Genomic DNA, 72,089 nt, shown 5'->3' on the forward strand with positions numbered 1-72,089 from the left:
CCGAATAACTAACTACACCTTTTATGGTGTAGTTATTTGGCGCGACGCCGGCAGCGATCGCACCATGGAGGTGCGATCGCTGCCAGCGATCGCAGGACCGCCCCCCCCCCACCCGTTTTGCCGCCCCCCGTTACCGCGGGATTCACTATGCCTTGCGGTATTAGTAAATCCAGCCCTTAGCCAGCTAAATTTTCCCTGAATAGGTAAGGGGCATTTTGGGGGTCATTCTGAGGTGAGGCTGAGTTAGCCAAATAGCTTACCTGGCTAACTCAAGAATTTGGAACTAACTTAGGATCCAATTTACTAAGGTTTTTCTCTTATTCTGTGTCTATGGAAAAAAAATCTAAGTAAATGAGGCCCTTAGTTGGCTTTCTAAAGACTTGGTTGAGAGTAGGTCTAAAGTTATCTATCTGGCCTCATATGAGCAATTAAATTTAAACTTAATGACTATATTCAAAGAATATAACTGATTAAGTGGAAAAGAGCTGTAAAATGAAAGGGCAGAATGAACTTGGAGGCTGTATTCCCATTCTCTTTCTCTCAAAGGAATAAATATGTCACCCTACCAGGCCAAGGGCACCCACCCACCTGTTGAAGCCATTTTTCGTTACTTTGGCTGAGGATGTGTGTGGAGGTGGGGCTGGGTGGATTCAGAGTTTTCACCCAGACACAGACTAGTTTGAAGGCCACAGACCAACCTCTGAGTGAACTCATATTTAGTGCATTGCACTGTGAAATGTTTATGAACAGGCAAGAGTCTATTTATTTTAGTTATTCCAGTAGGTCTATGATGAGAAAGCAAGCAATTAACTTATACTAAAGCCTGAGAGAGAGTGAAAGTCACACAGCTACACCTGAAATTGATAAGAACTCGGAGTGAACGTCGCTGCTTTTCCCAAGCATTTAGGGGTAGATTTTCAAACCACGTGAATTGGCGTACTATTGCTGGCGCATCAGGCGCAAGCAAAAGTACGCGGGATTTTAGTAGATACGCGCGTAGCCGCGCGTATCCGCTAAAATCCTGGATCGGCGCGCGCAAGGCTATCGATTCTGTATAGCCGGCGCGCGCCGAGCCGCACAGCCTACCCCCGTTCCCTCCGAGGCCGCTTCGAAATCGGAGCGGCCTCGGAGGGAACTTTCTTTTGCCCTCCCCTCACCTTCCCCTCCCTTCCCCTACCTAACCCACCCGCCCGGCCCTGTCTAAACCCCCCCCTTACCTTTGTCGGGGGATTTACGCCTCCCGGAGGGAGACGTAAATCCCCGCGTGCCAGCGGACCGCTAGCGTGCCGGGACGCGACCTGGGGGCGGGTACGGAGGGCGCGGCCACGCCCCTGGACCGCCCCGGGCCGTAACCACGCCCCCGGGCCCGCCCCCAAAACGCTGCCGACACGCCCCCAAAATGCCGCGCCGACCGGGCCCGCCCCCGACACGCCCCCCTCACCAAACCCCGGGACTTACGCGAGTCCCGGGGTCTGCGCGCGCCAGTAGGCCTATTGAACATAGGCGCACCGGCGCGCAGGGCCCTGCTCGCCTAAATCTGCCCGGATTTAGGCGGATTTAGGCGAGCAGGGCTCTGAAAATCCGCCCCTTAGTGAATAAGTAGAGGGAGAACGCGCTTCTGGATGTGATAGCGCTGGCTGACTCTTTGGAAATATGTAAGCTTTTTATATATATGTAGCATTTGTTATTATCTACCATTACTTCTGTGTGATCTGATTGTATTTGTTTTATCCTCCTATCGCTCAAATAAACTCACTTTCCTAAGTATCTGGAACCATGATGCACTGAATCAAAGTTTGTGTATGGTTAACTGTCTATTTATATATTTATTTATTTATTTATTTGTTTTATTTTTTATTTTTTAACTCTTTTCTATACCAACATTCATGATACAAATCATATCATATTGGTTCACAAAGAACATGGGGGTTGTAACAATAATATTGAAGAGGAAGAAAAGTTACAATAAAACAAGGTTATATGAACTTGGAAACAGAAATGTGCCGGAGACATAGGAATAACATTGTAAACTTAACAAGGCTATACTGGAAGTGCATTGGGTCGGAAATAAGGCACTCTAAATATATATATAGAACTTATATACAATCATGAAACTGGTTAACAATGCGGGGCTGTGACAGTACTGGGGGGAGGAATAGCAGGGGGTGAGGGGGGACTTTCTAGGATCAAGGAGTTAGGAGGGGGAAGGGGGGGAAGTGGAAGGGGTAGGGAGAGGAGGGGAAAGGGCTATGGGAAGGCTTGTTGGAACAGCCAGGTCTTGAGGCACCAGGCAGGGCTCCTGTCTGAGGTCTAGAGGCATGGTATTCCAGATGGCTGGCTCCGGTGTTGAGAAAGCTCATTCTCTGGTAGATGTACGAGTGGTCTTGTAGAAGAGTGCAGTCTTAGCGGGATATGAAGGTCGAGTGTGTGCTGATTGTGTATGGTCTTGTGAATAATGGTGAGGGACATATCCTACATATGTCACCCTGGTAGGGTGACATATGTAGGATTCTGAAGCTTATGGGGAGCCAGTGTAGATTCCTGAGGATGGGTGTGATGTGATCTCCTCGATTGGTGTTTGTCAGAATTCTGGCAGCAACATTCTGGAGCATCTGAAGGGGTTTGGTGGTAGAGGCGGGGAGACCCAATAGGAGGGTGTTGCAGTAGTCTATCTTGGAAAATAGAGTGGCCTGGAGGACCGTCCTGAAGTCATGGAAATGGAGGAGTGGTTTAAGTCTTTTTAGAATTTGTAATTTTTAGAAACAGTCCTTGGTTGTATTGTTGATGAATTTCTTTAAGTTCAGACAGTTATCTAGTATCACTCCGAGGTCTCTTACTTGGGTGACCATGGTGGTGGAAGGGGTTGGAAGTGAAAATTCAATGTGATCAGGAGAGATGAGGAGTTTGGTCTTGGCTGAATTGAGGACTAGATTTAGGCTGGTGAGGAGGAGGTTAATAAAGTGGAAGCAGCTTTCCCAGAACTTGAGTGTTTTGGGTAGGGATTCTGTTATAGGGATCAGAATCTGCACGTCATTGGCGTATAGGAAATGCTTTAGTTTTGGGTTAAATAGCAGCTGGCAGAGAGGCAGCAGGTAGATATTAAAGGGAGTGGGAGAAAGTGAAGAGCCTTGAAGTACTCCTTGGGATGATTAGATGCTGGAGGATTCTTTGTCGTTTATTTTGACTTTATAGTGTCTATTGCTGAGGATTGACTCAAACCATCTGAGGACAGTTCCAGAAATACCAATGTCTGATAGACGATTTAGTAGGATAGAGTGATTCACTCTATTGAACATGGCAGAGATATCAAGAAGTATTAGTAGGAAGGAGTGTCCTTTGTCTAGGCCCATAATAAGGTAATCTGTGAGTGAGATAAGGAGGGATTCGGTATTTAGAGATTTGCGGAAACCGTATAGAGTTGGATAGAGAATTGTATGATTGTCTAGGTAGTCAGAGAGTTGGGTATTGACCAGTCTCTCCATGAGTTTGGCAATAAAAGGCAGATTGGAGATTGGACGGAAGTTGGTAGGATCTCTGGGGTCTAGGTTCCGTTTCTTCAGTAGAGGTTTCAGGGTAGCGAGTTTTAGTGCATCTGGGATGATTCCTTGTGATAAGGAACAGTTTATAATATCCGCCAAAGGCTTGGAGATAGTGTCCAGAATAGATATAAGTAGTTTTGTAGGTATGTGGTTGGAAGGGTGAGTGGAGGGTTTTAATTTCTTTAGGATGGACTCGATCTCCAGGGATGACGTAAGTTCGAAGGAGTCGAGGTTGACTCCAGTGTAAGATGAGGTGGTAAATGGAAGGGGAGATAACGTGGTGTTGGGAGAGAGAAGTGTTAAGAGGTTGGAGATTTTTTTCTGAAAGAAGGATGGGAGTTCATTCAACTGGGTAAGGAATAAGCTCCTGGGTTCAAGTCCCCAGGTAGAATCCCAATAATTGTGTTTACATTGGATAAACCCCCGAAATAGTTCTGTGTGGACGCAGGTGATAAGCCCCTCAGGTAGCCTCCAGTGTAGACCTCAGTGAGATTAGCCCCCCAGTTCAAGCCCCCAGGTATAATCCCAGTAATTGTTTGTGTTTATATTGGATAAACCCTCGAAGTAGTCCTGTGTGCACGCAGGCGATAAGCCCCTCAGGTAGCCTCCAGTGTAGACCTCAGTGAGATTAGCCCCCAGTTCAGAGCCCCTGGGCAGAATGCCATTGTTCACCACCTGAACTGAAAACCCCACCCAACCCCTCAAAGTCATCTTATTATGCAAAGTTTAAAGGGCAGGTTCTGGCTTTTCCCCAATTCCCATCCACTCCCTAGTCCTGCAAAGATTTATCCAGGACACGTGCCAATGCCTTTCATCAGCAGGGGTCATGGTAGGCTGCTACTGTGAGTCCAGCCAGCATTTTCATTGTTGCTATTCCTTCAGCTGCAATTTAACTGGTCCCTCACAACTCTAAAAAAGGTGTAATTAGTTGTGAGGGACTTATGGTTTTCTCAGTAGTGAAAGTTGGAGGCATTAGACATGGTGCCTCTAGTTGAGGAGAACGCCTCCAGCATTGTGACTGGTACTCCCTCTAGTAGCTCGAGAAATTATGGTCATTGTCACTGAAACCTCAGGAATTTTACTATCAAGGCAAGGAGCAACATCCAAAGAGGCTTCAGGTATTACTTCCTCTTCTTCCAATGCCCCAGCAGTGGATGCTTTTATAGATTTAGATTCCATGGCCAAGTCAAGGGTCTCTGATATTCTAGAGATCCCCTTCTCCTCAGTCATTTTCACTGGCTTCACTCCTCCTTTCAATCTTTCCTTCCCCATTTCATTTTACCCTCTTTATAATTCTTACTTTTTTTTTCTCACAGTGTGCTTCCTTCTCTTTTCTCCTACTATATTCTTTCTCTCACAACCTGTCTTTACCTTCCAAAGTTACCTATTCTCTCACTAGTCACCACAACTCTACTGTCCTCTTTTCTCCCTTGGTCCCTGTTTTTTTCTTTCCTTCCTTAACTCCTGATAACTTCTGCAGTCTTCTCTTCTCTATTCTCACTGCTTCCCTTTTTCCCAGCACTGCAGGATTTTCTCCCCAGTCCACAACTTTACTGCTCTAGATCCTCTTGCCAGCCATCCTTATTTATGTATTTATCCTATTCGTTACCGCCCCTCCAAAAAAGTCCCTCTTCCCAGCTTCACCATTCCAACATCTGTTCCTTCTATTTCCTCACCCATTACCCTCCAATCTCTCAGAATTCTTTAACTCCTTCAATTATTCCCCCTACCACCCTTCCTCCTACTGTCATCACTGCCCCTTCCCCAGCCAGGTTTACTGGCTGACCCAGTAAAGGAAGAGTAGCAGCTGCTCTTCCTTGGAGATGGCCAACAAGCTTGCCCAGTGGAGGAAAATAATCCAGTACTGGTTTAGCAATGAAAAGGATGCCTTAGCAGCCAGCAAAAAAAGGAAAAGGCACAGCAGCCATGCCAGCATGGCAAGGGAAGAGAAGTGCTCAGTGCCCAGTGACATTCAGGGCAAACATGAGAAGCAGATAGAGAGAAACAAGGGAAAGGGGAGGGAGAGGGAGATGGAGAAGAGTTACTCAAGGAAAACGTGGTCAAGGAGGTGGAAGTGCAGGCCTGTTGCTGGATTGGAAGGTCACTGAAAGTTTGCCAGCAGTGGCTTAAAGGTCCTTTCCCTTAAGAAAATGAAGCCAGGTTGGATAACTTCTGACCAACTGTATAAGACAGGGACAGCAAAGGTGAAGCTACTTTAATGTCACAATTTGAGGGTCAATTAGACTCCAGGAAAAATGAAGCACTGAGTTAACTGTAAAAATTGTGAACATATATTCAGGGCCTGTTATACTCTCTGGCTTTTCTGGAAAACTACACCACTAAAGTGTGAGGCCCTCAGAAAGCCTGCATTGAGTTACCGATAGATCAAATTCTGCTGACATTTTAGACCCTATTAATTGATGAACTGTGAATATGATGTACTTAACAATATCTTAACATGAAAAATCACCATATATGTAAATATAAATTGTAATATTGTGCATGGAGACCTCAACATATTACAATATATGTTTCCATATATGGTGTTTTTTTGTGTTAAGACATTTTAGATCCAGCATCACGCAAAGGCCTTTCCATTCTAGGATTGGAAAGCATGGGAAGGAAAATGGCTGGGTAACGCCAGGAAAATGCAGACAAAGAAAAAGACATCATAAGTTACTCTGCAAGACCGACACCTCAGTATGGGCGATAGTGAGTTGCTCAATGTATGCCCTGCCTCGGCGCTGTGTCCCATGGATAACATGAATATAAAATGACTGGGATTGAAGAGCACACCACAGGGAAGTGAACAGATATCAGGATTGAACTATGAATATATAAATATTTATTGATCTTTGATTTAGCTCCTATCTATGCACATAATTTCTTGTAATCTTCTATTGTATTTGCTTTCTTTCCTTATTATTTTTATTGGCATTATACCTTGTTCTTACTTTTTAAGCCCTTCTCCATCACAATTATATCTTTTTTTTATACGGTGACCAGAATTGTACGCAGTATTCAAGGTGTGGTCTCCCCATGGAGCGATACAGAGACATTATGACATTTTCTGTTTTATTCACCATTCCCTTCCTAATAATACCCAACATTCTGTTTGCTTTTTTGACTGCCGCAGCACACTGAACCGACGATTTCAATGTGTTATCCACGATGACACCTAGATCTCTTTCCTGGTTGATAGCTCCTAATATGGAACCTAACATTGTGTAACTACAGCAAGGGTTATTTTTCCCTATACGCATCACCTTGCACTTATCCACATTAAATGTCATCTGCCATTTGGATGTCCAATTTTTCAGTCTCACAAGGTCCTCCTGCAATTTATCACAATCTGCCTGTGATTCAAGCAAAAAGTGGGGCCAACCTTTCTCTCTCTCCACTTCCCCCCCTGCAATAATCCTTGAAAAGCCAGTTCAGTTAACCATTTTCAAATATTTTTTCAGGAAGTTAAGAATTCTCCATGAAAATTCAGAAGGGAAAAACAATTTCCACACAAAGAATTTTCAGGAACGTAAAGACATGCAGTCCTAACACCTGAAGCAGACTGGAGAACAAGCCTTGGGAGGTATTGGTGCACATAGGGGCAGATTTTAAAAGATTTATGTACGCAGGGAGGTTACGCGCGCCGGGCCTATTTTCAAAAGACCTGGTGGCGCGTATAAAGCCCCGGGATGCGCATATGTCCCGGGGCTTGAAAAAGGGATGGGGCGTGGGTGGGGTGTCCAGGGGCAGGGCATGGCCAGAGGCCTCCTTATGGCCACTCGGCAGGTGCGCGCAAGTTATGCCTGCCTCTGGCAGATGTAATTTCCACAATAAAGGTAAGGGGGGGGGGGGGTTCGGGCTGGGGGGTGGGACAGGTAGGGGAAGGGAGGGGAAGGAAAGTTCCCTCCGAGGCACTCTGATTTCGGAGCGGCCTTGGAGGGAATAAGGAAAGCCAGCTGGTCTCCCCGAGGGCTCGGCATGTGCAAGTTGCCCTTGTGTGCACCCCCTTGCTCTCACCGACCCCTGATTTTATAAGATGCGCGTGGTGAATGAAGATGCACCTGAGGGTACAGTTTTAATTAAGTCCTGGCTCCAGAAAACGGAATTCATGCCGAGCTTCCTATTCAGGCCATAGACTTGCTATCTGTTTACACAACAAAGAATATCAAGAGAAGAACAGAAGAACAAAGGCCATCAAAGCCATGTTGATAAGGGAACTTTTTATGGTGGGAGGGTGTGTCAGGGAAGACAGGTGGAGAGTATGATTTTATCTGCCCCATATTTTATTGGGTGGGGGCAGAACCCTGCACCCTTGAGCCAAAAGAGATTGAACAAAATATTCATTTCCTAAACATACATTTCCTATCCTGACTTCTTACCATGCGCCTTTCCAATTCAATCTCTCGCAAAGTTAGTCTTTCATTGCAGCACTCCCTAAATCACTTTAGAGTCACCTGTACTGCTGGACACATACATGGCACATGATAGCCTATAACTTGGTTGAGATCCTGCTTAGTTGGGATGTGTTAATTACATTTTGTATTAATATAATAAAAACCGGTGTTATTGATATCTCCTCTATCTCTTTAATATTTCTGAACACGTTCTGCAGACCCAAATCCCATGCCAGCCTGGTGTTAACCCAAGCTAATTATTTATCTTCTACCAGTGGATTCCGTGGTGTCAAAAACATCTTTAATAGAAAGATCCCAAACATTAATTATGTGAGTAATTATAGAATAATTATATCCACCAGACACAGAACTTCCTCCAAACTTTTAAGATTCTCCAATGATTAAAACCTTGTTGTTTGGTCATTCTGGGATTGCCAGCGTGTTAGAAATAAAAACCTTAATGGAATGAGAATGAGGGACTCTCATCATTTGAGCTCCCCTTAAAAGGAGAGAGATTCTCTGCCTGTGGCTGAAACCATGAACTGAATGAGAAAAGGCTGTTTCATTCCATGCAAGCTGCCCTCCCACACGTTCCAGTTTTGCACAGCAAATCATTTACCTTCCCGGTTTATGAAGGCAAAGTGCGAGCAATCAAATTCTTCATTCTTCAGTGATCACAGCTCCTTGGAGATTTCAAGAGCTCATTCACAGCAAGTAGCACAGTGACTCCTTCACTATTCTTTGTTCCCTCATAAATTACCAAGGTAAGGAGCAATTTAATGGCACAAAAAAAAAAAACATAGGAAGTAATACTGCCAAATATTCAACCTTAAAGTCCACAAATTGGTGGGAGCATCAAATTAAGTCACATAACGAAGGTATTGTGCAATTATTATCTCAGAGACCCTCTTAGACCCCCTTATACTAAAACCTCTGGAGTCGATAATCAGTGACCAAACCATAATCTTTACCCTCTCTTTTCCCTAAAAGACTTGCTTTCCTTTACAGTTTTCAGATGCAGAGATCAGCATTCCCCTGACTGTGAAGAGGGAAAGTGTAGATCAGAGCGTCTTAAAAAAAAAAACAAAATCCATAAAATCAGATGTAAAACATGTTGTAAACCTACTGGTCCAGCATCTTTAGATGATTCATTTGGTCATTAAAAAGAATGGGATATGATTATTGTCATGTCCTGATTTTCACTGTATTCTTTATAACATGTTTACAATTTACTGAAATAAGTCTCCGCATCACTGATCTGCTGCTTCCACCATTATGAATCTAAGGGAACCTGGGGTGCTGCCGCCGCACTGTTCAGAACCCCAAGATGGGCATCAGCTGGCAAGAGAATCGATACAGCATGGACAGCACGCACAGAGGGGTCAGGCTTTACTTTTGAAATGCTACGCAAAAAATGTTTCCCCTCATTTATTTTTTAACTACTGTAACTTTTATTTCATGCTCGAATCTGTTTGCATGAGCTTCTGATGAAGAAACATTCTCCAGATACGAATGCTATAATTTCTACTTTATGTATATCATGGGGACAACTGCATGGGTCTTCTGACAAAGAGCTGTTCTACAGCTGCCCATGCATAACAGACACAGCCAGAACTTCACTCCACCTTCTTTCACCGCCCTTTCACAACATATTCCATAAGGGCACAACACCCTGGGTATGGGAAACATCAGGCCGCAGCTTTATTAGTAACATAACTAGCCCGAGCCCTTATAATAACAGAAAACTCCAATTATCCACCATCAGCCAGCAAGATAACCAAACACAGGCCACCCGGCCTGGTCCTAGTTAGGCAGCACCCGCCACCTAAACTCCAGCCCCTGCCACCTGCCAGCAAGGAGTCAAGCCCAGATTATCCAGTTGCCCGACGGGTATCGCTCCAGCCAGTATATGCCCAAAACTGGCTACTCATCGAGCCACCACCTGGCACTAAAGAGGCTTGGGCAAACTGCCAGCCAAAGCTGTGACGGCAACCAAACCCAACTAGCTACAAAGATGTTCACAAATCAAGGGAGGGAGGGAGGGTCGCTGCTCAGCCTAAAAACCTGGGGAGAAGAGGAGTGCCGCCGGGAACCCTGCTCCTTAAATAGGGCTTTCAAGGGTAATTTTCATGGAATATGAATGGCTAGCTGGAGAATCAGATGCCATATCACAAGTTTCATCAAAATCCATATCCCCAGTGTTAATTGTATCGGTGGTTAAAACTTCTTGATAAAAAAAAAAAAAATGGACTGGAAAATGCTTTTTCTAAATCTCTGTTTTTGTCTGTAAGCACAGCTCTTTCAGGGATAGTTCTGTTATGATGATAATAATAATCCACAAATTGTTGTACAGGGAGAAGCCTTGTTCATTAAGAGAAACAAAAAAATTACATAATTATATCCCTGGTAGAGCATTGTGCGCCCAAGAAACAAATTGGTTTCCACATTAAAGAAATACAGACTTACTATAGTACTCAACCCAGGCTCTTTATCTGTGCAGGACCTGAAATAGTTTGCCAGTAGAAATGTGTGAGGAAAGAGATATTAATGGTTTTAGGAAAAAAACTGGACGCAATCAGATTTGGAGATGCTTTTTGCTGATGCATTGAGAAGCAATGATTTTATGGTTTTTGTTTCGTCTGTTTATATTTACGAATGCTAACCTTGTAATCTGCCCTGCAGGTAGGGTATAAGTAGCAGAATGTAAATGTGAATAAATAAATGAATAAATACATATTTTCCCTTGGAAATTCAAGTATTTTTTTAATGGATCCCTCCTATACTTTTTCTGGTAAAGAGGATGGAAGTTACAGAAGCTCAGCAGAATGAAAAAGAATAGGTAGATTTGCATGTGTCTTCAGTTGCAGCACAGCCATAAACAATTGTCTATAATTACTTAGGGTTAAAACTGTGAAAGAGACAGTAGAAGAAATGTTTTTATGGATCTAGAGTGATTTTTTTTTTTTTAAATTAAATGTTAATATAGGAGAAATGTATTACTTCAAAATTAATTTTGTCAAAGAGACGCTGTCCTACACATAGGTTGTGGGGTGTACAAATGATACAGGGCAGCTCTGCATGACCTTGCAGGCAATTTTTCAAAATCATTTTATGCAAGTAAAACAGGCATTTACCCACTTAGAAAGTATGTTCGATAATTTCCTACTTTTTTTCTGTGGGTAAATATATGTTTGCTTGAAAAGTGTCAGGTTCAGGGGAGAGATAGTAGCAGGGATTTCATTTGGAAATCTCCGAGCCTACTTTGTTCCATGTGCTTTGCTGACACAGTAGCAAATAACCCATGTCCCCCCCAAATTTTCACAGGGGAAACTGGAGGTATTTTCCCTTTGAAAATTCACCCGTTTATTTATTTTAAAACATTTATATACTGCAACAATTCAATGTTTTTGGCAGTTTATAGGTAAAAAAAAAAAATATATATATATATATATATATATAAAATTACAATGAAAACAATGCTGAGATGAACTGCGAACAGTGAAGTAACATAATAACGGGTAAATTTTAAAAGGAACACGCGTGCGGCCATGAATGTGGGTAGTGCAGTGTGAACAAAAATACTCGTTTTATTAAGTATGTGCATAGCATTTAAAATACTGTTGCCACATGCACTTCTGCAACCTTTAAAAATATAATTTGAGAGAGAAAGAGAGAGAGAGTCTGTATAGGGTAATTCTGATACTCTATTTATAGGTATCACTGTAGAGGGGTATTTTATTTCGGGGTGGGTTTTCACATTCAGAGGTATTCATAGTAAAATTGACATGAGTAAAGAATCATAACTCTTATAAGTGATGAAAAGTCTAACAAGAAGAGATGATTTTTCACTGCTGTACTAGCTTCATTGTACAAATCCACTCTTTTTCATCACTTATAATTCTTTACTCATGTCAATTTTACTATGAATACCTCTGAGTCAGTCTGTAAAAACACCCCCCCTAACCCCAACCCTCTTCCTGAAAACCCACCCCGATTCAAAGTGCCCCTCTAGAGTGGTACCTATATATAGAGTGGCAGTCTGACCCTAAACAGAATCTCTCTCTCTCTCCCTCTCTCTCTCTCTCTCTCTCTCTCTCTTTCTCTCTCTCTCTCAATTTTCCCTGTCCTTCTGCACCTCAATTGGAGCAGTAGCAAAGTTACACAGGCAACATATATACATGTGCTGCCTGTGTAAAATGCATGGCAGTCTTGGATCTGCTCCTTATTCTGGGTGTGGGTGCTTCTCAGCTTCTTAAAATACATGTGACTGACTGCTTTTGTATGAGCAATGCTTTTAAAATCTACCTCTAAATTACTACATTGAATTGGTTTGATAGCTAGGTCCCAAGTTCTTCCCTGACAAATAAAGTAATTGCTTTTTGAAAGATGATTAACACTATTCTTATCTTTAAGTCCTCACACAAAGTATTCCAATGAATGGGTCCAGCTACTACATAAATTGCAAGATACAAACTACTTCTTGTCTGTAAACTCTCAGGCACATGCGAATGCACTGAGGCATATCATCGCTTAGGTCCTTGTAAAGCATCATCACATGCAGGCCCTTAGGGACAAAGATCCAGCAAGGACTACAGTTAAAATTTATTCCCCTTTACATCATTTCTAATCCTGTTTCCTCTACTCTGTGTTTCCACTACTCTGTGTTACCCTTTTTCCATGCTATAATTTCTTATCAATAAGTATTTCTTCTTTCCAGAAAATGATTAAAAATGGAGTATCAAGGAAAAGTCTTTGGAATAAATTATGATCAGTTATGAATAAGCACCCTTTAGGAAAAGTGAACAAACTTCCCTTTCTAATAATTTAGCTATTCTTTCTCCTTTCAGGTTAAATATTGGACGGATGTGGGAAGGAAACCAGACAAAAGTGAAAGAATTTATTCTCCATACACTCTCCATCAATGGGGGTGCACATGCTGGTCTATTTACGCTGTTCTTACTGAGCTACACTCTTACTTTGTTGGGGAATATAACGATCATCATGTTGGTGTGGTCTAGTACGTCCCTTCACAAGCCCATGTACATCTTCCTGGGCAACTTGTCTTTTGTTGAAATCGGTTACACAACTACCACTGTGCCAAAAATACTGTCTGGCTTTCTGTCTCAAAAGAACTATATTTCTTTTACTGACTGCTTCCTGCAGTACTATTTCTTCTTCTCCTTTGGTTCAGTTGAGTGTTTCCTTCTTACTGTCATGGGTTATGATCGATATCTGGCCATTTGCCATCCCCTCCGCTACAACGAGTTAATGAGCAGCAGAAAATGCTTCTGCCTTGCTGCAGTCTCCTGGGCCATTGGTTTCCTTTGGACTTTTGTGCCTATAATTTTAATATCACACCTTCCCTTCTGCGGAAATAAGATTGATCATATCCTATGTGATACGGGGCCACTACTGGAACTTGCTTGCATAAAGAATTTTGTCACGGAATTGACCAGTTCTATAACTACTTCAGTAGTGCTTCTCATTACCTTCTGCTTCACTTGTATCTCTTATGTGTTCATTATACAAACTACAGTAAGAATCCCTTCCTCATCTGGGCGTCGTAAAGCCTTTTCCACCTGTGCCTCCCATCTCACAGTAGTGATCATGTTCTTTGGATGTGCAATGTTCTTATACGTCAGGCCATCAGGGAAGCACCCATCATTGTATATGAATGAAATGGGGGGTATTGTCTTATCTACTGTGACTCCTTTCCTGAATCCTATAATCTACAGCCTACGGAATAAGGAGTTCATAAAGGCAGTGAAAAGAGTTATAAGACATTTATTATAGAGAATACAAGAGATTTCTGTTCACTATCTGCACCATATATGTGTCTATACAGGTCCAATGTTTTTTATTTATGCCCCCTCTTTTATACTTAACCTTTGGCATCTACCTAGTCAAGAATTATAGGGGTGGCAAATTCTGGTCCTCAAGAGCCATAAACTGACCTATTTACATATAATAGAGGGCATACATGCAAATATAGCTTTCATGCATATTAATTGTTAATATCATGAAACCAGGCCAGCTTGCGACTTTTGTGGACTGGAGTTGACCACTCCTGAGCTATAGTTTAGGAATGTGCAGTCAATATTTTTATGTTCGGTTCATTTATTTGTTTTTCATATTATGTTTTCAAGAGTTTTCTGTTATTTAATGTTAATTTATTTTTAGCAAATATGGAGTAATTTTCAAAAGGATTTACACTCAAATCTGTGTTTTACATGTGAAAATGCACTTTACCATTATGTGGGCTTTTGAAAATTGCTGCAATAAGTGCTATTGAATTGTCAATAGGTTTTACACACAGAAGTACACTTTAAACACATAAAAGGGCTTTTGAACATTGCTACAAGAGCAAGATACATTTACACATGTGAATCCTTTGAAAATTACCTACAATATTCACTATTTGCAAAACAGGGCACTCTTAGCTTAAAAGAAATTCATATTAAATGTTTGGATTTTCTTTCTCAATTTTGGTTTGTTTGAAGCAAACCAGTTGTACAGCACACCTTCATTACAAACAAACACACATCCCCACTATAGTTTCATCTTTCCATCTGTCTATTCATTTATCTATCTGCCTATCTAATTAGCTCTTAAATGTTATGAAGACATTCAGTAACCTGCTTAAAACTCTCCTTTCTAGACAGGACTATTATTAATGTCTTTTAAAATCCATTAATGCTTGATAGAGCAAGATCTCTGTGTTATGTTACATGTTTTGAAGTTTTGTGGTAATATCTGTGCTTTTGTGATTGTTTTACCTGTACATCACTTAGTGCTTATGTGTGATTCATAAATTTTTAATAAAGATAGTTAAAAATAAATTCCAACCTTTGTAACTATCTTTTTTTTTCACCTTTCCATGTTCATACATTTCATTTTGTATGATTAGTAACTAATGTTGTTGCTGCTGTTTTTGTAAAGAATTTAGCGTACTGTCTAGACAGCTGCGACTATAAAACAGTTTCTAGAATGTTATTCCTGTAATCTCTTCTTCTATATGAGGGTAACTGTAACTCCCTGCATAGCAGTACATTGTATAAATTCACTTTGAAAATTCTTCATTAATTGATTTTTGTATGTGTGAAACAATCCACACACAACATTACACCACATAAAAATATGAGATATAAATCCAAATCCTTACCGCTGGAATACCTAATCCCAATTCACTGAAACGTTTCAATATATTTATTTGTATTCCATCCTTATAAGTAGCTCAGATCAGTGAGAAAAATATTATGGATATGCATTCATTTCAAACAAATTTTAAAAAACGTGACAAATAAGGGCAATTCAATTCATTAGAGGGCACCCCAAATGAAAAACCGTATACACTGCATTAATTTGAAAAGAATATGTTGAGCCTAAGCCTAGGATGGAAGGTGGGGCCTCACCTATGGCATAGGCTGATGCCCAAAGAAGAAGCCATGGCCTATGCCCTAGCGTGATACTGGTGCCTCAGCCTAAGCCTAGGCCCGAAGCCGGAACCTCGCCTAGGGCATAGACTGAGGCCCGAGCATGATGCTGGGGTCTTATCCTACGCCCAGCACGATGCTGAGGCCAAGACCCAAAAAAGGTCTTACCTGATTCCTTGGGTATCTGATGGCAAAGCCAAGCCTGGGACGCTGCAACCCGACCAGAAGGCCGGGTCCTGATGTCTGGGCATCAGACTAGGCTGGAGCCCGGAGCCATCCCCAGCACTGCAACCTGCCCAGACCAAGGCCCCAGCATTGCGGCCTGACCCCCCCAGCTGAGTTGTGGTGTCAGGCCTGGCAGGGCTCCAACCTAGGCTGAGGCCCTGGCATCAAGACCCAGGCTGTGAGCTAAATCACAGCATTGGGCCTGGGTCTGGGGTCCGACCTAGGCTGAGGCTCAGGCATCGGGACCCAGTCTCTGGCCCAAGGCCCCAGCATCGAGTCCCAGCCTCTGGGCTGGGTGCCAAGGCCCAGGCATCAGGACCAGTCTCCGGGCCAAGGCCCCAGCATCAAGACACAGCCTTTGGGCCAGGTCACAGCACTGGGCCTGGGCAGGTTGCAGTTTTGGGGATGGTTCCTGTTAATTATAAGACTAAATTTTACACCCAAATATGTAAGGAGCATTTTGAAGTCTTTCAGGGTGAAGTTGAATAACTTACCTGGCTATCTCTGATATATGGAACTAGCCTAATAACTTATTTGGCTATACAAAGTTGATGCTAAGAGCAAGTATAAAGTTATCCAGCCTCATGTGACTTTAGATTTAATTGGCTATATTCAAAGAATAAGTTGAAAGGAGCTTTGAAAAAAAAAAGAGTAGCATGAACCGTTGCAGCTCTATCTCCTTCCTCCTCAATCACATACACACACTCAAAGGAAAACAAATTTCCCTGCTGGGCCGAGCACCTACTCAACCAAACACCTCAAAGTCATCGCTATAGTGCAACGTTTAAAGAGTAGATGCCATCCTATCTCCTCCCCCCTTTTGTCTCCTAGTCCTCAAAATGACCTCCTGGGAGACTAACCACCCACTCCATCTCTCAATCCAACCCTAACCCTCTTACCCTCCACTACCTATACCAATGCCTATCTTCAACAGGGCTCCCAGAAGGTTACTACTAGGAGTCCAGCAGGCACTTTCAGTGTTGCTATGTCATGAACCTAATTTTAAGTGGTCTTCACTACCCCAAGAATGTGTAATTGGTTGTGAAGGATCCACAGTTTCTCCAGCTGTGGAAGCTAGAGAAATTAGGCATGAAGCCTCTGAAGCTGAGAAGAAAACCTCCCAGAATGTGACTGGGACCCTTTCAAATTGCTCATCTGTATTCCCATCATCACTGGAACCTCAGCTGCTTCAGTAGTGAAGAAGCAAACATTTAAAGAGGCTGCAAGCATTAATTATGCTTATTGTAGTGTTCAGGTAGAGGACACTTCTTTGTAACCAGACTCCCTGGCCAGGTCACGAGTACAGATATTTCCTTCTCCTTAGCCATTTTTTCTGGCTCTATTTCTCCTGAGGCCAAATCAGCTTTCCTAAGTATCTTGACGCCACTATCTTATCAATGATCAAGATTGGCCCTGGCTCCTATCTTGGCCAAATGGTAATCCCAAGGAGATCTCCCCCTCTTCCTCAACTGCACAAGACAGGCCTGCAGCCTGCATGTGGTGGGTGTAAAGAGGGGTAAGAGGGGCCGCTGACTAAGAGCTCCTGTAAGACGCTTCGCTGAGTTTTCCTAAAACTTTGTTCTTTAAACTGATTTCCTATGCCTCATACGAAGCAGAAGGTGAAGCTGAGGAAGAGTATAGCTAACTCTCCCTCTGTGGAGGGTAACCAACCCCGGATTGACAACTTTTTTACAGGAACATCAATTGAAGCTCCCGGAGCGCAAACCACTGTGGAGGAGGGTGGGGAGTGGACGCCATTCCCTCTGGCTGAGGCCATCTTGTTAACCCCTGGTGCACCGAGTACACCAATTCATCCTTCTCAAATCCTTCTTTCGACACCGGAAGGCTCTTCAACCCTCCAAGTGGTAATATGGGGGGAGGGGGGGTGTGTGAATACAGAGCGGGAAGGAAGAGAAGGGAGAGAACATTTGATTGGAGAGTGAAGCAGTACAGATCAGGGGTGTTTGCGGTGCAATTTTGTTCAATGGGCATGTGGATTCAGCTATTATTAATCCAGCCTTGGGACTCTTCTTCAGTGCCTAAAAGAGCAGGTTAAGGGATACGAGTAAGCTGAGGGAAGAAATTCCCTTATCGATTCAACTTCCCCTTAAAAAACCTGCTGAAATTACTCTAGAGTCAGTGTGGGAGGCCTTGGTTACATTAGAAGCATCCATTTTGACTTTAACTAAAGCTTTTTTGGATACTAACACTCAAACGCAAGTAAATGCTGTTTCTATAAACAAGATTTCATCAGAATTGGAAGCATTTGGAATCTGGATTGCTGATGTGGAAAAAGTTCAAATTTCTCTTCTTCAAGCAGAACAAGGCCATGAGAAAAAACTGGAGAATTTAGAAAATCTGTCTAGAAGCCCTATTATAAGGATGATTTCACCCATAGAACTCTTTAAAAATTATACTACTCAAGTATTGAAGATTCCTAAGGATGCTTTACCATTAATAGTCAAGTCAGGAGATGATCAGTAGAGTAGTCAGACAAAGCAGTGGTCGGGTTCAGGAGATGATCAGTAGCATGGTCAGGCAAAGCAGAGGTCGGGTCCAGGAGATGATCAGTAGCATGGTCAGGCAAAGCAGAAGTCAGGTTCAGGAGTCAATCCGTAGAACAAGTAGAGTAAACGCAGGACACAGGAACAAGGAAGAGTAACAGGACCAGGATCAGGAACACCGATGAGACAGGAACCAGGAACATAAAGGAATCACCAGAAGAGGCAACGAAATACACGACCAGCAAGGAGACCTGTTGCAAAGGCAACTAACTGAGGCTGGGCCCAGCCTTATATACCGAGACCCAGTGATGTCATCATCCGGGGCTGTGGGTTGGTTTGGTTTCCTGCCACGGCCCCTTTAAAAGGAAAGAAGATAGGAGGGGGCGCAGTGCAGGATGGCGTCTTCTCCCCACAGACCATATGAGGAGGCCCACCACGGAGCGCAGACGTCCGTTGTGGAGACAGGAGCACTGATAGTGGCCCGAGGTCGAAGGCAGCAGCCCATCAACTAATATGGCAGTGTCTTTTTCCTGGTCTATATCCGCAACTATTACAGGAAAATCTGTGTGAATTAGTTAATGTCATCTTTTTTAACAGTCTCTTCCAAGAACCAGCTACCTTTTCAGTAAACTACTATTATCTATGTTTGCATGGATTTATATCTCTTGCAGAAATCCACTGCTTATCTCAGGGATAAGCAGCATGGAATCTACCTACCTCTTAGAATCCTGCCAGGAACTTGTGACCTGGGTTGACCACTGTTACAAATAGGATACTGGGCTTCCTGGACCTTTGCTCTGATGCAGAATGGTAAATCTTATGTTCTTATGCTCTTAAAACTTTCCTAGTTATATTGAATTGTAAGAATCCTTGCACATATTCAAAGGATGGTATCATCTGGCTATGGTGACTCAGTGTGCATTGTAAGAGCTATTAAATCAAAATAGAAGCAACATAAAGTGTGCAGATGCCTTTAGAAGTATATAAATTCCTTCCTGATTTTGCTTCTCACATAAGTTTGACATAAGCTTCTATGAAAGCCAGAATATATAGAGTGCTTTTATTGCAGACATCCTTTTTTACAACATTTATCTGTTTGCATGGTTTGAAATCTCTGAATAATATTCCTAATTTAACATAAAAATGTAAGCATCCTGGCTGTACAGTATTTATGATACTTAAACATGAGCCAAGATGATTTAATCAAAATAAAAACAAAATCACGTGCCCAGAGAAATGAGCTCTTAGCCAACCTCTTTGCTCAGAGAAATTTGAATCTGAATCTTATTTAAAGTTAACCAGAATATATATAGTGCTCTTATTATAGATCTTTTTTACTGCATTTATCAGTTTGAGTGCTTGGAAATCTCTGAATAATGCTTCTAATTTTATAACTGCCAACATGCACAGTGAATGCCCAGCCCTTTCAAATGCACAGCCTCTTAAATACAGTCCAGCAATTATGCATAATTCTTATCTAAAGCTAAGAACATTATTCTGAGGTTTCCAATATGCAAACAGATAAATGCAGTAAAAGAGAAGGTCTGCAGTAAAAGCTCTCTATATATTCTGGGTAACTTTAAATAAAATTCAGCTTCAAACTTCTCTGAGCAAAGAGGTCAGCTAGGAGTTCATGACTCTGAACAGACACCTGTGCACCTGATTTTGTTTTTATTTTGATTACATTATTTTTGGTTCTTGACCTCCAGCCTGCACAGTGAATAAGATTATAAGCATTCTTGTTTGACTGTATTTAAGATACTGTTTATATGGAAGTGCTGGGCATTCACTGTGCAGGATGGAGGTCATGAACCAAGAAGCACTTAATGAAAATAAAAACAAAATCAGGTGCACAGGTGTCTCTGCAGAGCCATAAATTCCTAGTTGACCTCTTTGCTCAGAGAAGTTTGAAGCTGAATTTTAGTTATAGTTAAGCAGAATATATAGAGTGCCTTTATTGCAAACATTCTTCTTCACTGTATTTATGTGTTTGCATGGTTAGAAATCTCTAAATAATGTTCCTAGTATTATATAGGATTATAAGCGTTCTTGTTTGACTGTTTTTAAGATGCTGTGTATATGACAGGGCTAAGGATTCACTGTGCATCCTGGAGGTCATGAACCAAGAATTAGTGGATGAAAATAAAAAGAAAAGCAGGTGCACAGGTGTCTTTAAGTTGCTGTATATATGAAAGGGCTGGTGATTCATTGCATATGATAGAGGTCATGAACCAAGAATTAGTTAATGAAAATAAAACCAAAATCAGGTGCACAGGTGTCTCTGCAGAGAAATGAGCTCCTAGCTGACCTCTTTGCTCAGAGAAGTTTGAAGCTGAATATTAGTTAAAGTTTTCAGAATATATAGAGTTATTTTATTGCAGACATTCTGTTTTACTGCATTTATCTGTTTGCATTTATTTATTTATTGCTTTTATATACCGACATTCAATCGAGATAACACATTGGTTTACATATAACTAAACAAATAAGGCATGGTTTGAAATCTCAGCATAATGTTCCTAGTTTTATATAAAAATAAAATAATTTTGCTGGACTGTGTTTAAGATGCTGTGTATGTGAAAGGGCTGGGATTCACTGTGCAGGCTGGAGGTCATGAACCAAGAATTAGAGGATGAAAATAAAAACAAAATCAGGTGCACAGGTGTCTCTGCAGAGAAATGAGCTCCTAGCTGACCTCTTTGCTCAGAGAAGTTTGAAGCTGAATTTTACTTAAATTTAACCAGAATATAGAGAGTGCTTTCATTGTAGACCTTTTTTTTTTACTGCATTTATCTGTTTGAGTGCTTGGAAATCTCTGATTAATGCTTCTAATTTTATAACTGCCAACATGCACAGTGAATGCCCAGCCTTTTCAAATGCACAGCCTCTTAAATACAGTCCAGCAATTATGCATAATTCTTCTCTAAAGCTAAGAACATTATTCTGAGGTTTCCAATATGCAAACAGATAAATGCAGTAAAAGAGAAGGTCTGCAGTAAAAGCTCTCTATATATTCTGGGTAACTTTAAATAAAATTCAGCTTCAAACTTCTCTGAGCAAAGAGGTCAGCTAGGAGTTCATGACTCTGAACAGACACCTGTGCACCTGATTTTGTTTTTATTTTGATTACCTTATTTTTGGTTCTTGACCTCCAGCCTGCACAGTGAATACGATTATGCATTCTTGTTTGACTGTATTTAAGATACTGTTTATATGGAAGTGCTGGGCATTCACTGTGCAGGCTGGAGGTCATGAACCAAGAAGCACTTAATGAAAATAAAAACAAAATCAGGTGCACAGGTGTCTCTGCAGAGCCATAAATTCCTAGTTGACCTCTTTGCTCAGAGAAGTTTGAAGCTGAATTTTAGTTATAGTTAAGCAGAATATATAGAGTGCCTTTATTGCAAACATTCTTCTTCACTGTATTTATGTGTTTGCATGGTTAGAAATCTCTAAATAATGTTCCTAGTATTATATAGGATTATAAGCATTCTTGTTTGACTGTTTTTAAGATGCTGTGTATATGACAGGGCTAAGGATTCACTGTGCATCCTGGAGGTCATGAACCAAGAATTAGTGGATGAAAATAAAAAGAAAAGCAGGTGCACAGGTGTCTTTAAGTTGCTGTGTATATGAAAGGGCTGGTGATTCATTGCATATGATAGTCATGAACCAAGAATTAGTTAATGAAAATAAAACCAAAATCAGATGCACAGGTGTCTCTGCAGAGAAATGAGCTCCTAGCTGACCTCTTTGCTCAGAGAAGTTTGAAGCTGAATATTAGTTATAGTTAAGCAGAATATATAGAGTGCCTTTATTGCAAACATTCTTCTTCACTGTATTTATGTGTTTGCATGGTTAGAAATCTCTAAATAATGTTCCTAGTATTATATAGGATTATAAGCGTTCTTGTTTGACTGTTTTTAAGATGCTGTGTATATGACAGGGCTAAGGATTCACTGTGCATCCTGGAGGTCATGAACCAAGAATTAGTGGATGAAAATAAAAAGAAAAGCAGGTGCACAGGTGTCTTTAAGTTGCTGTGTATATGAAAGGGCTGGTGATTCATTGCATATGATAGAGGTCATGAACCAAGAATTAGTTAATGAAAATAAAACCAAAATCAGGTGCACAGGTGTCTCTGCAGAGAAATGAGCTCCTAGCTGACCTCTTTGCTCAGAGAAGTTTGAAGCTGAATATTAGTTAAAGTTTTCAGAATATATAGAGTTATTTTATTGCAGACATTCTGTTTTACTGCATTTATCTGTTTGCATTTATTTATTTATTGCTTTTATATACCGACATTCAATCGAGATATCACATTGGTTTACATATAACTAAACAAATAAGGCATGGTTTGAAATCTCAGCATAATGTTCCTAGTTTTATATAAAAATAAAATCATTTTGCTGGACTGTGTTTAAGATGCTGTGTATGTGAAAGGGCTGGGATTCACTGTGCAGGCTGGAGGTCATGAACCAAGAATTAGAGGATGAAAATAAAAACAAAATCAGGTGCACAGGTGTCTCTGCAGAGAAATGAGCTCCTAGCTGACCTCTTTGCTCAGAGAAGTTTGAAGCTGAATTTTACTTAAATTTAACCAGAATATAGAGAGTGCTTTCATTGTAGACCTTTTTTTTTTACTGCATTTATCTGCTTGTATGGTGTGAAATCACCGAATAATATTCATAGATTTATATAAGAATGTAAGCATTCTTGATGGACTGTATTTAAGATCCTATGTATAAGAAAAGGCTGGTAATTCAATGTGGATGCTGGAGGGCATGAACCAAGAATTACTTAATCAAAATAAATACATAATCAGGTGCACAGGTGTCTCTGCAGAGAAATGAGCTCCTAGCTGACATCTTTTCTCAGATGTTTGAATGTTAATTAAAGTTAGTCAGAATATATAGAGTACTTTTATTGCAAAACATCATTTTTTACTGTTTTTATCTGTTTGCATGGTTGGAAATCTCAGAATAATGTTCCTAGTTTTAAATAAAAATGTAAGCATCCTTACTGGACCGTATTTAAGTTGCTGTGTGTATGAAAGGGCTGGGGATTCACTGTATAGGCTGGAGATCATGAACCAAGAATTACTTAATGAAAATAAAAAATAAAATCACGTGTACAGGTGGCTATACAGCAACATGAACTCCTAGTTGACCTCTTTGCTCAGATAAATTTGAAGCTGAATTTTATTTAAATTTAATCAGAATATATAGAGTGCTTTTATTGCAGACCCTCTGTTTTACTGCATTTATCTGTTTGCATAGTGTGAAATTTCTGAATAATGTTTCTAGTTATATATAAGAATGTTAGCATATTTGCTAGACTGTATTTAAGATGCTGTAGTATGTATATGCAATGGCTGGTACTTCACTGTGCATGCTGGAGATCATGAACCAAGAATTACTTAATCAAAATAAAATACATAATCAGGTGCACAGGTCAGTCTGCAGAGAAATGAGCTCCTAGTTGACCTCTTTGCTCATGAAGTTTGAAGCTGAATTTTATTTAAAGTTACCCTTAATGTATACGTTGCTTTTATTGCAGACTCTCCAGAGTTGCCAGGGCAAATCCAGAGAGTTCCCAGGTATGGTCCCAACCATGTGGCTGAACCCAGTCACATGCAACTAAAAACCAGAGTCAGGAAAGCCTGCCACTTAGCAGATTTCTTGCTCTAAACCCCACTCTGAAAGAATCATGTCTCTGATAACTCCGCCAAAAGGAGGGGGTCCGGTGGTCAAATCCATGCAGCCCCCTCACCCCCTACAATAAAGATGCAGCCTTAACAAGCTGTAAAAAACATATTTCAAGGCTTCCTGAAAAGGAATAAATTGTTACCTACACCAGAAAGTAAAGACCAGGACAGGCATCTCACGACCAAATGTGAGTAACATGAACCCCACAGTGTGCAAATAGCCAGATGGCTATCTGTCTATTCAATTTGACCCTGCTATGACCCCAAATCCTCAAACTGAAAGCCTAGAAGAGGAAAATTGTTAGGGTGGACCAGGAGAAGGTAAAAAGCAGACTCGATGTCCACTTTAGCCATCAAAGCTTCCACACCACGCACCGCACTAACCATACAGCCGAATCAAAGGAGGAATAACACACCAAGCAAAATTCATGAGGAATGAAATCATTTATGGATGACCCCTCAGGTTCCTTTTTTGGAACCACCGCTAAAGGAGAAATAATCATTCTTTGAAAAGGGGGTTCCATAAAAGGTCCAGCAATCCTGCCTAAGGAAATCTCTTCCAACAGTTTCTGCAGACCACTGACTCTAGCCTACCGATCGAAACTGAATTAGAACTCATACCATCAATTGCACCAACGTACTGGATACAAAAACCAAAGGCAAAGCCGTAATGTAAAGTCACTGACATTTAGGATACACATCTAGACAGGGAGCCATTCCCGCAACTGAAATAGGGGTAGAAGCTCTATTCAAAGAAAAATTATTTGGGAGCAGCGGAAGGACCCAAACCTGCTTTATGGGGACATTTAGTGGTGGGATGACTGGAAGTGCAAATGGAACAGAGGTGTTTAAACTTACAATCGGGAAAAAGACAACCCGATCAGTTAAAACGCCAACAGATGTCGGAAGACCATATTGCAGACTTCCCTTGTCCAGCACTGGCACCCTGTCCATGAAAGGGCTGGCTCTTCTGCAATGGGCCCCCTGACACAAGACGCCCAGGTTGACTCGAAGCAGAAGGGCTGGAGGGGTGTGCCTTATTAGTCATCTGCTTTAGCCAAACATCCTGAGTACCACAACAGATAGATTTGTTACCTGCCATCCTTTCGCTAAAATGCTCATCGCAGTTGAACCAAGCCTAACCTTCATAATCCTTATGCGCTCCGATGATGGTGTCAGCATAAGTTAACAGAGTACCATATTGTGACAGGCCACAATGACCCACCGCATTAGTCAGTCTGAGGAAAGACCGAACCCAATTAAGTATGTTCCTAGGGATCTTAACCTCGACTCCCGGGGGAGAATCCGATCTGTTCCTCTTTTTATCTGAGCGCTTACCCCGTCTACCCTCTAACAAATGGGAAATATGAATATATTTATTTTTCTTAATTTATTTCCTACACGCATGTGAAACATCCTCCCATAATTCGGTAAGAACCACAAGTGCCTGAGCACCCTTGTCTCCCACATGAGTAGACTGACTTACAGAACCCACTTGATAACCAGACGAGGAGGAGGAAGACGAACTAGAAGAGGAACTGGAATTGGAGGAACTAGACCTCTGTTACTATCATGCTGTTTGCATTTCTTCCTGCCACCTCCTACCTTACCCTAGATCTTGTCACCAACTGGAATGGACTCAGAAGTATCTCTGCCTTCCACCGCACTAGACACGCTAGGAGCCAACATGTCCGAGCCATCTGCCACACCCAATGCAGAAAGGGACGGGCCACAAGGTTTCCCAGAAAAAACACCCTGACCAACAGCGCCAACTGCTAACCCAGAAAACAAAGGCTCATTAGAGGGCAAAGGCAAGTTATTAACAAAGAGGGTATTGGAAAGAAATCCAATAGTACCAGCTGTCAAAGACATAGGATCATGCACTAACAAAAACTCACCAGGTGCATCAGTACCATACAAAACTGAAGGCTCAGCAGGCCATGCAGTAAGAGCAGGGCCCGGAACAGAAGGACCAGCATTGGAAGACCTTGAACCTTGATCATCAGTCTGGATGAGCGCCAAGGCATGCTGGTTTCACCAACTTTCAAGGTTTGAAGGACCTGGACGGTTGGAGGTATCAATGCCGGAGACACTCTGCACCCCAGGCTAAAAAACAGAAACAGAGCACCCAAGAGACCCCCAAATGCCCACCTAGGAACTCCATAACCTGAGCCTGATCAGCCCCGGTACCACTGAGTGAACCAAAAAAAGGAGCAGCAGTAGCAAGACATAGGCATAGGCATAGGCATTGCAGTCATTGCCGAGGTTAAAACAGGAGCAGATGGGACAACTGGAGCTCCAGAACCCCCGACATTGAACAAACGAGGCCCAACAAATTCGGAGTTAGCAAAGGATTGAGACTCCAGCAAGTAAAAGTCTCTTGGGAAAACCTGAGAAAAACCAGGAACCTGAGAGAAACCAGTGCACGGGGGAGGGGCAGAGTTTATAGAAATTAGCACATTGGGAAGCACATGAGGAAAATTCAGCAACTCTGGCAAAGGTAAGGACCGCCCTGGAAGTACTCCGCCCCAGCACCAGCCCCGCTGACAAGACTACACTCTCGGCCAAAATTAGAAGCTGGAGGCGGAGGAAAAAAGATTCCGCACACCATGGGAGCCTGCACACTCATGCTGGGAGGAAAAGAAGGAACCTCCTGCCATAAACCTAAAATTGACTTGGGGGACAACAAGATCGAGAGGCCCAGTCTGCACCCACCTGTTGATCAAAGCGTTGATAGGCAAAAGAGACCCTGGAGCATGGGGATTCACCAAGGAGGAAGGAAAAAACCCGCCCCGCGGAAACTGCCTCACCCACTACCCCAGAAGCAGGAACTCTTACTGCCACAATTCTAGACTCATCACTGGGCCCATCCACTACCACGCGAGCAGAGGAGAAAGAATCATGTACTGGGGGCAGAAGCCAGTGCAGAAACTCCCGGACGTGCCCTACCGTGTGCAGGCATGCCAGGCCCAGCCCAAGAGGATCAAGGCTCCAAAGAAAGATGCGCAGTGCAAAAGGGGATGGCACAACCAGTTACTGCCCCCTTTTATCCCCCCCCACTCTGTTAATTCATCCCCTGATGCACTGGGGCCAAGCAACTGGGACCCTAAAGGGGCCCGAGGACGACCCCAAATTACTGATTCAAAATTAAATATGGGGGTCTCTCCGCCCCTCTAATCCCCCTAACTATCCCTCCCCCTCCCCCACCCAGCCTAACCTAAGTGTCGCCTGCCTGGAGGAGCCAGCCTGGTGCCCTTATTATCATGTGCTTCCGAGACTGGGCTCCTCCAGCCCTTCCACAACTTGTAAATTATTCACTAGTTGAATGTGTAAACCACCTAGAAGAGGAAACTACTTTTCTTCTGCACAGTCATGTAGGTGTTTGAGGTTTGTAGGCCAAATGGGTTTCCATATATATTCCTTTTCTATACATGAAGAAAAGAAGAGAGTCACAAGTTAAATGTAGGGCCAAGCCCCACCTCTCCCCATTTACCCCTGCAATAACCCTATGAATAGGCAGTCCAGTTAAACATTTTCAAATAATGAATTTTTTTCCCCAAGATATGAATTTTCTGAGACAACTTAGAAGAGGGCAATGAAAAAACAACTTGCATGAACAAAATGTCACGCAGGCCTCTTGCCGGAAACATCTAAAAGAAATAATGGCAGGGATAAAGTGCACAGTTTTTTTCTATGTGTGTGAAGGAAAGCCCTACAATCTGCTGCCAAAATATACTGAACAAAATGTTCATTGTTCAAACATAAATTTTCTACATTGATGTCTTAAACACAATCTCTCACAAAGTTGGTCTTTCATGCCAAATGCACCCTATAAAATCTTACTGTCACCTGTACTGCTGGACACATACATAACACATGAAAAACTGCAAATCCTATCATCATCCTACTTGAATGGGATGTGAGAATTACATTCTTTATAAATATAATAATAAAAATTGGCGTTACTGGTATATTCTCTTATTTTCTTTTGAAAACTTTCTGCAGCCTCAAATCCCAAGACAGCATTGTGTTAAAGTAAACTAATTATTTTATCTTCAACCACTGTATTCCCTTAGGGCAGAAACATCTGTAGTGGAAAGACAACCCAAACATACATTCTATCTTAGGCTGTGCATGCAATTACAGAATAATTAATTACCTCCAATGGGTATAGAACTTCCTCAAAACTTTTAAGATTCTTTAATGACGAAAGCCTTACCGTTTAGTACTGCCAGCCTGTCAATAACATAAACCTTTATAAAACCAGAATGAGGGAGACCATCATCCTTTGAGTTTCCATGAAAAGCAGAGGGACTATCTCAGCCTGTAGCTGAAACCATGGACTCAATGAGTGTGAAGTGGCAGAGGTAAAGCTGAGGCAGAGGATTCACTCTTTGCAAGTCGCTCTCCCAGACGTTCCAGTTTTGCAATCAGATAATTCGTCTTCCTGATTTATGAAGACAAAGAGTGAATAATCAAATTCTTCATTCTTCCATAATCAGATCTTGGAAATTTCAAGACCTCATTCACAGTAAGTAGCAAAGTTATATTTTGGGAGGATTATTCCTATAAATTTCCAAGGTAAGTAACAATACAGCACTGAAAGAAAGTACAGCAAAATAGTTGACCTTGCTTGCTTTAAAGTCCACAGCTTTGGTGGGGCTATCTGGTAAATTCAAATAAAAAAATAATTAATTAATTCAGAGAGAGCTGTATAAAGGAGTCTCTCTTGTATAGTAGCACACCGACTAAATCAAGTGAAGGGGGAGTCATCTCTGCCTTCCAATCAATCCACAAGACTTTATATCGTTTCAGTTTCTGGATGCAGAGGTCAGTGCTCCTGGGGGGGGGGGGGGGGGGGGGGGGGCGGAATCGTAGATCAGTGGATAAAAAAAAAAAATAGTCCATTAAATCAGTTGTAAACGTGTTGTAAATTTATAGGTCTGGTAGGGCCTTTCTTAAAATGAAAGCGATACAGCCAAAAGATCTTCATTCAAAAATTGGAAGAAGGATCCAACAGAAGAAAATAGGATAAAGCATAAACATTGGCAAGTTAAATGTAAGACATTGATAAGACAGGCTAAGAGAGAATTTGAAAAGAAGTTAGCTGTAGAGGCAAAAACTCACAGTAAAAACTTTTTTAAATATATCCGAAGCAGAAAGCCTGTGAGGGAGTCAGTTGGACCGTTAGATGATCGAGGGGTTAAAGGGGCACTTAGAGAAGATAAGGCCATCGCGGAAAGATTAAATGATTTCTTTGCTTCGGTGTTTACTGAAGAGGATGTTGGGGAGGTACCCGTAATGGAGAAGGTTTTCATGGGTAATGATTCAGATGGACTGAATCAAATCACGGTGAACCTAGAAGATATGGTAGGCCTGATTGACAAACTGAAGAGTAGTAAATCACCTGGACCGGATGGTATACACCCCAGAGTTCTGAAGGAACTAAAAAATGAAATTTCAGACCTATTAGTAAAAATTTGTAACTTATCATTAAAATCATCCTTTGTACCTGAAGACTGGAGGATAGCAAATGTAACCCCAATATTTAAAAAGGGCTCCAGGGGCGATCCGGGAAACTACAGACCGGTTAGCCTGACTTCAGTGCCAGGAAAAATAGTGGAAAGTGTTATAAACATCAAAATCACAGAACATATAGAAAGACATGGTTTAATGGAACAAAGTCAGCATGGCTTTACCCAGGGCAAGTCTTGCCTCACAAATCTGCTTCACTTTTTTGAAGGAGTTAATAAACATGTGGATAAAGGTGAACCGGTAGATATAGTATACTTGGATTTTCAGAAGGCGTTTGACAAAGTTCCTCATGAGAGGCTTCTAGGAAAAGTAAAAAGTCATGGGATAGGTGGCGATGTCCTTTCATGGATTGCAAACTGGCTAAAAGACAGGAAACAGAGAGTAGGATTAAATGGGCAATTTTCTCAGTGGAAGGGAGTGGACAGTGGAGTACCTCAGGGTTCTGTGTTGGGACCCTTACTATTCAATATATTTATAAATGATCTGGAAAGAAATACGACGAGTGAGATAATCAAATTTGCAGATGACACAAAATTGTGCAGAGTAGTTAAATCACAAGCAGATTGTGATAAATTGCAGGAAGACCTTGTGAGACTGGAAAATTGGGCATCCAAATGGCAGATGAAATTTAATGTGGATAAGTGCAAGGTGATGCATATAGGGAAAAATAACCCATGCTATAATTACACGATGTTGGGTTCCATATTAGGTGCTACAACCCAAGAAAGAGATCTAGGTGTCATAGTGGATAACACATTGAAATTGTCGGTTCAGTGTGCTGCGGCAGTCAAAAAAGCAAACAGAATGTTGGGAATTATTAGAAAAGGAATGATGAATAAAACGGAAAATGTCATAATGCCTCTGTATCGCTCCATGGTGAGACCGCACCTTGAATACTGTGTACAATTCTGGTCGCCGCATCTCAAAAAAGATATAATTGCGAGGGAGAAGGTACAGAGAAGGGCTACCAAAATGATAAGGGGAATGGAACAACTCCCCTATGAGGAAAGACTAAAGAGGTTAGGACTTTTCAGCTTGGAGAAGAGACGACTGAGGGGGGATATGATAGAGGTGTTTAAAATCATGAGAGGTCTAGAACGGGTAGATGTGAATCGGTTATTTACTCTTTCGGATAGTAGAAGGACTAGGGGACACTCTATGAAGTTAGCATGGGGCACATTTAAAACTAATCGGAGAAAGTTCTTTTTTACTCAACGCACAATTAAACTCTGGAATTTGTTGCCAGAGAATGTGGTTCGTGCAGTTAGTATAGCTGTGTTTAAAAAAGGATTGGATAAGTTCTTGGAGGAGAAGTCCATTACCTGCTATTAAGTTCACTTAGAGAATAGCCACTGCCATTAGCAATGGTTACATGGAATAGACTTAGTTTTTGGGTACTTGCCAGGTTCTTATGGCCTGGATTGGCCACTGTTGGAAACAGGATGCTGGGCTTGATGGACCCTTGGTCTGACCCAGTATGGCATTTTCTTATGTTCTTATGTTCTTACAGATTACTGAATGCTATCTCCTCACCCATACTCAGCTGCTTCCACAGTGCCAAATCTAGGGAAACCTGGGGTGCTGCTGAACTGCTCCGAGGCAGGCATTGTGCTGCTCCGAGGCAGGCATCGCTCTGACAGAAACATGGACACATTGCGGATACAGCACACACACTACTTTCGAAACAATAAACAGAAATAATTCCCTCATCTACATAAGAACATAAGAACATGCCTTACTGGGTCAGACCAAGGGTCCATCAAGCCCAGCATCCTATTTCCAACAGTGGCCAATCCAGGCCATAAGAACCTGGCAAGTACCCAAAAACTAAGTCTATTCCATGTTACCGTTGCTAGTAATAGCAGTGGCTATTTTCTAAGTCAACTTAATTAATAGCAGGTAATGGACTTCTCCTCCAAGAACTTATCCAATCCTTTTTTAAACTCAGCTACACTAACTACACTAACCACATCCACTGGCAACAAATTCCAGAGTTTAATTGTGCATTGAGTAAAAAAGAACTTTCTCCGATTAGTTTTAAATGTGCCCCATGCTAACTTCATGGTGTGCCCCCTAGTCTTTCTACTATCCGAAAGAGTAAATAACCTATTCACATCTACCCGTTCTAGACCTCTCATGATTTTAAATACCTCTATCATATCCCCCCTGAGCTGTCTCTTCTCCAAGCTGAAAAGTCCTACCTCTTTAGTCTTTCCTCATAGGGGAGTTGTTCCATTCCCCTTATCATTTTGGTTGCCCTTCTCTGTACTTTCTCCATCGCAATTATATCTTTTCTGAGATGTGGTGACCAGAATTGTACACAGTATTCAAGGTGCGGTCTCACCATGGAGCGATGCAGAGGCATTATGACATTTTCCGTTTTATTCACCATTCCCTTCCTAATAATTCCCAACATTCTGTTTGCTATTTTTAAACTTCATTCAAATCAGTATATTGTGCATTGCTTCTGCAAAGCTCGGGGCATTGATCTTCCACACAGGACTTTTAACTTTTTTGTATTCTGTACTGGGAACCCTTGGTGCTGCAGCGACAGCTGGAGCCCCCTTTAATTTAAATCTAACCGAGTCTTACATCTGTTGTTTTGCATTTTTCACCATAGCCATGAACCCAGTCATATGCCGCTCATTATGTGTGCGTTAATTGTATCAGTATGATGCCTGAATGGGGTTCTGATGAGGATCCGCTCTTCAGCTGCCTACTCCAGTTTATGTGTCTCAGTGCTATGACTACATGAGTCTCGAATGATGAAACATTCTCCAGCTCTAAGTGCTACAATTCCTGCTTGCTATGTGTAGTGCCCCCACCAGGTGGCGTGGGGAGAAACCTGCCACCAATAGCTGGAGGTGTGCTGCAGCAGAAGACCCCCCCCCCCCCCCCCCCCCCCAGCCCTCATGTAATAGGGCCAGACAGGGGTTGCGGGTTCTTTAGGTACTGGGGGAAATGACCCAGGCAACCCCGGATTCAATGCAGTTGGTGCTCCCTGTTCCTGAGCAGGTGAGCCAGGATACAACACGAGACGCTGGAACTCTCAACACAATTCACTCTTTGTCAAAGGTGAGGAGACATAAATACAATGGCAGTCAACACAGTGCCAGAATGATGCCCCACAGTAACGGGCAGGAACAGCAGTTATATATATATATATATATATATATATATATTTTTTTTTTTTTTTTTTTTAATATGTATTTCTCTAACAATAGCAGGATGTCACTTTTGATAACAATGGCAACCATAGAAACTGCAAAAGTCATGCAAGCAGCCCCCAAACCCCAGTGTAAGCTGCTAGAAATAAAAATGGTTTCTCCAGTCCTAGTGGTGCAAGCACAAGGAAAAAAAAAAACCAAAAGTGTGGCAGGGTCCTGGAGGTTCCTAAATTTACCAAATGTCCACACAAGGCTGCTGTGGCAGGGTGATATGGAACCTCCTGTGAAAATGGGCCTTGTAAACTGTGTGTTTGGTTGAGCAGGCAGTCACTGTTGGTTCCAGCATTTACAGCACAGAGGGTTTCTGGCTTGAAAGCCCCCTGCAGTCTTTATTTGCAAATGTAGGGTCAAACTACTGGCACAGTATGCTCTGTGTAGCATCCAGTAAAGGCGCACACCTTTAGGCAGCACCCTCTGGTTCTCACTGTTAGAGTTGTGTTGGTTGTTTACTTATCTCTATTGGCTCTTTCAGCAGAAACTGCAGCCAGTGTCTCCTGAGGTGGGGAAGGACAGCAAGGGAGGAGTTTATTCCCATCTCCACCCTGTCTCCTTTTAAGAGATTCTTTCCCTTTCACTGGTACTCACTCAGTAGGGCTGTTCTTGGGGGTAACACACCTCCATGAGGTTTTTGCATGGGTTTCACACAAAAGCCAGGTCCTGGTCTCCTTTCACTGCCAGCTCCCTCTTGCCTCTGTCTTTTCCTTTCAGCAGAAGCCCCTGTCTCTCTCTCCTTTTCCCCCTCCCCCATTGGTCAGAACCCTCCTTGCTTCCTGGGTGGTTCTGAGGCTCCCTTTGATCCAATACACTTCCTGCAATATCACAGCTTAGCTGTCCTCAGGAAGGGAGGGGGAGGCTTTGAAGAGCAGTGAATGTTTATTCTGCTTTCACTCAGGCCGATGCAGTGCAGTGCGCTCCAGTGGATCACACTGTTAGCCCACATTTGGACGCACATTATTCAGTAAGGGGTAATAGCGCCTCGAAAACGCATGTCCAACTCCCCCGAATCTAATAGTGCCCGCAACATGCAAATTAGTTATTCCCGTGGGATCCAGAAAGCAAAATGTGCAGCGAAGCCGCACATTTTACTTTCAGAAATTAACGCCTGCCCAAAGGCTGGAGTTAATTTCTGCCGGCGCTGGGGAAGTGTACAGAAAAGCAGAAAAAACTGCTTTTCTGTACACCCTCCAACTTAATATCATAGCGATATTAAGTCGGAGGCCCCAAAAATAAAAAAAATAAAAAAACAAAAAATTTAAAATTGGTCCGTGGCCCGCGGGTCGGAAGACGGACGCTCAATTATGCCGGCGTCCATTTTCCGAACCCGTGGCTGTCAGCGTGTTTGAGAACCAACGCTGGCAAAATTGAGCGTCGGCTGTCAAACTCTCTGACAGCCGCCGCTCCTGTCAAAAAAGAAGCACTAGGGATGCGCTAGTGTCCCTAGCGCCTCTTTTTACCGCAGGCCCTCATTTGCATACTAAATCACGTGCACTGGAGAGCAGGCACTCGCCCGCTGTCCCGCGACTTTTACTGTATCAGCCCGAATGTCAGTTCTCTGCATGGAATTTAAAAGCGGCTTGTCAATATTAAGTAACTTCAAGTCCTTGTGCTGCTCAATGCAGTAATATACACACTCATGGGGATAGGTACCCTTGTCACATGTGAATTACTGTGAATTACATGTGAATTACTGGGGCACCAGCATGGGGCTTCTGATTAGCTATTCTAGGAGGTGTCCATATGCCCATGCACTGTTCATGGTTTGCATGTAGCAGGGATGCACCTGCATGGAACGTTGATGAATATCTGCTCTGTAGCTGTCCCTGTATATTTGTGCAGAATTTTTCATTATAATTGAGTAGTACCGATTCTGAAATATAATCATAGGCATGTGACTCTCATACCATCCCGCAAGCTCATTTGCATATCTGCTCTCAAGCCGCATCAGGGATCATCTTTAATCACTGGTCACAATTTTGCCCATGTATTTATGTTGCAAATTTTTTACTTTTTGTTCATTTTTTCTTTTTTAGATAAAAATTGTACTTCCCTTATGAAGCTCACGGAGGGTGATACCCTTCCAAATTGCTTTTAAATGCAGTCCAGAGTTCAGTTCGACTTGCACGTTTCGCGTCCTGTGCTGCTTCAGGAACCTGTCTGGCTGTATTCGCGTGTGCCAATTTTCCTTCGGTTACACTGTATCAGATATTAAAGTGTAACCGAAGGAAAATTGGCACACGCGAATACAGCCAGACAGGTTCCTGAAGCAGCACAGGACGTGAAACGTGCACGTCGAACTGAACTCTGGACTGCATTTAAAAGCAATTTGGAAGGATATCACCCTCTGTGAGCTTCATAAGGGAAGTACAATTTTTATCTAAAAAAGAAAAAATGAACAAAAAGTAAAAAATTAGCAACATAAATACATGGGCAAAATTGTGACCAGTGATTAAAGATGATCCCTGATGCGGCTTGAGAGCAGATATGCCAATGAGCTTGCGGGATGGTATGAGAGTCACATGCCTATGATTATATTTCAGAATCGGTACTACTCATATATAATGAAAAATTCTGTATAACCTAACGTATTTAGATTCATTCTATAGTGGACTCGTTGGTTAATCGATTGAGTTTAATTGATACCTGTTATATTTGTGCCATTCTGGGGTAATTTTCAAGCAATGCAGACTGGCTGGAAAATCAGTCCTTCATCAGGTGCCATGTCATAAGTTTCACCAAACAATGGTGCGCCTTTATATATCGACATTTTCTTGAAAATATATCAAAGAACTTAGGAGTTTGAAATCAAAGAATTATTGTTTAGCAGGCATTCGAAGTCATCAGGTGGGTAGACTTTCTGACATTCGTAACAAAATCTTTTCAATGGCCGGTTCATTATTGTGGAACCAGATGCCAATATGTCTAATAAGACAGATGGATTTGTATAACATTTAGGAAACATCTTAAAGTGTATTTGATAAGACAAGCCTTATTTTAAGAGTTCATGACAACAGCCTTATTAAATAACAAGTACCTGTTTTAACCTAGCAGGGCTTATATAACATGGTATCTCTGGTCATCCAAGTAAAGATCAAAGGTCAAGATATAGTTGTATGTCTATTTTACGTGTTTTAACAAATTGTTCTTATGATTGTTTCTCTCTCCCTAGGACCTGAAAACAGTTGTATGTGCTCTTCTTGTCTTCAGTTGACTATTCCAATTCACTTTACATGGGCTTACCTCAGCTGTCTTTGAAAGCCTTACAAATGATCCAACTCTGCCTCAAGACTTGTCTCTGATTATATCACACTTGTTTGGAAAACTCTGCATTGGCTCCCAAATTCAATTTAAAATTTTAGTTTTTGTGTTTAGCTCTTCATGGCTTACCTCCTGCTTGTTTTAATTCTATTTAAAAATCTATCAACTCATCCACACATTGAGATCCTCATTCTATAATCTTTTGGAAATTCTCTCACTTTGACAGGTGTGATTGGCTGAATTCAGGGAGTGTATTTTTTACATTGCCTGTCCAGTCTTATGAAATGAGCTGCCTGAAATACTAAAAGCAGAGCTTGATTTGCTACAGTTCAAGAAAACCTTAAGGCACACACTTATTTACATTAGCATTTGTGCAAGGGGAATTGAGTTTTACTATAAAGTCATAGTTGCTTTTAAGGAGCTGTATTTGAGGAGGTATTACTTGTTTTCTGGGTTATTTTATTTTTTTATGCTGTTGGTCTTATTATTTATTTCAGCATTATTATACTTTTATATTGTATCGTTTAATTTTTGTTTTATTTTGTGTTGTTCATTTTTTAATAACTGTATATGTAAATTGTAAACTGCTTCGTATTGTATATAAGCAGGATATATATTTTGTAAATAATAAATGAATAAATAGTAAGTGTTGTGCATCCCGGCCGCGCTGGTGCAACGACCGGTCCTGCTCACCTTATGCTTCCCTCTAAGAGCTCCGGGCACTCCTCACTCGCTTCTGTGGCCAGCTTTCGATATCCTCAGTGCCTTCCCCATATGCCTCCATCGTCGCAGGCCTCACAGCGGAGCTCCTGTTGGGGCTCCGCGTCCTCAGCATCCTCGGCCCCTCCCTTAGGTGCTCCCTCCTTTAAAGGGCCAAGGGCGGGAAACCTGGGTTGAGCGCCTCCTCAGTATATAAGGCGAGGCACTTCCCCCAGTTCCTCGCCTTGGCAATCGGGTCATCACATTCCTGTGTAGCTAGTTGCCACACTGTGTTCTTCCAGTGCTCCTGCAATCCTGTGTTCCTGTGTCTTTCCAGTGCTCCTGCGTTCCTGTGTTCCCGTGCCTTTCCAGTGCTCCTTTGTTCCTGTGTTCCCGTGGTCCTTCCTGTGCCCAGCATCTCTTCCTGTTTCCTGTTCCACGTTCCTCTACTCAGCTTGTACCTCTTTGGACTAATACATGGTACTGACCTCTGCTTGTCTCTGACCACACTCGGATTGATACATGGAACTGACCTTTTCTTGCCTTTGACCACATTTGGACCACTGCATGGAACTGACTTCTGCTTGTCTTTGACTATGTTTGGATTGCTGCCTGGAACTGACCTCTGCTTGCTACTGACCTCGCTCGTATTGATACCTGCAACTGACCCTTGCTTTGGCTGACCTCTCTCGGGTGGATATCTTGGCCTTGACCTTTGCGCTCTACTCGGATACTCTCTTCGCTTCTTCTGTGACCACTAGACCAGCCTGCTTCGGTGCTGCCCGCGGCCTTCATCAAGCTAGACCACTAGGCGCTGCCTACCCTTTCCAGAGGACCTTCAGTTCCTGTCTCCTTCCAGTGGTCTTGCTCTGGTCTAGCTCATCCATTCTCCACCAGCCACGCACCGTTGCTCTTGGTGGGCATATCTCTCCGCTACCTCTCCGGGAGACTCTCTGAGGCCTACCTAAGCCCAGGCAGTCCGGGTACCCAAGAGCTCAACCCGCGGAAACCCCGGACTGTTATTGGTGAAGCTGCAGCTAGCCTCTGTCTCCTGGTGTGCTCCGCCTCCTGGTGGCAGGCTCTCTCTGGGTCCGACCAGAGGGCCGTACTAATCCTGCACCAGGCCAAGGGTCCACCTCCAGTGCAACAGTAAGCCATCTAAATCACCAGCTAGTGCAACATAAAATGTTTTTAAATAAATAAATCCATATCTACAACACTAATTGTATCTTTGGTTAAAACTGGGAGCTGCTTTTCATGTCCACTTACACAACTCTTTTGTAGTGGCTTCTAGAATTTTCCACTGTAAATTCCAGTATTTTTCATGGACATCAAGTGTTTTCTCAGGTAATTTGGATGGAAGGTATTAGAGCTCAGCAAAAGGAAAGAATCTGATTGAGTTAATTTGCATTTTATTACTGCTGCATCAGAACCATAAGCAAGTGCCCATAATTAGGATTGAAACTGTGAATGAAGCAGTTGTAAAACTTTTTAAAAGTGATTTTGTTTGAAATAAAATATTAGCATTTAATATTGAAGTGAGATGCATCACCTAAAACTGAATTTTGACATAAAGATGCTGTCCCAAACATAGGTTATGAGTCAGGGAATGATATATGAAAGGAACATAGGGCCTCTCTGCATGACCTTGGCAATGTCTATTTGGAGGCAATTCTCAAAGTTTGTTTTGTGAGTAAATGGGTGTTCACCCACTTAGAAAGTGTGCTTGAACACTACCCACCTTTTGCTGGGGGTAGATGTGCATGCACAATGAAAAACATGCATATGCTTACTAATTGCTAAAAGGGGCGGGGCTGGGGGAGGGGATAGTAAAGTACATACAGGGAATTCATTGGAAATCTCCATGCCTACTTTATTCTGTGTGCTTTGCAGAGGCAGTAGCAGAGACCCCCATGAACCTAAAATATTCAAAGGTAAATTTTTGGGGAGCCTTTTTTTTTTTTAACTCACTTGCAGGGCCTTAAATACAAAGTCCCAGGAAGGACCTCATTGAGTTTGAAGAGTGCACCCTTTACTTCCAGGTGGATCAGTTCTAATCCTGCTCCTTGGGTGACCTTGTGCTTGTCACTTTATCGTCTTGGGGCCTACTTTTCCATGCTAATATTTCTTATCAAGAATATTTGTTCTTTCTAGAAAAGATGCAACAATTGAATATCAGGACTACATCATTGCCATAAATAATGAGCAGCCAATTGAATTAGTGAATGAACTTCCTTTCCTTATGCTTTCACTGTTTTTTCTTCTTTCAGGTTAAATGTTGGACGGATGTGGGAAAGAAACCATACAAAAGTGAAAGACTTTATTCTCCATGGACTCTCTATTAATGGGCATACACAGACTGCTATATTTACACTGTTCTTAGGGGTCTATATTCTTACTTTGGTGGGGAATGTAACGATCATCATGTTGGTATGGTGCAACACGTCACTTCACAAGCCCATGTACATCTTCCTGGTCAATTTGTCATTTGTTGAAATCTGGTATACAACTACCACTGTGCCGAAAATGCTGTCTGGCTTCCTGTCTGAAAATAACTACATTTCCTTTACTGGCTGCTTCCTGCAGTATTATTTCTTATTCTCCTTGGGTGCAACTGAGTGTTTCTTACTCACCATCATGGGTTATGATCGATATCTTGCCATCTGCCAGCCCCTCCGCTACCATGTGTTAATGAGCAGCAGAGTATGCTTCTGCCTGGCTGCTTCCTGCTGGATCAATGGGTTCTTCTGGAGTTCAGTGCCCATAACTATAGTATCACAGTTACCCTTCTGTGGCGAGAATGAAATTAATCATTTCCTGTGTGATACGGGGCCTCTACTGGAACTTTCATGCACTAGGGACTTAGTGACAGAAGTGACCAGTTCTGTAATCACCTCGTTAGTGCTGCTCATTACCTTTTTCTTTATCTGTATCTCTTATATTTTCATTATACAAACCACAGTAAGAATCCCTTCCTCATCTGGACGTCGTAAAGCCTTTTCCACCTGTGCATCCCATCTCACTGTGGTGATCATGTACTTTGGAGGTGCTATGTACATTTACATCAGGCCCTCAGGCAAGCACCCATTGTACTTGGATAAGGCAGTAGCTGTGCTCTACACTACTGTGACTCCTTTGCTGAATCCCGTAATCTATAGCTTACGGAACAAGGAGTTTATAGATGCAATGAAAAAAGTCATGAAACAATTATATAGAATATAAGGATTTTCTGTTCACTATCTATATTCCCAGAAAGTGTCTATATTGGACTTGTTTTTTGGTTTGGTTTTTTTGCATGCTCCCTACTTCATTTCTACCCATCGCATCTCCCTACTTCTTATCTACCCATCACATCTTTCCATCTTTCGTCTATAGTAGCACTGATTTCTGTTAATATTTGTTACTATATTGTCTTACATTTCTTTGTTCATAGAATGCAATCAGTATAATCAGCAAGTAACTTTGTTTTATGTTGCAAAGGATTTAAGTGACTTGCTAAACAGCTTCAAATATTAACATGACTATTTCTTGAATTCTGTTCCCTTTTTGTATTCTTCTTTGTGGCACAAGACTTTTCTCAGTGCTTTTTATTTACAATGCTTCAAATCTCAGCAATCACAAAACACTTAAAAACACAGAATATTAAACAATACTATTCTCAAGGGGTTGCCTCACTTCTCTGCTCACAGTTAAGTCAGTTATGTTACAAGGAGCTGCCTTCTCCTGTTCCCGGGCCTCCCTCTCTGCTCTCCCTTAGCCTACATTATATCCTGCTCTGGGAGTCATCAGGTACCCATAAAGCTGTGTCTTGTTGCACTAGTCCTCAGAAATACCCCTTCACATATCTTCCCCTCTCCTCCCCTGACCTCACCACACCTCAATCTTCTTGAGCATCTTCCCCTACTAGGGCTCTGTCCCACAGTAGGTATTTGCTATACTTGCTCTTGGGTTTTGCTCTGACTTGGGACTTTCTTTTCCTCATTGTGACTCCTGCCAGTCTTTCTCACAAGATTCTATCTTGGGAAAGCATCATCCTTTAACCCCTGGGGAATCACTTTAGCTGGAGTACTTCCATCTTTTACAGAGGCACCCTTCCCCCACCCTTTTGGGTCTTTAGCTAAGGGTTCCCTGTATAACCCCTGCTTCTGTTGTTCTCTGGTCCACCCATTCTGGTTAGCCCCAGATTCATGGGACTGTCCAGTTCATTACTCCAAGCTGGATCTCTGGGACATCCATTTTCTCATGATCCTTCACCTCGTCTTTTTGCTGATTAGTAATGGTCCAATTCTCTCAAACTTGGCCTGGCTCCTCACCTACCTGCTGGATATCTGGGCTCAAGGAGGCTACCTCTGCCTCAGTGCTTCATTCACCTTTTTGCTCTGGCTTTAGCCCCTCAGTTTCATGTACAGCGTATCCCTCATGGGTTGGGTTGGCTATGCTATGACATTGCTGTTATTGCTCAAGGAGAAACCTCTGCCCTTTTCCAGGACTCCCAGAGCAATTTAGCTATATTTCTTCTTTATTTTGCTTTGAAGCAAAAGTGTTTCTGCACTGCTATGACTGTATCTCCTGTCCATTTTTTTCGGCCTTTTTTCACTTGAAGATGAATTTTAAAGGCCCGATGCACACTGAAATTAGGGGATATGTGAGTATGTTGGTTCTGAGTGTGCCGAGCTGATTTTAAAAGCTGCTTGGATACATGCATAAAAGCCACTGCATGCACATCTCAGAACTTCTCAAAAAAGGGATAGGGCATGGGCGAAGTCTAGGCGGGGCATGGGTAGTACATGGGTATTTTGGGACTTTAACCTGAAATTTGCACATAAATAATTAAGCAATCTGCCACATGTCGAGGCCCCCTGCAGCATAATTACTTCTGCTATGGATGGCACGCAGAACTTACTACTGCTCAAAGGAGGTAAGTTCAAAACTTTTAAAAATAGGTTAGTTAGGGTAGGTTTAGGAATCAGGGAGAAGAGGTAAGAAGGGAAGGGTTAGGTAAGCTCCCTCCCAGTCCACTCCTTAATTGGAGCGAACTGGGAGGGAACTGGAAAAAAGGCCGAACACGTCGCCACATGTAATTTGAAAATTCCCCCCCCTGAAAACGTGAGTCGTGGGTCACCTGCACATGCACTTGTGGATGTTAAAATCCAGCATATGTGCACACGGATATCATATTTTATAACATGCACACGATGACGTATGCATTTTATAAAATTGGTATGCACATGGACACTCGCAATTGGTTCTTAAAATTGGCCTCTAAATTAATTCACAAAGATTTAGTTTGTTTAAATATTTACTGTTCTATTCTATAATCACTGTTACTATTGAATCCCAGCTGCCAAATCTTCGACCATTCTTCAAGCTTTCATAAATCATTTTTCATGCTCTCTCTACTCCTTCAGGCATGTCCACTCTGTTGCAGATCTTGGTATCATCTGGAAATAGACTATTCCACAGGTGAGAAATCACCATCAAGAATGAGTGATCTCTGTTTGTTGAAAGCCTAGCTATTTTCTAGGGATGTGCATTCAATTTTTTTTTCCATTTCCTTTTGATTAGTGTGCACTAAATATTACTCTTTGGGATGCACACAATTCTTCCACCTACTGATCGCAAATTGCACTTAGGTACATATTTCATTAGTTTTTTCTTCAAATAATCTGGACGAAAATCCTGGCCCACATTGTAGACTGCACCTTACTGACTCATTTTGCACACACAGACACAAAACTAGTCAGATAGAGAAGAAACTGACAAGGCTGCTGTTGTGTTCTCTCTCTGCAGTCTGCACTATAAGCAGTGAACTGTGCAAAGTCAGACAGAGACAAAAAAATCACTTTTGTTTGTTCCCTGATTTTTCCATTGTCCTATTCCAGTGAACAGACAGAATGCATTAATACAGTGCCTCTGTCTCTCTCACACAGTGAAAGCACTGCAACACCAGCAGTGAAGTTACCAAAAAGCCCCCTGCCAATGCAAATTTCTTCTATCTCTCCTTTTTAAACCTTTGAGTGCTTCCAAAAATATAACTTATCCTTGTAAAATCCAACAGAGAAAATAGATCTTCTTTACACATGCTCAGAACTTTTGGTGGGAGGATGTCAGAGTCATTTGATCCAGGTGCCATTTAAAAAATATGTGTCATCTTAATTGTTCCTCCATCCTGTCTACTTGGCTACTTTTCTCAGCTCATCTCCATTCAGACTGCTATCTCACAGGCATTGCTTGACTGCTATAGTCTCATTGAAGCACTTTTGCATGGGCCATGAACTTGAATGGGAAATAAACAAATGAAATGAAAATTTTTGTTTATATTTGTGGCCCCTTCCATTCGTTTCTGGAGGCAATAATAAAGAAATGCACATCACTAAAGCCCAGCTAAAAGGACTAAGATAGAAGCAGATAGGAAAGGTAGAAAGAAACCAATGACAAGCAAGAATGCAGAGGCAGAACAGGAATCATTAAGAGCACAGGAGGCAGAATAGAACTGAGCAAGAACTCAGAGAGCAGCAGAGGAATGAGGATGAAAAAACTGGAAAGGAACGTACTGAACAGGAGCATGACTGGTATACAGGCAGAAGACCAGAGCTGGCCCTAAAAAAACAGGTATAGATTGAAGGATCAAGCTAAAAGTGGGTCCAAACCCCCTCCTCCCTTCCTTCCTGGCAATAACCTTATGAAAAGGCAGTCGAGTAAAACTTTTTCAGATTTGAATCCTTTCCCCAAGGACTGAATTTTCTGCCACCTCTTGGTAAGGAAATACAATTTCCACAGAATGAGCCTGTGTGATCTTAGAGTTCTGTGGGCCACTTGTTGGAAGGGCTACACTGAAATATTGGGTACAAGTCCTTGGGAATTTTCTAGCATATATTTTTAAAGAAAACACTCAGAAACGTCTGCCAAACTATATTGAACATATGCAAATAGAAATTAATTCATCCTGATTTATTGTCTTGGGCATTTTAAACACAGTCTCTCACCAAGGTAGTATTTCATGCCAGAGTGTCTTATTAAAAAACACTTTACAATCACCTGCACATCTGAACACAGGGAAAACTGCATATCCTGTTGGAGATTCTGCTTAGATAAGCTATATTAATGAAATGAAGCACTAGCTGTAGTAAGGAAACTCTGAGGTATCCTGCATGGAGTGGTGGTTCAACCCAAATCAGCAGTGAAATGACTATATTGTGCTTCCAAGAAGTCATGGAGATAACCTGCAAGGAGAGGCAGTTACAACCCTAAACCGAAGACATGGTGGTAGTCTGAAAGGAGTAGCAGTTGCTAGCTTTACAGAAAGCATGATAGGTAACCTGCATGGAGTTGCAGTTATAACTCTAATAGAAGGCACAGAAGAAAATTGCACAGACTAGCAATAGTTACAATTCTACATATCCTGCTAGGCAGACTGAATGGGCTATTTTGGTCTTTTTCTGCCATCAATCATTGTTGCAATGTGAAATTCTATATCTATATAATTAATAATTAGTGTTGTTATCAATATCCCCTGCATGTCTTAGCAAACTTTTTTTTTTTACTTTTGAAAACATTATGCAGCCCATGCTACTATGTCAGCATTGTTTTAACACAAGCACATTTTTAGTTTTCCATTCCTGTATTCAGAGATGCCAGAAACAGCTGGATACAACAGACTTCCCAAAAAAAAAAAATACAAACTTTCTGTTTGTATTAGTTTAGGAGAGAGTGGATGTGAAGTTTTTTTTGGTGTACGCATTAGGGACAGAAATACCCCATTTATATGAAAGCATAAGTAGTCAGTGACAATAAGATGGTGAAACAAGATGTCAGTGAAAAGTACAACTTAGACTCCATTGCAGGGCTACATGGCAACCATATAATTGATATTTAGATGCAGGTGCAATGCTGAGAAATTCAAAGGCAGGAAATCAGGCCAAAGCTTCAATGACAGGAAACTAGACTGGCTTATATGCATGTGCAAGGTTAAGAGCTTAAAAGAAGAATACTTAAGAGACTAGACGGACTACTGTAGAGTCTTAAATCTTACCAAGGTAAGGGTCAATTAAATGGTAGCAGGAGGAGAGGAGAGAGGGTCTATTCACTGGGGACCTTGACCGCACTACCTGCTTGTAGTTTTGAGACTGAAAATCCTTGTCCCGGTCAAGAGAGGGGAGGCCCGGATCGGAGGGGCGGACCCCCTGCTGGTGACATCATCACTGAGTGCCCCGGGACAGCATAAAAGTAAGGGCACTGCGGCGAATAAACCGAGGAGAGGAGAGAGGGTCTATTCGCTGGGGACCTTGACAGAACTCCCTGCTTGTAGTTTTGAGACTGAAAATCCTTGTCCCGGTCAAGAGAGGGGAGGCCTGGATTGGAGGGGCGGACCCCCTGCTGGTGACGTCATCACTGAGTGCCCCGGGACAGCATAAAAGTAAGGGCACTGCGGCGCGCAGCCGCCGGCGCGCAGCCGAAGCCGCGCACCAAAGGGGCACGCCCCTAGGTAAAAATTTTTATGGGTAGAAAAAGAAAAAGTAAGACTTATGCCTCCTCACCTTCTACCCCCATGACAAAAAGAATTGGCCCGATGGACTCCCACATTGTTTATGTGGGGGAGTCCGCTGTTGGGGGAGTTATGGAGGGTCATACTCCTCCCAAAGCCCCATGGCCACACAATCCCCCTTACACCCGGTCGTGGAAACTATATTGGCAGCAAGTGAAGGGAGAGGCCCGGCAGTTGGAGAGATGCAGACCAAGAGAGGACTTGTATCCCCACTAGAACGGACAACTCAAGTGGGTGCTTTGGTTCTGGGTAGCGAGGCAACAGATAAGGAAAGTAAAAAGGTTAATTGTCCATCAGTAATTTCTGATATAAGAGATGAGGAGGGTGAAATTAATGTTGAACCAGAAAATGTGACTTTGCTGGATGTATGGAAACTTTCAGCTAAAATTGATAAGAAAATGTCTGGGTTTATATCCAAAGTGCACACGTTTTCTGTGGAAACTAAAGATAAATTTGAAGATTTAGATATAAGAACAGAGAAATTAGAAAAGAATGTTGCAAATTTGAACCCAGTAGTGGATAAACTTCAGGCTGTTAATGTATCCTCCATTAAAGATAGTATGGTGTTACATAATAGGATTGAAATATTGGAGAATGAGATAAGATCAAGTAATCTTAGATTACTTAATTTTCCGATCTCAAGACTATTATCTCCTGATGAATTATATAGAAAATATGCGATGGAGGTTTTGTTATATGATGAAGGGAAAATACCAACAGTTTCAAAAATATATTACTTACCTAAGAAAAAAATCTTGCAAAAAGTGGAGGGCGGGATAGATGTTTTGGATAGTCCAGGAGTCTCCACTTTCTTGGAAGACTCCTTGGACTTGATTAATTCGAGATCTACTTTGTTAGTTTCTTTTGCACTGAAACGGGATAAAGATTTGTTTTTCCTTAAATATTTTCAGAATAAAGACCACATTTTTTGTGGTCATAAGATACAAATCTTCCCCGATGTTTCTCGTGCGACACAAGCACGGAGGAAACAATTTTTGTTATTAAAACAATCTGTGCTAGATATGGGAGCCAGTTTTTTCTTAAAATTTCCCTGTAAATGCCAGATATTGTTTCAAAATAACAAGTTTATTTTTCTTGATCCGTCCCATTTGCAACGTTTTATTTCTGATAAATCCTAGGGAAATTGTGTTAGGGTAAAAGGGAGTTTTTGATTGTAAAAGAGAATGTCTTCTCTTTTAGGGAGATGAGAGAGAAAACTAATGTCTTAGTGAAATGGATCTATTTTCTCTCCTTTCCTCCTAGATGTGGGCTGGAATATATTTGTTTTCTTTAAAATTAGTGAAAATGTAATTATTATTATTATAATGCTTGATTATATCATTTCTATGTAAATGTTATAATTTCAAAAATATAAATAAATAAATAAAAAATGGTAGCAAAACAAATGCCAAAATAAATATTGCAAATGATCATCCTTACTTGGATTATGGTCCACAAGTTGGCGGGGGTATCAAGTTAAGTCAAATAAAAAGTTATTGTGTAATTATCTCAGAGATCCCTTTAGACCCCCTTATATAATAATCTCTGGTGTAGATAATGACTCATCAAATCAAATCTGTTGGCAGAAACCATCTTTTCTCTCTCATCTCCCTACAAGACTTTCTTTTCTTTACAGATTCCTGATGCAGAGATCAGAATTCTCCTGACTATAAGGGGGAAAGCGTAGATCAAAGCATCCTAAAATAAAAAAAAAAAAAGAAAAATCCATATAATCAACAGTAAAAACTGTTATAAATCTACAGGTCCAGTAGGTTTCCACTTTAGATGACTCATTTGGCCTTTAAAATGAAAGGAATATTATAATTTTCTACTCCTGATTTTCATTGTATTTTTTATGACATGTAAAACAGTCTCTGATCCATTACTAATAAGTCCTGTGTTATTCCATGGTTCAAATAGTACAATATAGGTTAGTAAGAGTGGGAGGCACCATTCTGTTCCTGAGAGCTCTGGTGGCATTGGGCCTCATTTTCTAAAGTATCGCAGGCCTGAGATACTTTAGGTAATGAGGGGCGGGGGGCCTAAATGGGGAGCAGTCCTGCGCTAGCCGGCAGCGATCGCACCGTCGTGGTGCGATCGCTGCCGGTTTTGCACCCAATAGCACCACCATAGAAGGTGTAGCTATTGGGCATGAACTAGGACGCGAAAAGGGCCTTACCTTTTTGGCGTCCGCGGTGTCTGCGGAGTCACCCCTGGTGATGCCCCAACTCCTCTTCTTCTGGGGCCGACTCCGCCCCCATCTTGGTATCGCGTGCAATCCGTCTGGAAAATGAACCCCTTTGTGAGTTACTTTTAAGAGAGGAAGTATTCTCTATTCTGGAGCTTTTCCTGATTTGGATAAACCCTGTTGGAAGTCTGTGAGTTAGATCAGGAATATTTCCTGCATATCTACTCCCCAGTGGGCAAGGACTGTTTTTTGGGCTTTTTCAAAGATTTTAATGTGTAGGAAACCTGGTGAAACCTTTGGTGCTACCTGGATTCATGGTATGGGGAACCCTGTGTCTGGGGCTGCCCAGGTTAGAGAAGACCTGCCCCTCTGCAACTTCCATGAGGCCAAGGGATGGTATTGACTCATTGCCAGGACTTTCCAGTATTTTATCTCAGTTTTTGGAAAGAGAAATTGTTTTAAGAAGATCTGGGAGGAAGTGTTTAATGTCCCCTCTTCCTCCCCTGGAGAAAGAAACAAGCAGATCTGCTTGCTTCAAAGTTGACCCTGCCCATCAGGGATTCGTCTGAAATTGAGAAAGTACTGAAGATCAGCTAACTATGAGTAAAGAACTGTTTGAGACCTTTGAGGACACCCATCAGGAGTCTTCATCCTTGGGATGTATCGGAGTGGTGACATGGAACATTGATGATCTGCTCTGCAGCTGTCTATGCTGCTCTGGGGTGATCGTCAAGCAATGCGGGTGGTTTCCAGGAAAATCAGTCCTTCATCATATGACTTGATGCAAGTTTCAACAAAATCCATATCCACAACTTTAATTATATCTTGTAATTACAACTTCTTGTTAATATCCTAAATGGGAGCATTTTTAATGAACATCCAGTACATTGTCTAGTAATGAAGGAAAGAATCTGATTGGGTTGATTTGCATGCTATTACTGCATGCAGAGACAGTAGTTTTTAGTTGTACCAGTTTTGGAAGGGGTTTCCTGCCCAATTAAAGGATACCCTGCCAACTTGGGAAATTCACTTAGCCAAGCCCTGAAGGGTGGATATTTCCCTTGCACTGGTAACTGAGACACTTGCACAGATAGAACTAAAAAAAAACTATAACAAAAGATAAAGTATGTGGTGCTGAGGATTAAGTTTTATTGTACCATAATTCTTCTGATTTTCCATCAGTAAAGACTTATGTTTTGAATGTTCAACCAGTGACTCCAGTGTATTTTTGGGCAGACACAGCACACATGGCAGATATAAAAAAATACCTCCCCCAGGGAAAAGAAAGCACAAAGAGTTATCCGTGTCACATCTGGGCCTTGAAGGGTTTTTTCCCCATTCCTCTCCAACTGCAAAGAATCCAGACCCTGGGAAAAAGGGACAGTAACAGAGCTATACAGGAGTGGTTCCAGCCCCAAAGAGACATTCAAATCTTTTATGGCCTAATCCATGTGTAACGTACACCTGGGGATGAAGTTACATATGTTTACAGTTTACTGAAAGCTGTCTCCCCCACTATTGCTCTGCTGCTTCCACGGTTATAAATATAAAGAGACCCGGGCTGCTGCTGCACTGTTCATAACCTCAAGCAGGCATCATACTGACTGAAGAATGGACACAGTGAGGACAGCATGCCAAGAGGGGAATGGGCTCTCCATTACTCAAAAATGTTTCTTTCCTTCATTTTTCACATTTTTACGATTTATTCAACCCAGGTCAGTTTATTAAGTATTTCTGGGAAGCATAAGGGTTTAACTTTCATAGGATTTTTAACCTTCTTTAATCTGTACTGGGAACCCTTGGAGTTGCAGTGACAGCTGGATTCCTCATAAGATAAATATAACCATGTTTTATTTATTTATTTAGAGTCTTTTTTTTATACCGAAGTATAGCTGAGTGCCTTCACTCCGGTTTACAGAGAACGAAAACAACTTCATACATAGAACAAGTTATAACGCAAGTACAACTAAGTGGATAGTTAACATCTCAGCAGAGGCAGAGTATAACATATTAGCAGGAAACAATTTACAAATCATTTTAGATGATTCTTAGTAAGGACGGTATGAGATAACAGTTAGAGACAAAGGATATACAGATTAGTCTGTGAATGATTGTCTAAACAACCATGTTTTGAGTTCTTTTTTGAATGATTTGGAGTCTCTGATAGAACTTAGGTAAAGTGGAATAGAGTTCCATTCTTTAGGACCTGCTATGGAGAAGGCTCTGTTTCTAGTATTGGATAGTTTTGCAGATGATAAGGGGGGAATGATTAATTGCAATTTGTCAGTAGTCCTTGTAGAACGGGGTGATTTGTGAATTGCAATCATATTATCTAGGGAAGAATTGTTGTCTTTGTAAATTTCATTGTGCAGAATGGCTAGAGTCTTGTATTTAATTCTTTGTGAAATTGGTAGCCAATGTAGGTTTTTTAGGGTTGGTGATATGTGATCATGTTTCCTCTTGCCAGTGAGTACTCATGCAGCGGCATTCTGCAGTAATTGCAACGGTTTCAGTGTGGATTTCGGTAGACCGATGAAAATTGCGTTGCAATAATCAAGGCTTGAGAAAATGAGAGTTTGAAGAACAGTTCTAAAATCATTCGGTAACAGTAGAGGTTTGAGATGTTTGAGAATCTGGAGTTTCTGAAAGCCTTCTCTTGTTTTTGTTGCTATGCATTTTTTTAGGTTCAGTTCATTGTCTAGCCAGATACCAAGATCTTTTTGGATGTTAGTGTTGTCAATTTGAATGTAGGGCATTTGAGAAGATTGTTCTGAGTGGTTTCTTTTTATTAGGATCCATTCTGTTTTGTTCATATTTAAACATAGTTTTAGTTGGTTCAGAAATATTTTAATCGATTTGAGGTGTTTTACTGTGAGGCATATGGCTTCTTCAATGGTGGATGTTATCGGGATTAGTAATTGGATATCATCAGCATATAAGAAGAAAGTGATGCCTAAATTAGAAATGAAATGGCAGAGAGGTATAAGATATATATTGAAGAGGGTGGCAGATAAAGCAGAACCTTGTGGAACTCCAGTTTCAAGGGGGTAGGGATCAGAAGAAAAGTTATTGAAGGTGACTTTGAAAAATCTGTCTTTTAGAAATGAAGTGAACCATCTAAGAGTATTTCCAGCTAGACCTATGTTGGTAAGATTTGAGATTAGAATTTTGTGGTCTACCGTGTCAAAGGCAGCAGAGAGATCAAGTAGAATTAATAGGTGATTTAGTTTGTTGTCCAAGTCTCTAGTAATTTTGTTAGTTAAATTTATCAGAAGGGTTTCAGTACTGCGATGCTTTCTGAAGCCGTGTTGTGCAGGGTGAAGAATATTGTTGCTCTCAAGATGTTCATTTAGTTGAAGCAGGGCGGCTTTTTCAGTCAACTTGGCAAGTAAAGGAAGGTTGGAGATTGGGCGATAATTATTCAGATCTTTAGGATCTAAGTTCTTTTTCTTTGGGATAGGAGTAATAGTAGCAGTTTTTAGGTTGGTTGGGAGAAGGCCCTCTTCGAGTGACTTATTTATAATTGCAGCCAACGTAGGAGAAATAATATGTGATATTTCCTTTAGAATTCGGGTAGGAATCATATCAAGATCATGTCGAGCAGGATTTATTTTTTGAAGCATTTTTTCTAATTTAATGCTGGAAATTGGTTCGAAGTTAGACCAAGTAGGTGTTAATGATGTATTGTGAGGTGCTTCATAAGTAGGAATGTTGTTAAAAGAGTCTGAGATTTTGTCAATTTTATTTTTAAAGAATTTTGCCAGGTCTTGGCTTAGATTATTTGCGTTGGAGGAAGGGATGTTTTTGTTGTTGTTTTCTGTTAGGTTCTTTACGATGTTGAAGAGGGAGTTGGCTTTGTTTGTGGCATTTTTGATCTTTAGACTATAGTATTCACGTTTGGCATTTAGTATTGCTTTCTTGTAATCTGCGAGTTTTGTGCGATATCTTTGAAGTGTTACTTGGCATTTGTTTTTGCGCCATTCTTTTTCTAGTTTTCTGAGGGTAGATTTCAAAGTCGAGAGATCAGAGTTGAACCAAGGGTTGTTTTTAGCTCTATTATGTTTGATAAGTTTTGTTTTCTCTGGATTTATGTTATTTGCAGTTTGTTTTGTAAGATGAAACCAAGACTGGGTTGCATTATGAATATTGGATAAGTCCAGATTAATAAGTTGTTTTCCTAGTTCTTGTTTGAGTGAATTAAGTTGGAAGGGGGGTCTGTATTTGAAGGACAATGGTGTGTTGAATTCAGATATTTTGTTGGTTTTGATTTGAGCACGGCATTTAATAAGGTGGTGATCAGACCAAGGAACAGGTTTAATAGATGTTATGGGATCAGAAATGTATTGGTTGGTGAAAATTAGATCTAGTATGTTACCTGCTTTGTGAGTGGGATTGTTTATAATTTGGTTCATGTTAAGGCTGGAAAGCATGTTGAGTAGTGTTTGGTAATTTTGGGGTCTAGGTGAGATTTTAGCATGGAGATTGAAGTCTCCGAGTATGATGGCAGGTTTTTTTATGCTGATGTTGGTTATTAGAAATTCAGTCAGGGGGGAGATCTCATTGTCAAGGAGTTTTGGTGGGCAATATATCAGGCATATTTGAAGAGATTCAGATTCAAGTAAAGCAATTTCAAATTTTGAAGGGAGATTATGAGGGATCAGTTTCATATTAAAGTGTTTTTTTTTATAAGAAATAGTAGTCCGCCTCCTCTGCGGGATTTTCGTGGGATGGAGAATAGGTCATAATCATTTTTAGTTAGTTGATTTGTAAGAATAAGGTTGGTTTCTTTGAGCCACGATTCGGTTATGGCAAATAAGTCAGGGTTCTTTGTGTTTATCAGGTCAGATATTATCATGAGTTTCTTGGTTATAGATTGAGCATTTATCAAGAGGAAGGTGAGGTAAAGCAGGTTTTTTGCTTGTTTGAGAAGTGGGATTGTTTATTAGATGGTTATTTCTTGACTTTTTGTAAAACTCAGGGTGATCCATGATGATTTAACGTTAATATCACTGGTAATTTTGGGGTTTGTCTTATTAGTATATTGTGTGTTTCTCGGGAAGATTGTAGTTGTAGTAAATATGTATGATAGGATGATGGAAGTGAAAGAGGTGATTTGTAGGTGAATAGCCGTGGTAAGGTTAGGTATTCCAGAGATGAAGAGGATTTTTAGAGTTTTGTTTTTTTTGATTCACTCAGTGGCTGCACGAAGGGGCGCACAAAGGGGCAAGCTCCTTTGTCGCGCGACACCGGCGCGCAGCGCCGGAGATAGGAAAGATTTTAAAGTCCCTCTCCGCCCCTGATTGGATGGTGAGACTGGTGGGCGAGTTCTCGGGCCGTGCGTCGGGATGCTGTGATGTGCTGGCTGTGCGATGGCGGTTCAGGCTCGCCGGGGGGAAGGGATTAGAGGCTTTACCCCGACGGGTCTGGGCGCCGATCGCGCAGGCCTCCCTCCTAGAAGTGGCAGCAGCAAGTGGCAGCGGCAGTCTCAAGGCGACAGGAGTGGCGCCGGAGGTAGGGAAGATTTGAAAGTCCCTCTTCACCCCTGATTGGATGGTGAGACTGGTGGGCGAGTTCTCGGGCTGTGCGTCGGGATGCTGTGATGTGCTGGCTGTGCGATGGCGGTTCAGGCTCGCCGGGGGGAAGGGATTAGAGGCCTTACCCCAACGGGTCTGGGCGCCGATCGCACAGGCCTCCCTCCTAGAAGCGGCAGCAGCAAGCGGCAGCAGCGGACATGTGATGAAGATCTGTTTGTCAGCTGCCTATGCTGTTATCATGCCTTATTTGTAGCAGTATGATGCTTGCATGGGGATTTGAAGAAGAACCACTTTTCAGCTCTCTATGCCATATTCATGATTTATGTGCATCAGTGTAATGACTGCATGAGTTTCTGATGAAGAAGTACTCTCTCCAGCTACAAGTGCTATAATTTCTGCTTTATGTGTATCATTGGGACAACTGTACAGGGCTTCTGTACAGCTATCAATGCACTATTCATTAGGGTTGTGAATTGTTTTTCTGATGATTGAAAATATCGTATGATATTTTCAAACTCGTCAGAAATCGGGGGCTCCCCGAAACCAATAGGAAAACCCCACACAATTGTTAAAAAACTGGCCGGTTAGGTTTAAAGTTATCCAGCTAGTAGTAACCAGAGAATCTTAGGCAACTATATTCAGTGGGACATTTATATCAGATAATAAGTCCACTAATCAAATAACACCAACAAAACGGAACTCCTCCACATCTCCTCGCACCCCCATGACCTCCTGCCTAACGACCCTAAAATTAACCTCCTCACAGCTCAACCTTCCGTTAGAGACCTCGGAGTCCTTCTTGATCCCAATCTAAGTATGAAACCTCACATCAATTCCATCCTCAAAACTGGCTTTTTCAAGCTCAATGTACTAAAGAAACTCAGACCCCTGCTCTACGCCCATGACCTCCGCACAGTGATCCAAGCCACCCTCACCTCCAAACTAGATTACTGTAATGCCCTCCTCCTAGGGCTCCCAATGTCTTCTATAAAACCCCTCCAACTTCTGCAAAATGCTACTGCAAGACTCATTACAAACACACGCAAACATGACCATATTACCCCTATCCTCAAGGATTTACATTGGCTCCCCATAATGTCCCGTATACACTACAAAACTTTGACCATAATTCACAAGTCCATTTACACCTACAACTCCAACTGGCTCGACCTCCCTTTCACTGCCCCCCTGTCCACCCGAGCCACCAGATTCACCAACAAAGGCACCCTACATGGTCAATCCTTGAAATTGGCTCATCTCTCCTCCACCCGCGACCGTGCCATCTCTATTGCCGGTCCCGCTCTCTGGAATACACTACCTGTCCACCTTCGATTTGAACCCTGTGCATTTAAATTCAAAAAGAAACTAAAAACTCTTCTGTTCAACCATGCCTACACAGAATAACTCCTTCCACTCCCCCTCGTAGTCCCCTTTCAGGTGACCACCATCTCCTTATATTAAGGAGACTTTCATTGTAAATTATTTTGGTTATTACCTTCTTGTTCCCCTATCCTTCCTACTGCCTCTTTGTTCTACCTCCCGCCCAGTTACATTCCCCTGTTGCAATGTATTTTCCAATCTTTCAGTTACTATGTGAACCGGTATGATGTCCCCACAAATACCGGTATATAAAAGTTTCTAAATAAAAATTAGTCCACTAGCCGGATAATTAGTTCACTAACTGCCCTACTGAAAGTGAATATTACCTTCTGCATTATTGTTCATTGCAAGTAGTCACTATATTGGATTAGATTCATAGCTAAATCCCAAATGCTTCCCAGAAAAATAATTGCTTTCCCAGAGATGATAAACCTTGCTCTTTTCCTTAAGTCCTCAGGCAAAGCATTCCCATAGAGTGGCTCCAGCTACTACTTAAATTGATTCTCAAGACTCTGCATGATGCACAGCCTTTGTTGTTGGCACATCTAAAAGACAGTGACCAGCAGATCTCAAAATCCTTCTTGGCTTGTAAACTCTCAGGAATATGCTAAATAACTGAGGATTATCATTGCTTATGGCCTTCTGAAACATCAGCGCTTGCAGGCCCATGGAAGCAAAGCTCCAGCAATGGCCACAAATAGATTTTTAAAAAATTACCTCCTTATACATCCATGCAGATCAGTTTCTAATCTTTGTTCTTATACGGAATCTCTGCTAGCATTTTCCATGCTATAATTTTTTATCAGTAACACATTTTTTTTTCATTCTAGTAAAGGAAGAAAAATGGAATATCAGGAAAAAGACATTGGAAGAAACTATGATCAGTTAAGAAAAGTTACCCATTTGGATTAGTGAACAAACTTCCCTTTCTTAAGCTTTAGCTGTTCTTTCAAGTTAAATTTTGAATGTATTTGTGAAGGAAACCAGACAAGAGTGAAAGGCTTTATTACTTTCTATAAACTCTCCATTATTATTAATAATAATAATAATAATAATAATAATAATAACTGGTGTAATTGATAGCTTCTCTATCTCTTTAATCTATTATGAAAACTTTCAGAAGACCTAGGCCCCATGCCAGCCTTGTGTTGACACAAACTAATTATTTATCTTCTACTACTGTATTCCCTGGTGTCAGAAACAGCTTTAATGGAAAGAAGCCAAACATAATCTAAGGGGTAATTACAGAATAATTATGTCCACTGGGCACAGAACATCTTCCAAACATTTAAGATTCTCCAATGATTATAAAACCTTTGTTGTTCAATCTCTCTGGGACTGCCCACCTGCTAGAAATAAAAACCTTTATGAAACCAGAATAAGGGAGACAATTATCATTTGAGTTTTTTTGTAAAAGGAGTGGGAGATTCTCTGCCTATGGCTGAAAAAAATGGACTGAATGAGACTGGTGTGGCAGAGGTTTCACTCTTTGCAAGTCGCCTTCCCACACTTTCAAAACCTGCCCATCAAATCCTTCTTCTGCCTGGTTTATGAAGCCAAAGATTGATTAATCAAAGTCTTCATTCTTCAAGAATGAAATCCTGAAGATTTCAAGACCTCATTCAGAGTAAGTAGCACAGTGGCTCATTATTATTCTTTTCTTTTCCCAAAAAATTACCACAGTGAAGAACAATTCAATGGTCCCAAAACAAAATGCTGAAATACTACAAACTGATCAACCTTTCTTATATTAAAGTCGACAAGTTGGCGTGGGTGTCAAGTTAAATCAAATAGAAAGTTATTATTGCGCAATTATCATCTCCAGAGATCCCCTTAGACTCCCTTATACAATAACCTCTGGAGTAATCAGTGACCAAATCAAATGGGGAAGTTATCATTACCCTCTCATCTCTCTGTAAGACTTTTATTTTTGTTACAGTTTCCAAATGTAAAGATCAACTAATTCCCGTGACCATAAGTGGGGACAGTGTAGATCAGAGCATCCTAAAAAGGAAAACAATAACATTAGCTGTAACATTTTTATAAATCAATTGAAGCAGCAGGCTCCCTCTCTAGATGACTCCTTTGGCCATTTAATATGATCATGTTATCTCCTGATTTTCACTGTATTCTTTATAATATGTTTACAGTTTACTGAAAGCTGCCTTCTCACCATTGCTCTTCCGCGTCCACATTTATACATGTAAAGAAACATAGGGTGCTACTGCACTGTTCAGAACCCCAATGCAGGGAGCAAACTGACAGAACAACAGACACAGTCTGGACTGCATGCACACAGTAGAACAGGTTCTTTTGAAACACTACAGAAAAATGTTTCCCTCCTATATTTTTCAACTCAAAATTCAGATCAGTTTGCTAAGTGCAAATCTTCTTGAAAGCAGGGGACTTCTGATTTTGTACAGGATTTTTAACTTTCCTTAATCTGTAATGGGAACCCTTGGAGATATAGGGACAGCTGGACTCCCCATAAGGTAAATCTAACTGTCTTAGGTCTGTTGCTTTGTATTTTTCACCATAGCCGTGAACTCATTTATCAGTTGCTGTGAATCAGTGTGACGTCTGCACGGGGGTTCTGATAAAGATCTATTTGTCAGCTGTCCATTCTGTATTCATGCTTTATATGTATCGGTATGATACGTCATGTAATTTCGGAAACAAAAGATAGGGGGGGATTTAGTTATGGCTGGGGGGTGGGCTAGATTGGGGAAGGGAGGGGAATGTGGGGGGATCGCAAAAAAAGTTCCCCCCAAGGCCGCTCTGATTTAGGAGTGGCCTTGGAGGGAATGGGGAAAGCCATCGGGGCTCCACTTGGGTTCAGCGCATGCAAGGTACACAAGGGTGCACCCCCTTGCGCGCGCCAACCCCGGATTTTATAAAATCGGGCATAGATTTGTTCGCTCCGGGTTGCATGAACAAATCTATGCCCACGCAGATTTTTTAAGCTCTGGCCCTATGTGTCTCATGGGGAGAACTGCATGGGGCTTGTGATGAAGAGCTGTTCTACAACTGTCCTTACACTATTCAGGGTGGTGCCTACAACTGCAGCTGTCCATGCTGTATTTGTACTGTGCTGGGGTCATTTTAAAGAATTATAGAAGACTGGCTGAAAAATCAGTCCTTCATCAGGTGCCATGTTCCAGATTTCACCAAAATCTATATCCAGAACATCAATTGTATCTGTGGTTAAAACTTCCTGATACAAACGATTTAAGACTGAACACCCTGAAACTGCTTTTTCAAAATCTCTATTCATGTCTGTATGTAGAACTCTTTCATGTTGTCTTCTAGTATTTTCCCCTGGAAATTACCGTATTTATCATGTATTATCCAGCATTTTCTCAGGTAATGAGGATGGAAGGTACAGAAGCTCAGCAGGAGGAAAGAATCTGATTTGGTTGATTTTCATGTTATTACAGCCATAAACAAGAGGCCATAATTATAATTAAAACTGTGAGAGACACACTATTAAATATTTTATGGGCTAAATTGTGAGATAAAAAGTTATAACAATATTGCAGTGAAATTTATCACTTAAACTGACTTTTGACAGAGAGCTGCTGCTGTAAACATTGGTTGTGGGTCAGGGAATGATGAGAGAGAGAGAGAGAGAGAGAGAGAGAGAGAGAGAGAGAGAGAGAGAGAGAGAGAGAGAGAGAGAGAGAGAGAGAGAGAGAGAGAGAGAGAGAGAGAGAGAGAACCTTACTATAGTGCCTATGCCCTAGACAGGTATTTTAATCCCTATGGGAGGACCACCTACTAACTCGGGGTGGGGATTAGGTATCAGCGTCGGGGGTTGGGGGCCACTTTCGCATTCCACATGAGACCTACGGAAAGAACAGTGGTCTCTAGTGAAGATTTGCTGGCCGTTGGAGTGAGGAAACTCACTCCAAGAGGAGATTTGGGCAACGTTCTCTCCACCTAGCTTGCTGGACACTCTACCTGGGCAACAACAAGCTAGGTGGAGAGAACGTTGCCCAAATCTCCTCTTGGAGTGAGTTTCCTCACTCCGACGGCCAGCAAATCTTCACTAGAGACCACTGTTCTTTCCGTAGGTCTCATGTGGAATGCGAAAGTGGCCCCAACCCCCGACGCTGATACCTAATCCCCACCCCGAGTTAGTAGGTGGCCCTCCCATAGGGATTAAAATACCTGTCTAGGGCAGAGGCACTATAGTAAGGTTCTCTCTCTCTCTCTCCCCCCCCCCCCCCCAGGAGCTGTCTGGAACTAGATGATTCAATTGCAAAAACTGGCAAATATCGTGCACTGCGATGAAACACCCAAAGAATCATCACACACTGGGAAAACATTGTGAATTGTGCTAATGTTTTCGCACATGGCGAAAACATCGTCGCACGCGATGTTTCCCCACTGCACGAAAGAAGCCTCATTTGCATTGGTAACGCCCCCTAATGCGATATTGGAAAATGAGGCCCATTAAGTACTTAGAAAGCTCTTCTTTTTCTGTGAGTAAATGCATTCATGCAGTGAAAAATGTGTATTTGTATTCCAGCAGCAAGAAAGAGGCGAGTTCATTGGAGTTGGGACAGTAAACTGCAGACAGGGATTTCCTTTGTTTATCTCCACACCTTCTTTATCATCATGTGCTTTACAGAGGCAGCTGCACAGAACCCAGGCATTAAAGCTTTTGATAGGGAAACAAGGGGCGTTATTCCTTTGAAAATTCATTCAATCTAAATAAAAACAATTTATTTGCTGCAATAATCCAATGGTCTTGGTGGCTTATAGATAAAAACATTCATAATTATAATTAAAACAATACTCAATTATATGCCTGTGGGCCTAGAACAAATTACAGTTTATTGTAGTCACTGGATTTAATTGGATTAGTAGCTAGGTATCAAATGCTTTCCTGACAAATAAAGTCTTTAATTGCTTTCTGGAAGATGATAAACCTTGCTCTTTTCTTAAGTCCTCAGGCAAAGCATTCCCATAGAACGGGTCCAACTACTGCAATAATTGATTCTTGATAATCCTCAAGATGCACAGCCTTTTTTGACAGTATGTCTAAAAGACGGCATCCAACAGATGTCAAATTTTATCTGCAAACTCTCAGAAATGTGCTAATGCACTGAGGCATATTAACATTTAGGGCTTTGTGAAATATTGTCACTTGCAGACCCATAATTACAAACTTCCAGCAACTACCACACAGAGCTTAAAATTTAAACCTCTTTACATCAATGTAGATCAGTTTTGATCCTAGCTCTTCTATAGAAATTTTATTATTTTTCCTTGCTGTAATTTCTTATCAATGATTATTATTTGTTCTTTCCAAAAAAGGAATAAAAATAGAATATCAGGAAAATGTCATTGGAATACGTTATGATCAGTTAAAAATAAATACCCAATTGGATTAGTAAAAAAAACTTCCCTTTCTTATGCTTTACCTGTTCTTTCTCCTTTCAGGTTAAATTTTGGACTAATGTGGGAAGGAAACCAGACAAGAGTAAAAGAATTTATTCTCCATATACTCTCCATCAATGGGGATGCACACGCTGTTCTATTTACGCTGTTCTTACTGATCTACACTCTTACTTTGGTTGGGAACGTTACGATCATCATGTTGGTATGGTTGAACACTTCCCTTCACAAGCCAATGTACATCTTCCTGGGCAACTTGTCTTTTATTGAAATCTGTTATACAACCAGCACTGTGCCGAAAATGTTGTATGGCTTTCTGTCTCAAAATAACTATATTTCTTTTATTGGCTGCTTCTTGCAGTATTATTTTTTCATTTCCTTGGGTTCAACTGAGTGTTTCCTTATCACCGTAATGGGTTATGATCGATATCTGGCCATCTGCCAGCCTCTCCGCTACCATGTTTTAATGAGCAGCAGAATATGTTGCTGCCTTGCTGCTTCCTGCTGGATCAATGGGTTATTCTGGACTTTGGTGCCCATAATTTTAATATCACATTTACCTTTCTGTGGAGAGAATGAAATTGATCATTTCCTGTGTGATACAGGGCCTCTACTGGAACTTTCCTGCCTAAGGGACTTTGTGACAGAAGTGATCATCTCTATAATCCCTGCATTAGGGCTCCTCATGACCTTGTCCTTTATCTGTATGTCTTATATTTTCATTATTCAAACAATATTAAGAATCCCTTCCTCATCTGGGCGCCGTAAAGCCTTTTTCACCTGTGCCTCCCATCTCACTATGGTGATCATGTTCTTTGGAGTTGCTATACACATGTACATCAGGCCCTCAGGGAAGCACTTATTGTACGAGGATAAGGTGGTGGCTGTACTCTATACTATTGTGACTCCTTTGCTGAATCCTGTAATCTACAGCCTAAGGAATAAGGAGTTCATAGAGGCAGTGAAAAAAGTCCTGAAATTTTAATTACATTACAAGTCAGCACTATTTATCTATATTAGTAGGACTATTCAAGCTAAATAGCAGGTATAATTTAGCAGATTATGTGGATAAGCACGAATATTTACATGTATCTACAGCGTCTTAGCCATGCCACTGAATGTATCATTGCTTAAATGGCCAGCTTTGAATACTAGAGATGTGCCTAATTTGTTTATCATGAATTAGGCAATTTCAATGAAATTGCCTAATTTGTAGTGGTTCGGAGGCACCTGAACCACGAAATGGATTTTCACTGAGTTTTGGGGAAAATTTGTTTTTCGGGTTAGTGTGGGGGGGGGAGGGACACATTTATTAAACAAAACAAAAAAGCCACCCCAACCCTTCACATTTACTTTCTTATAGGGATGTGAATCGTGTCCTCGATCGTCTTAACGATCGATTTCGGCTGGGAGGGGGAGGGAATCGTATTGTTGCCGTTTGGGGGGGTAAAATATCGTGAAAAATCGTGAAAAATCGTGAAAAATCGAAAAATCGCAAAACCGGCACATTAAAACCCCCTAAAACCCACCCCCGACCCTTTAAATTAAATCCCGCACCCTCCCGAACCCCCCCCAAATGACTTAAATAACCTGCGGGTCCAGCGGCGGTCCGGAACGGCAGCGGTCCGGAACGGGCTCCTGCTCCTGAATCTTGTTGTCTTCAGCCGGCGCCATTTTCCAAAATGGCGCCGAAAAATGGCGGCGGCCATAGACGAACACGATTGGACGGCAGGAGGTCCTTCCGGACCCCCGCTGGACTTTTGGCAAGTCTCGTGGGGATCAGGAGGCCCCCCACAAGCTGGCCAAAAGTTCCTGGAGGTCCAGCGGGGGTCAGGGAGCGATTTCCCGCCGCGAATCGTTTTCGTACGGAAAATGGCGCCGGCAGGAGATCGACTGCAGGAGGTCGTTCAGCGAGGGTTCCGGCGCCTCGCTGAACGACCTCCTGCAGTCGATCTCCTGCCGGCGCCATTTTCTGTATGGAAAATGGCGCCGGCCATACGCGTATGGCCGGCGCCATTTTCCGTACGAAAACGATTCGCGGCGGGAAATCGCTCCCTGACCCCCGCTGGACTTGCAGGAACTTTTGGCCAGCTTGTGGGGGGCCTCCTGACCCCCACGAGACTTGCCAAAAGTCCAGAGGGGTCCGGAAGGACCTCCTACCGTCCAATCGTGTTCGTCTATGGCCGCCGCCATTTTTCGGCGCCATTTTGGAAAATGGCGCCGGCTGAAGACAACAAGATTCAGGAGCAGGAGCCCGTTCCGGACCGCTGCCGTTCCGGACCGCCGCTGGACCCGCAGGTTATTTAAGTCATTTGGGGGGGGTTCGGGAGGGTGGGGGATTTAATTTAAAGGGTCGGGGGTGGGTTTTAGGGGGTTTTAGTGTGCCGGTTCACGATTCTAACGATTTATAACGATAAATAGTTAGAATCTCTATTGTATTGTGTTCCATAACGGTTTAAGACGATATTAAAATTATCGGACGATAATTTTAATCGTCCTAAAACGATTCACATCCCTACTTTCTTACAAACCCCCCACAATCCCGATCCCTCCCCAAGACTTACTAAAAGTACATAGTGGTCTAGAGGGGTCCTGCGAGCAATCTCTCCTTCCATGCCGTCGGATTGTCGGGCCTGCTACGACTCAAAATGGTGTGGAGTCAAGGCAGTTTCATTGCCGGATGTTACGATGTGACAGGGGCTAGCAGTGCCAATGGTCCGCCCCTGTCACATGGTAGGAGCAATGGACGGCCGGCGCCATCAAGTGCTCCTACCATGTGACAGGGGCTGACCAATGGCACCGGTAGCCCCTGTAACATCTTAAGGGCAAGGCTATCGGCACCATTTTGAATACTGGCAGCCAATGGCCCGCGTGCAGGAAATTGCTACAGGACCCCCGCTGCACAAAATCGGGAGCCTGCGCACGCTGAGCTGCGCAGCCCACCTCCTTTCCCTCCAAGGCCGCTCCGAAATCGTAATTTGCTGGCGGCGGCTGGCCAGGCCCCAACACAGGCCGCTGTGTCGGGGTACTGGGCCATGCCCCCAGATCACCCTGACCACAGACACGCCCCCTGGACACGCCCCCAGACCGCAGACATGCCCCCCGGACCACCCATTTTAGCAAGCCCCGGGACTTACGTGAGCCGGCAGCCTATGCTTTTAAAATCTATGCCTTTATGTCTACCAGTAGCATCTTCCTATTCAATAACTAAAGTTTCATCTTTCCATCCTCCCATTTTAATGTCTTTCATAGCTCTAATTTCTATCACTATTTGTAAAGATATTTTACCTTTCTGTATTCATAAACTGCACGTTGTATAATCTATAAGTAACTTTTTTTTGTCATAAACAATTTAAATGACTCTCTAGACAGCTTAAATATAAACTTTGCTATTTTTTGAATTCAGTTTCTTTTTTTGTTCTTCTACATGAGGGCAATTGTATTATTCCCTGCATAGCAGTAAAGTCTGAGTGTACATTGTGCATCTTACATTGTAGATGGAGACAGCATCGAGGATTTTCAAATTGAACTTATGAGCATAAATCCATATTATAAATCATTAATTCATTGGCTCGTTATGTGCAGAGTTGTGCCTATAAAATGTTATATCTATTATCTACTCCAAGCATCCTAACTTATGTGTATTCTTTTGAGCTTTCTCTGTTCATCAGCGTTATGAACCTTAATCACGGATCCCTGTTGTCCTGGTACAGCTGGTGGGAAGACCCATAACATTTTGTAGAAATTCCAGGGCATATTTGCATATTTTATATACAGACGGTCTGGGCAAACTGATTGACTAATTGGTGAAGCTTGTAATTTCACTCACATACATATTTTTTCAAATACAGTAACTTAGGTGAGTAAATCCTACTTTACTTTCACACTTAACATATACATGCATATATTTTAAAAACAGATGGGTAAAGTGCATGCATTCAATGCATTGAATTGCATTATTTTAGTGCATTGTTTATATTTGCACATATATTGCTGGGTAAAGATAAACATATATTTTTAATACATGATTATGTGATACTTCCAGGTTATTAAATACTATTTTAAATCTATGTGTTGCTAAATATGCCTGCATATGCCGCCACACACAGTAATTTGAAAGTTATCCTCCCTGTGCTCATTGCTCAGTAGTGACATACAGAGCCAAATTTCACTTACACGGGTAAAGTGCATTTACTTGAGTAAAACCCAACTTAATGCATGAAAATGCTTTTTAAAATCACGCCCTAAATGCACAATTTATTTATTTATTTATTTATTTATTTATTTGATTTATTTATAGGCTTTTCTTTGCCGACATTCATAAGGCACATCATGCTGGCTTACATTGAACTAAAAGGAGGAAAATTACAAAGAACGGCATAACATATCATAATTAAAGCAAATGGCGTAAAATATATGCATGGTGAAACATTATAATGGATATATAAGCACCTAAAGGCAAACTGATAGGAAAGGTAGAAAGGTAGATATAAAATAACTTTGTACAATTTATAAAACTTATAAAAATTGTGTACGTGTGTCAGGGGTTACAAAGGATGCCAAGTTTCTAGGGATAAAGGGCATAATACTTTAAATAAGAAACCATAAGTGTTCAGCATTTAAAGTTCACCCTGGCCAACCACTTAAATGTAATTTGATACAAAACTAGAACTTAAATCTTAAACATACAAGTCTTCGGCATACCTTGAAATTTAACAATCCAGAGAAGACATGACTATAAGGGGAAAAGATTTCCACAGGTAAGAAACCACCACCAAGAATGATAATTCTCTAATTCTTGAAATCCTAGCCAGGGGCGGATTGGCCTATAGGGGGATCGGGCATACCCCGGTGGGCCGGTCACTCCCATCACGTGATTTACCTGTGGGCAGGGCCGGTGGAAGCACTAGGCCTGGGCCTGGGGCGCCGCGAGCAGTGGTATCCCGAGGGGAGCCAATGCCCCCTGGCGCAGGGAGGCTCATGCAGCGCAGCGACAGGCAGATGGGCAGGGCCGTGGTGAGGGTCACATCACCACGGCCCGAAGAAAAAGATCACGTTTAAACACGCTGATGCTCCTCCTCCTTCCTGCCTGTGCGGCCCCGGAAGTAAACGTTGCCGGAGCCGCGTGGGCAGGAAGGAGGAGGAGCATCAGCGCGTGCAGAAGAGGAGCAGCGAGGCCCGAGAAAAGGAAGAGGCCTGGTAGCAGGGCCACTGCGGCCTGAGAAGAGGAGGCCCAGAGGTGAGAGAGAGGCTGAGGGTCTGTAGATTGTGTGTGTGTGTGCATGTATGAGATGAGTTGAGAGATTGTGTGTGAGAGTGAGGACCTGAATGTTTGCAGAGACAGCATGTGAGAGCCTGTGTGTGTGAGAGAGACAGCATTTGACAGTGAGAGCCTGTGTGTGTGTATGAATGATTGTATAAGAGAGAGCATGTGACAGTGATAGCCTGTGTGTGTGTATGAATGTATAAGAGAGAGCATGTGACAGTGAGAGCCTGTGTGTGTGTGTGTGTGTGTGTGTGTGAGACTGTGTGGTTTGAGAGAAGAAGACAGATGGAGTGAAAAGAAATAGAAAAAAAGACAATATAAAAGGAATTGGCAAAAAAATAAGAAAGGGAAGGTGGAAAAAAATAAGAAAAGGAAGGTGGAAATAAAAAGCCCGTGACCAACCGATTAGAAAACTAAGATCAGCCAGCAAAGGTAAAAAAATAAATAAATTACTTTTTAGTGACTGGCACATGTAATCTTTGAGAATGTGCAAGAATAGCACTTTCTCTAAGCAGATCTCTCAATGTACGAGATCAGCATGGAGAAAGTGGAAGCCCACGGGCCTGCACAGAAGAGGCAGCAGAATGGGCTTCAGTGCCAGTAGCAGCAATCGGCACCTCCCCAATAGCCATGTGGCAGCAGTGACAGTGGCAGCAGAGGAATGAGAGAGGTTCCGAGGTTGCTGGCAAAATAAAGAGAGGGGGTCTCTGCCTATAGTGTGTCATGTGTATGAATGGGTCTCTGCCTGGGGGTGAATGTGTGTGAATGCATGGGTGCCTGCCTGGGGGTCTGTGTGTGTGAGAATGAATGTGTGCATGCCTGGGGGATGGGGAGGGAGTGGTGTGAAAATGAATGGGAGCCTGCCTGGGGGTCAGTGTGTGTGTATGTGAGAATGACTGGGAGCTTGCCTGGGTGTGTGTGTTTGTGTGTATGTGAGGGAGCCAGTGAGTGTGAGAGCATGAGTGTGTATGAGAAAATCCAAGGGAGTAAGAGTTTGTGTGTGGAGGGGGAGAGAGTGTCTTAGAGCCTGAGAGTGTGTCAGTGTCAGTGAGAGCGAGAGGTTATGGTGGATATTAGAGCATGAATGTATATGTATGTGACAGTGTATATGTGAGAGAGAATGGACATGTGAGTATGTGTGAGAGAGAGAGAGGATAACCTCCTAATCCTCGACAATATCAGGGTGACTGGAAATCAAGAGCTCCCACAGAAGGGGACAGCAGGGACATTTTAAAATCCTTATTAGTTTTAATTATTGAATATTATTTTATGTCTGCTCTTTTTGAAATATTTTGTTGGTGTTATATACACATTTTTGAAAATTTCCCTGAGTTAAATTACTGGAGGTTCTATTCATCAGCAGTTTTGAAATATATATTTTTAGTATGATCTTCTTATTTTGATGTTTTATAGTTCTTGATTTTATTGTTTGATGTTTTATGAGGAATGATGGTATTTTCTGTTTATACATTGCTGCATTACATACAGTCTAACTTGTTATGATTTCCAGTTCAGTTTGTCTGTGCATTTCTGTGTATATTTTATGGTCCCTTTATTCTGTATTTGGTGACTCACCAAATTGTATATGTAATTGGGTACCCATGGGCCAGTATGGAGAAAAATCCCCCGGGCCGCTATTTTCCCACAGTCCACCCCTGATCCTAGCTATTTGCTAGGGATATGCATTCTTTTTTTTTTTTTGTTTCATTTTGTTTTGATTAATGTACGTTAAATTTTCATGTTTGGCATGCTTGAGGTCAGTAGCTTTCAGCCGCGTGGGCGTACATGTACGCACGTATGCTGGCTCACGGCCAGAGACATGGCCATTTTCTAACATATGGAATGGAGGAGTAGCCTAGTGGTTAGAGCAGTGGGCTATGAATGAGAAGACCAGCGTTTGAGTCCTGCTGTCGCTCCTTGTGACCTCGGGCAAGTTACTTTACTCTCCATTGCTCAGGTACAAAACTTAGGGGTAGATTTTCAAATAGCGTGCATAGGCGTACTTTTGTTGGCGCTCCAGGCGCCAACAAAAGTACGCTGGATTTTAGTAGATACGCGCGGAGCCACGCGTATCCGCTAAAATCCGGGATCGGCGCGCGCAAGGCTATCGATTTTGTATAGCCGGCGCGTGCCGAGCCGCGCAGCCTACCCCCATTCCCTCCGAGGCCGCTCCGAAATCGAAGCGGCCTCGGAGGGAACTTCCTTTTGCCCTCCCCTCACCTTCCCCTCCCTTCCCCTACCTAACCCACCCACCCGGCCCTGTCTAAGCCCCCTCCTTACCTTTGCCGGGGGATTTACGCCTCCCAGAGGGAGGCGTAAATCCCCGCGCGCCAGCGGGCCTCTTGCGCGCCGGGACGCGACCTGGGGGTGGGTATGGAGGGCGCGGCCATGCCCCCGGACCGCCCCGGGCTGTAGCCACGCCCCCATACCTGCCCCCAAAACGCTGTCGACACGCCCCCTAAACGCCGCGACGACCGGGCCCACCCCCGACACGCCCCCCTCGGAGAACCCCGGGACTTACGCGAGTCCCGGGGCTCTGCACGCGCCGGTGAGCCTATGTAAAATAGGCTCACCGGCGCGCAGGGCCCTGCTCGCCTAAATCCGCCCGGTTTTGGGCGGATTTAGGCGAGCAGGGCTCTGAAAATCCGCCCCTTAGATTGTAAGTCCTCTGGGGATAGGGAAATACCTACAGTACCTGAATGAAATCCACTTTGAAGAGCTGAAAAAAGTGCAAAAAGTGGAATATTAAAAATAAATTAAAAAATATGCATGTCTATATGATAAAATTGGCTGTGTGTGCATGATATTATATGGATGTATGCACGAATGTCAGCTCTACCACATAAGGGGGGGGGGGTATTAGATACACACCTCAACGCAATTCATCTCTTCAAATGAAAACAATCTTCCTCCACCTTCACCACACAATGCTCACATCACCTACACGCACGTGAGAGACCTTGGGGCAATAATAGACAATCGACTAAACCTTAAAAAAATGGTCAACACAACTACCAAAGACAGCTTCTACAGACTTCTGGTATTGAAACGACTTAGACCACTATTATTTTTCCAAGACTTCAGGACAGTCCTCCAGGCACTACTGTTCGCCAAAATAGATTACTGCAGTGCCCTCTTCCTAGGCCTCCCCAAATCTACCACCAAACCACTGCAGATCTTACAAAATGCGGCAGCGAGACTGCTGACCAACACCAGCCGCGGTGAACACATCTCCCCCATCCTCAGAAACCTACATTGGTTACCAGTAAATTTCAGAATCCTGTACAAATCTATTACCCTAATACACAAAACCATCCATCAACAACTCCAACTCGACCTGGAAATCCCTTTCAAACTCCACTCTTCTAACAGACCAATGAGAGATATTCACAAAGGCACTCTGAAATGTCCCCCTACTAAAGCCACACTCCTCTCTACGACCAAAGACAGAGCTTTTTCAATAGCAGGCCCATCTATCTGGAATAGCATCCCAGCAAATCTCAGATTGGAACCCTGCCTCTTAACCTTCAGAAAAAGACTAAAGACGTGGCTCTTTCACCAAGCCTTCCCAGATCCACCTGATAATCAATAGCTTGAGCCCCACTTCATACAAGACCTTTGACACACTACCTCCTGAACAATGGACACTGGCACGTTCCAGGTTAAAGCATAAGCTCTAACCCGTTAAATTATTCATATCACGTTATATTTATTCTACCTGCTTTTTGCTTTTATCTTCCTTCCAGCTTGTTTTAAGCTCCCATGTTTCCATTCCTTGTAGATTGTAACTTTGACTTATTCCTTTTCCTTTGTTATCCATTGTTTACCAGAATTGTTACATCAGTTTACCCTTGTTAAAATGTAAACCGATCTGATATGGTTATCTACTATGAAGGTCGGTATAAAAAACTGTTAAATAAATACATAAATAAGTTACAATTTTCCCCAGTCTGTTCCCAATTCACTCTGCTAAAGGATAGGATTTCCCAACCCCCCTAGCTAATTTGCCACTCTTTTACTCTCAACCCTTAAAACCCATTGGCTAGCTTCAATGTTTTTGTTTCATTACTTAATGCCATCAATAGCAGAAATAAAGTTATGCGGTAAGGGACCCTGGCATGGACACTTGTGCATGTAAATAATTACATACACATTTCATGTTACATACCCAGAACGCCCATTCCCCGCCCCTTTTTTTTTGCCTTTCCCATTTGTGCGCATCCTCGGGCGCCTCTTAAATCCGTGTGACACGCACAGGCCCGAGATACGTACCTCCTGGCTTTGGAGCGCTTTGGGCTGTTCAATTTTGCCTTTGAATGTTTATACCTTTGAATCGCAAAGTGCACTTAGGTACATATCTCATTAGTCTTTCCTTCAAATACTCTGGGGCAAGGCCCTGGCCCACCTTGTAATGCACACTTGAAAATAATGCTGCCAGTGCTGGGTTACGTTCATACCTTTATGTGCATTGGGTCTGGGAATATTTTGTTATGGTCATTTGCACGTGAAAACCAGTTTTCATGCATGTAAAAGGCTTTGGAAGACAGGTTTCATAGGTCTTGAGGATAAGACACTGTTAAATATTTGGAGGTAGAAACAAACATCAGAGCAACTATATATAGGTACCTTTGTTTTCAGTTTTTATTTTATTTTGCCTGGGAATTTCATTGTTAGAAAAAAATGCAAAGGCAGTGTACAACTTATTTTTCTACTTTTTCTCCTGTGTGTTATATTAAATTCATTTTTCCACTGACATCTTTTGAAATTACCAAGCAACATAATATAAAAACTGAAAATAAAACTTCCTCACTATATACTGATAAATTCAGAAAGCCTCTGAAATATATCACCTCAAAATTATCAAGGGAAACACACACAGAGATCTTTCTGCATTTATAGGAGTTGAAGCCAGTCATTTGTGCAGTTACATTAATGGCTTTTATCACATTCTACAGCAACAAATTCCTCAGTGAGTAAAAAAACATTTTATTGTATTTGTCTTAAATGTATTACCTAATAACTTCATTGTGTGTAATTTTTGAAAGTCTAAACAATCGATTCCATTTACCTGTTCCACACCACTCATTATTTTATAGACCTCTGTCATATCTCTCCCTCAGCCACTTCTTCTCTTAGCTGAAGAGTACTAATCTCTTTAGCTTTTCCTCATAGGGGAAGCATTCCATTCCCTTTATCATTTGGTTGCCCTTTTCTGTACCTTTTCTAATTCTGTTATATCGTTTTGGAAGTGCAATGACCAGAATTACTTACAATACTCAAGGTTCAGTCTCACCATGGAGCTATACAGAGGCATTAAGACACTGTTTGTTTTATTTTCCAATGTTTTCCTATTAAATCCTAGCATTCTATTTTCTTTCTTGGCCACCACCACACATGGGACTGAGAATTTCAACATATTATCCACAATGATGCTGTATTAGACAGAAACAGACAATGTGAAGAACATTGCTATATGGTCAAGGAAAGTTAGGCCCCAAAGAATTGAACCACTGACTAAGCTATATAAACTGTGAATATATATATTTAAGATTTTTAAGCTTTCTGGCTTCTCTGTTTTCTCTGGAAAACTAAACCATTGAATTTTGTGTGCTAATGGTGAGTCTCTGAGACCCTCAGGAAAACTGCATTAATGAGCTATCTATAGATCAAATTCCTTTGACCTTTTTGAGTCACGGCAGCGCCTCCCTGACCTAGGGCAGGAATGCATGGGAAAGAAGAAAGTGCACAGCATCAATGATGACTGGGTATTGGCGAGGTAGTCAGTCAACTAATAGATATTTTATATAAAAAACCTTACAAAAACAAAACTTTAGTACTGATGTCAGCACAAGATGTTCATGATGTGCCAGTACTCCAGCACTGAAGTCCTAGGAGTTCAACTGCTCCACTGCTGAGATTCATGGGATGACCTTAGGAATGTGAGTAGATTTAGCAGATTTAGTTTTACATTGTAAATATTCTCTGGTTTTGATTTGCTTATTCTATGCATATAGGGGTGGATTTTCAATGGGTTACGTTCATAACCCCCAAAAAATCGCTCCTGCACGCGCCAAGCCTATTTTGCATAGGCTCGGTGACACATGCAAGTCCAGGGAAGCGCGTATGTCCTGGGGTTTGAAAAATGGGTGGGGCGTGGGCAGGCCGGGGTGAGGCGGAGGCAGGGCAACGTTACCAACAAAGGTCAGGGTGGAGGGTTTAGATAGGGCTGGGGGGCGGGTTAGGTAGGGGAAGGTGGGGGGGGGGGGCGGAAGGAAAGTTCCCTCCGAGCCCGCTCTGATTTCAGAGTGGCCTCAGAGGAAACAGGGAAAGCAATCGGGGCTTCCTTAGGGCTCGGAGCATGTAATGTGCACAAGTGTGCACCCCCTTGCACGCACCAACCCTGGATTTTATAACATGCGCGTGGCCATGCACGCATGTTATAAAATTGGGTGTAGATTTGTGCTCGCCAGGTTGTGCGCACAAATCTACGCCCGTGCGTAGGTTTAAAAATCTGGCCCACAATTTCTTGTATCTTATTTTCTATTACATTTGTATTGTGCGTCCTTTTTTACATTATACCTTATTCTTATGTACATTGCAATTTTTATTAGTCCTGGATTATTATATATACTCAATTTAGTGGGACAATAATTGTGACAATCAGCTAAGCTCAGTTTATAAAAATTTCTATTTGTATCTGTGGGAATTAAGAAAGTAAAAAATGCCACCTAGTGACCTTAACTATTCTCTGGTCTTTATATCTGCCCAGATCCTTTTCCAGGATGGTACTTCCAGTGTTGAACCTTTGCATCGTGTAGCTATATTTTCGGTTGTTCTTCACTACATGCATTAATCACCATATCTCCAATAAAATGTCATCTGCCATTTGGATTCCCAGTCGTACAATTTTGCAAGGTCCTCTGACAATTTTTCACAATCCTTTTGAGATTTAGCAATTTTGAATAATTTTGTATTATCAGCAAATTTGATCACTTCACTCTTTTTTCCCATCTCTAGATCATTTACAGTATAAATATGTTAAAAAAGACTGGTCCCGGTACAGATCTCTAGTGCACTCCACTGTTCACCTTTGTCTACTGAGAAAATTCACCATTTAACTCTACTCCCTGTTTTCTATCTTTTAAGCAGTTCTCAATCTATAGTAGAACATTGCCTCCTATCCCATGATTTTTTATTTTCTTCATGAGTCTCTCGAGATATTTTGTCAAACACTTCTGAGCATTATATCAAC

General features: G+C 42.0%; 3 protein-coding genes across 3 annotated transcripts; all 3 read left to right on the top strand.

The window, feature by feature from the left end:
• Positions 1 to 12,799: 12,799 nt before the first annotated feature.
• On the top strand, positions 12,800 to 13,729 carry LOC115077531 (olfactory receptor 6N2-like). The gene has a single exon (XM_029579823.1). The coding sequence runs from the start codon at positions 12,800 to 12,802 to the stop codon at positions 13,727 to 13,729; it is 930 nt and encodes a 309-aa protein (XP_029435683.1).
• Positions 13,730 to 38,807: 25,078 nt separating this feature from the next.
• LOC115077532 (olfactory receptor 6N2-like) lies at positions 38,808 to 39,743 on the top strand. The gene has a single exon (XM_029579824.1). It carries the CDS (start codon positions 38,808 to 38,810, stop codon positions 39,741 to 39,743), a length of 936 nt encoding a protein of 311 aa, XP_029435684.1.
• Positions 39,744 to 45,167: 5,424 nt separating this feature from the next.
• Positions 45,168 to 60,556, top strand: LOC115077533 (olfactory receptor 6N1-like). Its single transcript, XM_029579825.1, has 3 exons — positions 45,168 to 45,624; positions 57,478 to 57,547; positions 59,617 to 60,556. The coding sequence occupies exons 1-3, from the start codon at positions 45,168 to 45,170 to the stop codon at positions 60,554 to 60,556; spliced, it is 1,467 nt and encodes a 488-aa protein (XP_029435685.1).
• The last annotated feature ends 11,533 nt before the right edge of the window (positions 60,557 to 72,089 follow it).

Source organism: Rhinatrema bivittatum, chromosome 16 (genome assembly GCF_901001135.1).
Source record: "Rhinatrema bivittatum chromosome 16, aRhiBiv1.1, whole genome shotgun sequence".
Taxonomy (NCBI): Eukaryota; Metazoa; Chordata; class Amphibia; order Gymnophiona; family Rhinatrematidae; genus Rhinatrema; species Rhinatrema bivittatum.

Excerpts from the sequence above, each read along its gene's own strand:
- LOC115077531 (XM_029579823.1), top strand. The coding sequence starts at position 12,800 with ATGTGGGAAGGAAACCAGACAAAAGTGAAAGAATTTATTCTCCATACA.
- LOC115077532 (XM_029579824.1), top strand. The coding sequence starts at position 38,808 with ATGTGGGAAAGAAACCATACAAAAGTGAAAGACTTTATTCTCCATGGA.
- LOC115077533 (XM_029579825.1), top strand. The coding sequence starts at position 45,168 with ATGGCCACACAATCCCCCTTACACCCGGTCGTGGAAACTATATTGGCA. Across the intron at positions 45,625-57,477 it reads TGTATCCTCCATTAAAGATA|TATTTTCCCCTGGAAATTAC; the intron begins GTATGGTGTTAC and ends GTTGTCTTCTAG. Across the intron at positions 57,548-59,616 it reads TCAGGTAATGAGGATGGAAG|GTTAAATTTTGGACTAATGT; the intron begins GTACAGAAGCTC and ends TTCTCCTTTCAG.